This window comes from Schistocerca americana, chromosome 2 (assembly GCF_021461395.2).
Source record: "Schistocerca americana isolate TAMUIC-IGC-003095 chromosome 2, iqSchAmer2.1, whole genome shotgun sequence".
In the NCBI taxonomy this organism is placed as follows: Eukaryota; Metazoa; Arthropoda; class Insecta; order Orthoptera; family Acrididae; genus Schistocerca; species Schistocerca americana.
In genome coordinates this window covers 891394216-891466304 of record NC_060120.1, presented here as the reverse complement: position 1 = coordinate 891466304, position 72089 = coordinate 891394216, and the positions used below count along the sequence as shown (strand labels likewise).

At 41.0% G+C, this 72089-nt stretch overlaps 1 long non-coding RNA gene across 1 annotated transcript; it reads right to left on the bottom strand.

Annotated features, from left to right (window-relative positions):
* Positions 1 to 41136: 41136 nt before the first annotated feature.
* On the bottom strand, positions 41137 to 68442 carry LOC124595460. The gene is made up of 3 exons (XR_006978208.1): positions 67906 to 68442; positions 65901 to 66014; positions 41137 to 41570 (listed from the first exon to the last, which is right to left on the bottom strand). It is a non-coding gene; the product is annotated as an uncharacterized LOC124595460 (long non-coding RNA).
* Between the last annotated feature and the right edge of the window lie 3647 nt (positions 68443 to 72089).

Here is a 72089-nt window from a genome sequence, read left to right as displayed (position 1 = left end):
TATTTGCGTGTGAGGAATGTTTCCTGAAAGTCTGGCCATACCTTTTTGTAACACCCTGTATAGGACAGACTAATCATACCGCATTTGACCGCTACACAGAACACCAACAGCATATTAAAAATAGAGAGCTGGAGAAATCGGCAATTGCGGAGCTCAGCCTCACGAACAAACATAAAATTCTATTCTGTGGAACAAAATTTTTGTCCAATGCCTCCACATACTGGGATTCTTTTATTAAGGAGGCTTTTGAAATAAGAATGAGCGAGAAGAACTTTAACCGCGATAGCAGATACTATCTGAGCGGTGCATGGAATCGAGCGCTTGATGCGGAGAAGCAACAAAGACATTCCCTCCAAGATTTACGTTCCAACGGAAGCGGTGGCGCCACCGGCGCACACATTGACACCGTCTGCGACAGCAGTACGTAATCACCCACCAACCACAAGCCGACCAATCAGAAGCCGTCCATGGGCTATATAAGGCCACCACAGCAGCAGTGAAGACAGTCAGCTCCTGACGAACTACATATTTATTTATTCGGACATGTCCGAAAGAACAGATACCGTGTTAATAAATATGTAGTTAAGGCTACCGGCCACTTGACCATCTTCTTCTTCTGTGCGAATGCACAAACAGTGCCCGAACTCTTACGGGAATCGGCAACGCGCCGCGAGTAATGAGTATAATGGGCGCGGGCACTACGAATGTAGTGCAGGACAATACGTTGAGAACGTGGGTTTCGCGGGAGGCGTGCCAGAGATAAATCCCTGCAGACGCGCTATCCTCTGTGTCCTCGGTGGCTCAGATGGATAGAGCGTCTGCCATGTAAGCAGGAAATCCCTAGGTTCGAGTCCCGGTCGGGGCAAACATTTTCATCTGTGCCCGTTGACGTATGTCAACGTCCGTAAGCAGGTAAGGGTGTTCATTTCAATGTAATTTCATTCTAACGAGCTGCTTGGTCACCGATGATATCTGTTCTTTCGGACATGTCCGAAAGAACAGATACCATCTTAATAAAAAGATTTAGGGAATCACGGAAAATCTAAATCTGGATGGCCTGACAGGTGTTTGAGTCGACCTACCGAATTCGAGTCTATTATTTATGGTTGTAGAACAGGAAAGCAACTGCAATCGCTCAATAGTTAAAAAGCATCTGGATTGGATGAGGCACCTGTCAGATTCTACAAAGATTATTCGCAAGAATTTGCTCCCCTTCTAGCTGTAGTTTATCGTAGGTGGAACAATGTAGGGTTTCTAGCGAGTGGAAGGACACCGAGGTCATTCCCATTTCCTCAAAGGATGTAGTGGATAGGCGCATATTTGTAGCACTACACTGCTGGCGTAAATATGTTGTATTATTATGGGACACTCACGTATTTTATTTTCGAAGAACGAAAATTCTTCTTTAAAAATCAACACTGATTCTGCAAACAGAAATCTTCCAAAATTCAGTTCAGTCTTTCTGTGCATGAGATTCACAGCGTTGTAGACATCGACACCCAGGGTTGATTCCGTAAAAAAATATGAGCTTACAAATTATGAAATCAGATTTGACACTGGAATCGGGTCTTCCTTGCAGACACATGTCAACACGTCACTCGTAATGGGGTAAAATAGAGATATGCAAAGTAAATTTCAGGAGTACTCCAAGGAAGTATGATAGAACAGCTACTGTTTACAGCGTGATGAAACTCTACGAGGTTGCTGAGAGATCATGCAGTTGTGTATAGGAAGGTAGTAATGCCAACAGACTATGTTCTGTGGCGTTTCTGGAGTTAGGAACAATGAGGATCACTGAGAAATGAGAAAACTGAATTAAAAGAAATTGGCCTTGCTGCAGGATTTATCGATCTGCTACTTAATTGAAGACAAAACCCAACGTCACGATGCCTAATACTTTTCAAAGAAGGGAAGAAATTTTTCTGCCTGAAGAAAAAATTAATATAGGTCAGAAATGCGAAACACATTTATGAGGCATAAATTTTAGTGTTTAACAGTGATTCTTATTCCCTGCCTTGCGGATGCAAGATACACAAGCTTCATACCATGGCTGAAGCTTACTTCTGCAGAGAATACACAGCATGCTGTCGGCGTGTCACGTAGCCCACTGCCACTCACATGACAGTGTCCGTAAATAACGTGACAGTTTTTTTTTATTTTAATTTATTGGCTTTCGGTCCATGCCCACTCAGCCCTCTCACCAACAGAAAGACGATATGACAGTGTATCTGAGACAATTTTATTTGTTTGATGCCAGGATACGAACGTAAGAACAACACAACACCCAGTCCCCGAGTGGAGGAAATCCACTTCGGCCCCTTCGATTACAATCAGTTATGCTGCCCATGCTACACAGCTACCGAGGCGATCGTGTGCAGCAAAGCAGTTCTCTCTACTCTTTGAAGACTTCGATAGGCGGCGTTCACAGTAGAGCTATTGGACCTTGTCTGTGCTCACAATTTTCTATAAGGATCGATGATCCCTGGACTCTTTGCGCACATTTACTACGACTTTCGCTATTCTCTGGACTTTTGTTTCCGGCCAGCCATCGTCACTGACCACATGAATCACCTTTTTGTTCCTCCGGTCTCTGCATCACCACTAGTTACACGTAGTAGGATAAAATGACAAAGAGGACATTCTCACCATGCACCTATTCTAAGTGAAGCGTGGATGCTGAGTATCTAAATTTGTGGCAGCAGCAGTTGCAGCTGCGACAGCAACTATTGCAGCTACAGCAAGAAAAGCACCGAGAATTCGAAAGACGACAAAAACAAAAACAGCATCAATAGGAATTGCTACAACAATCTGCAGCTGCAGCATCATCCGCCCCCCCCCCTCCCTCTCTCTCTCTCTCTCTCTCTCTCTCTCTCTCTCTCTCTCTCTCTCTCTGTCATTCACTTGCTTAGAATGAGGCGGGTGCGAGTAGAGAAGTCTGTTTACATTGCCTTGTTTTTTACTGGAAAGCAAATCAAATCAAATAACTGACCCTGAACGTCAGGGCGAACTCTTACTGTCTTCTTGTAATAAACTGTACCGAGTGGTGCAAAAAGTATGCCCACTCTCAGACCCGAGTAGTTTGTGCTTTGCTGATGTATATGATTTGCTGACTGACTATTACAGTCACCAAACCAATGTAATTACAACCGGGTTCCAATCACAATGTTGTTGTGCCATGATTCTGACTGGTGAAGCAGATGACTTGTGTGATGAGTCACCAAAATGACACCATACGGAGGGCATCACAGGTCGTCTCTGTAACTTGGTGTCATGTTGCTATCACATATGTTTGGTATGCAAGAGCCACTATTCAACAAAATGACCATCCCAAAGTCACTAGCCACTACTCCTGAAAGGAGAGGCTGCGACATCTTCACAGTACCACCAGGGCTGCGAAGTGGTGATACGACAGAAGAACTGGAGCTATGGTGTCCTGGTGGCTCAACAGTTGGATCTCGGGCCTTGTCTTAGAGAGCAAAACCATTACTGTTGCAGAAACCACAGCGGATGTGGCTAGCAAAAATACTGTCAAAATTAGGCACTCATTATGTCAGCACCAGCCACTATCTGAGTGGAGGTCTACACCAGTCTACGCATCAAGATGAACCAGCCACCTGCCGTTACTGGACTCTGCCCTCAACAGCTGCACACTACTGCCTGAGCTCACTCCAACTGTTGTCGACTTCATGTCTTTCGACTAGTGGGTCACCTGCTGAGTGCCATCTGCTGTTGACACCTTCTTGGTGGATTGGAGTTTGAGCCTGGGCCACCTAACCAACCTGCCGTTATTGCCCTGTGCAAGTAAACACACCATCATTATCAGACATGTCACAGCCCATGGATTGACCCTTCGTGTCCTGGTGTGTTTGCTACCAAGACACAGAAGCAGGCCAGCAACCACAGCCACTTTCTCCTGTTCCATTGGTCGTTGCTGCCGCTCTGTGACAGCATTATCTCTGCCACTTTGGTGACTACAGCATCTCAGCAGCTGCTGCTGTTGCCTTTTTGGTGGGCTGCTGCTGGCTCTGGCACACTGCACCAGATGAGGCGACCTAACCAATAAGGCCACTGATCACCACTCCAGCTACAGTTCCACTGCTGCAATTGTTATGGAATAAGACTAATTATGGATCTGCACCCAGAACTTCCCACCACTCAACTGCAGCCCTGCCATGGGAGGCAAATTGCCATACATCCCAACCTATCACAGCCTTTCCTTGCACCATAGCAGTTGTTCAACACAGCCACTATAGTGTTAAGCAACGTAAACAACCATATGCAGATTAGGCTGCTGACTTGCAAGGTGTAGTGTGCATGTGTGATTTTTCCTGTAAACAGTGTGGCATATCATACATGCAATCATTAATTGGTGATGTGATTATATGTCTGTTGCCTGACATAAAAATTAGAGCAAAGGGTTTAGAGTCATCTGATGCAACCCTCAGTGACGTGCTAGGAACTACCAAAGCTCGCAAAGGAACATCATCAGAGCAAACTATGTTCCTTGATAATTCCAATGCCAAGTCCCATGTAGAAGTAGTCACCGTTGCATTCTACAATCAATAATTGATTACTGATGACAACCAGTCAACATAATCATCCAACTTACCAATCACTCAGTTGTCCCGTAGTTGACAAAAATGGAATTCAGTAGTTGGAGCAGTAGTTAGCAGTCCACGATCCTCATCATTGGTAGATGCGCACAAGCAAAAATGCTTTGTTTGCTGTCATCGTGCCCAAAGTGAGCAGAAGTGCACACAGATGTTCCCACCATATTGCTGTGAAAGAGTCCCAGGAAATGAAATGCAACAAATTCATGTGCAGATTTTGGCACAAGGCATCAATGATGTCGCTACCCATTCTGTGAAGCCCCTATTTTGCATACTATGAATCACGGCATCAAGCAAGGGCCTGCCTTGGCCAGCAGGCAGCAACAGCAACCACCAATGCACTGCACACTATCCTGCTGGTGATAACAGTAGCAGCAGACAGGATGCAGAAATTCGTGCTGCAGCTGGAAATTGATGCAGCAATGGTAGAATAACAGTTGGACAGAGGCACTGCCACGTCAACACTTAATGTGAACACACACTGGGGCAACGGTTCCCCACAGGTGCAGTAGTTGCAGGGGCTCAGTGACGGCATATAATGGACAGTCAATCCAGTCGTGAGGTCAGATCACAGTTCAAGCTAAGTACAAAAATGTTTCTTGGCAACTGACCCTCCTGGTATGATCTTTAGACATCAAGAAACATTTCTGGTTTACAAACTTTTGTGTTTTCTAAATTCAAGACCAAGTGAATCTGTTTTCAACTACCATTCAACTGAAAAACTAGGATACATTATATGAGCATTATATGCAACTATTTGAACCTATATTAGATTGTGCAACAGGGTTCCAAGACTATATATCCTTAAATTAATCACCAGTGCTTAAGTTTTGTAGAGCACGTAAAGTGTCTTTTGGGACATTCAATCAAATTAAAATGGATTTAACTGGAATGTATAGGAGTAATATCCCCAGTTTTGTCTAGCTAGTGGGCAATGTTCCTGGTAGTAATTAAGTACCGTATTTACTCGAATCTAAGCCGCACTCAAATCTAAGCCGCACCTGAAAAATGAGACTTGAAATAAAGGAGAAAAAAAACTCCGAATCTAAGCCGCACCTGAAATTTGAGACTCGAAATTCAAGGGGAGAGAAAAGTTTTAGGCCGCACCTCCAAATCAAAACAAAGTTGGTCCATTGTAATATGAGACACAATTTAGGTCGAATGAATAACGATACAGCTACAGTAGTTTGGTTCGAGTCGTATGCTTAGCAGTTAAGCTTTACCGGGTAGCCATTGCTATGCGTCAGGCACTCCGTCCGTATTTATACGGGTACCCTTCCTTTTTCACATGCTTCGTCTGGTTTGAATCGATTGCTTATTTTGCTTTGATCTGATAAGTGCCGTTCTCTTTGTTATAGGTGTTTACGTCACTCTAAGCTGAAAATGCATTACTGTACTGTGTCATGCATTGTTTGTTGCAATCTGATAATGAGTGTTTACGACCTGTCGCTGCTCGCGGCATGGATTGCTTTTGTGCGTGCTACTGCCGCTTTTTTAAATAAAATGAGAGAGAGAGAGAGAGGAATCGTCTCATTAGCGAAACAATGGCAAGAGACTGCTATTTGTTGTTACTTACACTGCTGCCTTCTCTGATAATGATCAACAAGAACCAAATAATAGATTGCGTATGATAGAACATGTTCTGAATGAGAGTTAGGCGAAAATTTTTCTCCGTTTGAAAATCTTTGCGGCCGCTTCTTTAGTACATCAAATTCTGCACATAAATTAGAGTCATCTTAGATTTAAAAATCTAGTCAGTTGCCGTGCTTCGTTTCTGACCGTATCACTATTAGGCATAAGAATAATACAAATATAAACATGATACGATACGTATATTCTTCCGCGTTTGCTGTTGTCCCACTCTAGTTTCGTAGTTTATTAGGCAGACAGGATTTAAATGAAATAGCAGCAAACACGAAAGAATACATGACAAAATGTTTATATTCATATTATTCTTATGGTGAAGGGAATACTGCATGTGATTCACATTTCATCAGGTTCCTATTAGCAACCATCTCTTCTCACAGGTAGGAAAAAATTCAGAACGTAGAGTTGGCCATATTGACAAACATCCCAAACAGTTTTGCCAGTCGGGTTTTCATAGTACATTGAAATTCTGCTACATTCGAAGATGAACAATTCGGAATTTGTATTTACTTCGTTGGATAATGTATGAAACTGCAGTGGTCGAAACTCGGGGCGGAGAAAAAAAAGCTAGTCTTCCACCCTTTTTTTTTTTTAAATTTATTTACTGACGCAGAGGTTTTGGCGCCAGTATTTAGCTTTGTGCCTACAAAGCATGCCTGTGTAGCGCTACATATATTCGACGGCAGAAGTTAGTTGTGGGCGCACCTACCAAAATTTTTCAGAACTTCCGCTTGCTTTGCACTCGATTCTAAGCCGCAGACGGTTTTTTGGATTACAAAAACCAGAAAAAAAAGTGCGGCTTAGATTCAAGTAAATACGGTAGCCATATGGGTTACTTAGGACTTGTGGCAATTTGATATCTTACCATTAATGCTCAAGCTAGTGTAGATCTGTATCCAATTTCTAGCCTAGTGATACTGTTGGCAAAATTGACAGGGGACCATTGTTTTTCTAAAATAGATCTCACTGATGTTACAAGGTTGGTTTGAAAAGTTCTTGGAACGGAATAGAAAAAAGTACTTACATCACTGAAACTTTTTTTATTTTTCAATGTAGACTCCTTGTAGATTAATGCACTTAGTCCAATGATGCTTCAGTGCCTTAATCTCATCTCGAAAATGAGTTTCCTCCAGGCCTGCAAAATAATTGGCAACTCTAGCTATCAATTCTTCGTTTGAAGTGAATCTTTGTCCACCATGCAAAATTTTCAGTTTTGGGAAGAGATGGAAGTCTGATGGAGCCTATCAGGTGAATAAGGTGAGTGTGACAACAATTCATACCTTAGTTCGTATAATTTTGCCATGGCAACAGTACACGTGTGCATCGCATTGCATCAAAAGTCATGGCACCCATCTTGTAGATAATTTTTTCATATCTAATTCTTCAGTCAAAATGTGATATACCCTTTCAGATGACATCTGGCAAGTGTGAGCAATTTCACGCACTTTCAGTTGTCAATCCTCCATGACCATTTTGTGCATTTTTGCAATGATTTCTGGAGTAGTGACAAATCTCGGCCTACCACTGCGTGGATGATCATCTAAGCTCTCCTGACCAAATTTAAATTCATTAGTCCACTTGACAACAGTTGCATATGAAGGAGGACAGTCCCCCAGTGTATTCTGGAAATCGCCATGAATGTCCTTGCTTCCATACCTTTCTTTACAAAGTACTTAATCACTGCTCGAATCTCAATTTTTTCCATCTTTGCAAATCACTATGTGGGAACAACAGAGTCACATCACCACCACAGCTCTCTTCCAAGAGCACAGATGTGGCACATGTTTACAGGCAACAGTCCAATTAATTTCACAAGAACAACTCGTTGCGCTAGCGCTGACCTCTCGTGGTGGTTCTGAGAACTTTTCAAACCACTCTCATACTTTCAATTACCTGTATGTGACCAGACAAAACAGTATTTAGTGATTTATAGGCTGTTTGGCATGTGTCGTCATAAGAGACTGCCATTTGAAAGTGAAAGTACTTCCACAGTATTTCAGAGACATCTTGAACAACTCATCTGTGGTGTCCCCAGGTGTGTTAATTATTTAGATGACTCACTAATTGCCAGGGCAATACATAAACAGCAGAAGAAAAAGTAACAGATGTATGAAGGGCTTCAAGTCCATGATCTGTGTTGTCACCTTGACAAATGTCATTTATTTCAGCCACGTGTATTAAATAAAGAAGTGCTCACACCCACACAGGGTCACGTGAACTCAATCAGTAACTTACCAGCTCCTAAGAACCTCAAAAAGCCATTAGTGTAACAGGATGACTTGCTGTAACTTTGCGACTTTTAGTATCAGGTACTGGATGAAATACTATTTTGTTTCATGAAATGTTCATTAAAAAGATATTGTTTGAAATTGTTCATCTTATGTTTACAGGTGACTATTAAGCAAGCTTAAGCTATTTATTCAGAACAAGAAAATATACAGTAAATCTCATTGATCCTGAATTATGCAGAACAATTATGTCAGCATTAGAAGATTACATTAAGGTAATTGTTATTGAATATGTTAAAAAGGACTTTTAGCTTCACTCAGTATGTAAGAAGCTAAGGTTTTTGGTGGTTATAGATTTATATATCATTCAGAATTGATGAGTTGAAAAATCCACTACCCGCAGCTACTGAATTTCAAGTTTCGGTGCTATGAAAACAGGATTTGGTAGAAGTTCATTCTCCTCATTTATACCCAATATGACTTGTTGAAATTTTCTTTTAATTTTTTCATGTAAATATTCTGAAGAGAGAGGTCACATTCCAGCTGCAACATGTTTTCCAAAAATATCATGCTAATCCTCTTCTTCCCTCAATGTGCATATCACATTTTGCATGAATAAATCATTCACTGAAATAATTTTGCTCTTCACCTTGGGATTAATTTTTTTGCAATATAGACATTAAGTTAGAATAATTCACTTCCTCAGAATGTTTCTAATTGTCAGACGGTGTCTTGTTTTCCATTGGCAGTCTCCTAGTCAAAGTAATAATAAAAGAAATATAAATTATAAGTTTCTTATAACCTGTAACAAATGCCATTATTTTTTTCATTTTGTTACAGAACTCATTTACACCAGAAGACTGGCAAAGTGTTGCCAACAGATTTGAGATGAAGTGGAATTTTCTCAAATGTTTGGTTGCTATTGATGACAAACATGTTCCTGTCCAACTCCCCAGAATAGACCCAGTGTTATTTTAACTATAAAGAGAAGCACAGTGTTGTCTTAATAGCAGTTGTTGCTACCTACAAATTTCTCACTGTCACAGTTGGCAGCAATGGAACAGTATCAGATGGTGGGGTTTTCCAGAAGCAGTGGAAATGCAGGTTTCATCGAAACTGCAGCATTAGGTCTCCAAAAGATGCCTCTCCCAGAAAGAAGGTTGCGTATGCTACATGTTTTTGTAGTTGACATCACTTTTCCTTTACGATCTCATATTATGCAACCACACCCATTTAATAGTCAGTGATCAATGAGAATTTATAACTAAGACGCTCTAGATCAAGGAAATAAAGGAAAATGCCATTGATACTGTGTCTAGCATATTGAGAAACCACTTCTCCTTACTCCATAAAATATGGCCTTTTACAGTTTACATAATAGGTTATTGTCTACACAATATTCTACAAATATATATGCTCCTGAGGTTCATTCAACTGAAAAAATTTAGAAACAGGCAAAATAATGCATGGAAGTGGTGACATGAAGATCTGCCCCGATAGCCTACAACCACTGGCACATAAAGGCACTAATAACTGCTCAAAAAGTGCTGAAGAAGTACACAGTGGGTGTAGGGAATCTTTTGTTAGCAGCCAAAGGGAAGCTCCTTAGAAATACAAACTCAGGTAAACAATTAATCCAGAAAAATAAAAAAAACTATTATGCCTTTCTTTTTACCATTGGTAAATTTCTTATTGCTGGTTTACATGCAGAGCTTCTTGTAATTCTTCAGTGCCCTGACCAGATTTTGTCTTTGAGCTTTTTTAAAATTCAATATTAAATTGATTTTTTAAGTTATGAATTTTTCTTTGAATCTCTTCTATGGTCATACCAAATTCTTCCAGCATTTCTGTTAAGGCATTAAGTTTCTTCACTCTGTCTTTGTAAACTTTGCACATATCGCTATAGGTGTTTCAAGATGTGTCACTGATGGTAGAAATATATATCTCTAATGTAAATTCTACACTGTTTAAATTAGACATGATTTCTGTCTGACAAATATCATGCAGTAAATGTCATTTGTTAACATGCCTTAAAAATATATATTCCACATGGGAAAAATTATATATAAAAACAAAGATGAGGTGACTTACCGAACGAAAGCGCTGGCAGGCCGATAGACACACAAACATACACACAAAATTCAAGCTTTCGCAACAAACTGTTGCCTCATCAGGAAAGAGGGAAGGAGAGGGAAAGACGAAAGGATGTGGGTTTTAAGGGAGAGGGTAAGGAGTCATTCCAATCCCGGGAGCGGAAAGACTTACCTTAGGGGGAAAAAAGGACGGGTATACACTCGCACACACACACATATCCATCCACACATATACAGACACAAGCAGACACTTGAAATCTAGACGCAGTTTTCTCATGTCTGCTTGTGTCTGTATATGTGTGGATGGATATGTGTGTGTGTGCGAGTGTATACCCGTCCTTTTTTCCCCCTAAGGTAAGTCTTTCCGCTCCCGGGATTGGAATGACTCCTTACCCTCTCCCTTAAAACCCACATCCTTTCGTCTTTCCCTCTCCTTCCCTCTTTCCTGATGAGGCAACAGTTTGTTGCGAAAGCTTGAATTTTTGTGTTTGTTTGTGTGTATATATATATATATATATAGACACACAAACAAACACAAATACACACAAAATTCAAGCTTTCGCAACAAACTGTTGCCTCATCAGGAAAGAGGGAAGGAGAGGGAAAGACGAAAGGATGTGGGTTTTAAGGGAGAGGGTAAGGAGTCATTCCAATCCCGGGAGCGGAAAGACTTACCTTAGGGGGAAAAAAGGACGGGTATACACTCGCACACACACACATATCCATCCACACATATACAGACACAAGCAGACATGAGAAAACTGCGTCTAGATTTTTTTTATATATATAGTTTTTTTTTTTGCAGATAATGGAAGCAGTAAAGAAGTAATGTTTGGCATTAGTTCACACATGAGGTAGTATAGTGATGAGAGGAAATGCAGTGTAAGAAATATAATAGAGTTTCACTTTCATTTGGACTATGCATGGTAATACTCCGTTATACTTACAGACGTTCAAGTTGGGGACAGCTTCAGATCATTTGAGGTCTTTCTAAAACTTGTCAACAACAGTTGAATGGGGATCACATTTTCCAATACTAGAATTTGGTGTACATTACACTACAGAATTTGTATTTCTATTATATGTAGATGGAAACTGTGTGTACAGTTTCTCAAAGGTGCTAAAAAAAGTATCAAGACAGATAACAAATAGTAAATGCCTTAAGAGTAAAAATATTCCATTTTTTTAAACTAATCATGGAAATAACAAACAACTACATTATTTTTACACACAATTATTAATGCTTGCATATAGCATGACCAACCTCATACTGTAATGCTAAAACTAAACTTGTTCTATCGATCTGTAACTGGTTGTTTTGTGATCCAGGCTTTAATTGATGGTATGCTCATAACTTTATTATGCAATGCTGCAACATTTGGATAGTCTATGCTTGTACTAATCTGAAGATCATGATCCAAAAGATGCAGAAGAGCTACAGGTCAGCCCACGTCCACTGGGGCAAAAAAAGAAGAAAAAAAAGAAAGAAAAAGAAAAGTCAACTTTAAATTAAAATAGAGCTCAATTCCCCACCTATGGTGAGTATTAGTTACTAAGATTATGATTTTAGTACTTTCGAGCTGAACACATTAAACTGAGACATAAAAATATTTATAACTCATCAAACTGAAGTCATGAAACTCTTTCAGCTCTAAATTTATAACAACTCACTAGACTTACTGCAGATGAATCCTTATATTAAAATTTCATTTGCACACCTTGCACCATCTTTCTAGCAATTTAATGGTTGCAAGATATTGTTACATTCCATTTCAATTTTTTTTCACGGTATGTTGTCTTTACCAGGTCCTTGATTCCCCTTTAGCCTGGTATAATCTGCCATCATAAAAACAGTAATCTTGATTTATCCTGCTGATATACAGCACTTTGTTTCTGTGGTACCGACTGACGATAACATTTGCAACAGCAGGGATCTAGGATTTTTCCTAGGTTCCATAGTAAGAAGCAAAATACAAGGCATCCCAAAACGCTGGTTTCCTTATATGTTCTTCAAAGTACATAGATCAAAACATATTCTCTAAATAGGATGAAGCCAAGATGCATCCAATGCCATCTGAAATATTTTAACTGGCAGCCAAAACACCTTTCTTTCATAGCTCAGAGTTATAATTTGTATGAAATAAATTGTTGATGGCAAACAGCAATCAGCCAAAAATTGGTTTTAGGTCACATTATTCAAAAAGTACTGTTACCAGTTTTATATATTTTTTACTATTGATCATGAGATGGTTTTCTCATGTTTCATCAAAACAGATTGTACACTGGTTTCCGGTGAGTTGTCCTGCGATAAACAAGAATTCACAAATTACAAATGTGTATCCAAAATGTAGTGCAACCATTTCATCAACACAGACTATACTCTGGTTTCTTGTGTGTTGCACTAGGGTAAACAATAGTTTACAAATTACAAATGTGTAACCAAAATGGTTGCACTATATTTTGGTTACACATTCGTAATTTGTAAATTATTGTTTATCCTAGGACAACTCACAGGAAACCATTGCATAATCTGTATTGACGAAAGCATGAAAAAACCATCTCTTCATGAGTTGTACAAAAATTCAAAACCATTTATGGTACTTTTTAAATAAAATAATTTTATATAACAGCCGTGGTCTCCTACCATGTCTATCTACGACAAGATTATGATAACTTGTATTGCCAAATTACTATCAAATGACTTCTCCACATCATCACAGATATCATCACTTACTTGAATAAACAAATTTATGTTGTTTGTTGTTGTCTCCACTTTTAAGACTGGTCTGATGCAGTTTTCCATCCTACTCTATCCTGCATAGGCCTCTTCATTTTTGAATAACTACTGCAACCTACATCCTTCTTAATCTGCTTACTGTGTTCATCTCCTGGTCTCCTCTACAATTTTAGCCCCCCCCCCCCCCAAATACTTCCTTCCATTATTAAACTGGTGAGCCCTTTATGTCTCAGAATATGTCCTAACAACCGATCCATTCTTCTAGTCAGGTTGTGCCACAAATTTCTTGACTCTCCAGTTCTGTTGAGTATCTCCTCATTAGTTACATGATCTAGTCATCTGATCTTCAGCATTCTTCTGAAGCATCACAGTTCAAAAATTCCCAATTTCTTCTTGTCTAAACTGTATATCATCCACATTTCACTTCCATACATGGCAACACTCCAGACAAATACCTCCGGAAAAAATTCCTAACATTTAAATCAATAACTGATATTAACAAACTTCTCTTCTTCAGATATGCTTTCTTGTTATTGCTGGTCTACATTTTATATCATCTCTACTTTGCTCATCATCAATTATTTTGGTGCCCATATAGCAAAACTTGTCTACTACTTTAAGTGTCTTGTTTCCTAATCTAATGCCCTCAGCACCACCTGATTTAATTCCATTACCTTTGTCTTGCTTTTGTTGATATCCATTTTATGTCCTCCTTTTGAGACACTGTCATTCCATTCAACTGCTTTTCCAAGTCTTTTCTGTCACTGACAGAATTATAATGTCATTAGTAAACCTCAATGTAGTTATTTCTCCTCCCTACGCTTTAATTCCTATGCCAAATTTTTCTCTGGTTTCCTTCACTTTTTGCTTAATGTACAGATTGAATAACAATGGGGATATGCTGTCTCACTCACTTCTCAACCACTGCTTCCTTTCCATGCTCTTGGATTCATACAACTGCTGTCTGGTTTCTGCACAAGTTGTAAATAGCCTTTTGCTCCCTGTATTTTATCCCTGCTACCTTCAGAATTTCAAAGAGAGTTCTCAAGTCAACAGCGTCTAAAACTTTTTCCAAGTCTACAGATGCTAAAAAAGTAGGTTTGCTTTTCCTTAACCTATCTTTTAAGATAAGTCATATAGTCAGTACTGCCCACCGTGTTCATACATATCACCGAAATCCACACTGATCTTCCCCTAGGTCAGCTTCTGCCAGTTTTTCCGTTGATGTTAGTATTTTGAAACCATGTCTTATTAAACTGATTGTTCAGTAATTTTCACACTTGTCAGTAACTGCTTTCTTTGGTACTGGAATTATTACAGTCTTCTTTAAGTCTGATGGTACTTTGCCTGTCTCCTACATCTTGCACTCCAGATGGAAGAGTTTTGTCATGGCTGTCTCTCCCAAGGCTATCAGTAGTTCTGATGGAATGTCATCTACTCCAGGGGGCCTTGTTTCGAGTTAGGTCTTTAAGTGCTCCGTCAACTTGTTCTTGCAGTGTCATCTCTCTCATCTCATCTTCATCTACAACCTCTCCCATTTCTATAATATTGTGTTCAAGTTCATCTCTATTGTACAGGCGCTCTACATACTTTTTCCACCTTTCACTTCATTGCTGGTTTTCATCTGAGCTCTTGATATTCATACTGCTGTCACTCTTTTCTCCAAAGGTCTCTTTAATTTTCTTGTAGGTGGTCTCTACTCTCCCCTAGTGAAAAACTTTTCAAATTCATAAGCAACATAGGTATGTGGAGTAACATATAGTTGTAATAATAAGTGTTCTGAGTATATTATTATTAAATATCTTAAAACAAATTATGATAGCTAGGACCACCAATTGTCATCTGGTTCACTCATAAATGAGTGTTAAATAAAAGGGGACCAGGTCATTACAATATACACATAAAATATTTGAGCAAGAAGTCACCTACAGCTGTCTGCAGGTAAAAAATTTCATAAATTATTCTGCAAACTGCAATATCAAATAAAATGCATGATTACATAGTCAATTTGAAACATTCCATACTTTCTCTCACATTACAAAGTGCCTTTATTCTTATATAATACCAGTGAGTGGAAACAAGGAAACACAGTAGTTTTAAATGTAAATATAATAGAGTTTTGACTATCCTAATTCTTACTGTCATTTTCATTAACTGATTAGTGATTACATTTCATGTATTTATTTTATTTCATATTCCTTGGGTCACATTCTCTAGTCCATGCATACCTCCTTATGAGTTAACAATACGAGAGAAGGAAAGTTGCTACTCGCCATATAGCGGAGATGCTAAGTCGTGATAGGCACAATAAAAAGATTCACACAATCATAGCTTTCGGCCAGTAAGGCCTTTGTTAGCAGTACACACACACACACACACACACACACAAGTGCAACTTGCACACACATCTGCAGTCTCAGAGAGCTGAAACTACACTGTGAACAGCAGCACCAGTGCATGATGGGAGTGGTGACTGGGTGGGGGTAAGGAGGAGGCTGGGACAGGGAGGGGGAGGGATAGTATGGTTGGAGTGGCGGTCAGTGAAGTGTTGCAGTTTAGATGTAGGGCAGGAGAAAAGGTGCGGAGGAGGGGGGGGGGGGGGGGGGTAAGTATCGGAAAGGAGAGAAATAAAAATAAAAATAAATTAAAAGACTGGGTGTGGCGGTGAAATGACGGCTGTGTAGTGCTGGAATGGGAACAGGGAGGAGGCTGGATGGGTGAGGACAGTGACTAACGAAGGTTGAGGCCAGGAGGATTACGGGAACGTAGGATGTATTGCAGGGAAAGTTCCCACCTTCGCAATTCAGAAAAGCTGGTGTTGGTGGGAAGAATCCATATGGAACAGGCTGTGAAGCAGTCATTGAGACGAGGGGTATCATGTTTGGCATACTTATACTTATGAGTTAATCTATTTTTCTTCTCTTATTTTGTTTATATTATCTTATCTTATTTCGTTTTCATTTTTTCCCCTCCCCTCCAGCCTCCCTCCTACCACCTGCTGTCCACACTGCCCTAAGCTCCACTTGGTTCTGGGTATCATCCTTATTATGTTCATACCCCTCTGTACCATACAATTTTCCAAGCAAAATGCTGTAATGTGGTTGATTTTGGAGAACATTGATTTGGCATCCATGCAATGCCTTGATTCATTATAACGACATTCCATGCTATTTCAGAGCTATAACTGGCCTCTGATTTCCCTGACAAACTCTCCGGTACAGCTACAAAATAGTTTCTAAGATGTGGAGCATACTAATTTTCTTTGTAAGCCACACTCACATACATGTAGCTGGCACTCAGCATCAGAAGTTGAGTCCCTTCAGGACCTGTCACCAGTTGCTAGTGCCCACGACAAACAATACTGACAGACTCCTATGGGATCAAGGACACTACACACAATGGACAGGCATCACACAGATTCTCTTTCAGAAACCAAACAAGCATTGTCAAATTTGAACAATAGGAAGAAGATACTACATCTTTTCAGCCTGCAAGAGTTTACTCCTAATGAAATTCATACTAATAACAACTTCAGCAGCCTATTCTAAAACTTCTTGATGATTTCAGTACACCATCTAAAACATGAGGCACATAATGCTTCCTGCTGGGCTTTGTTGAATCATAACAACATTCAGTTGCCTGATAGTACACCAATACAACAATAACTGCTACATTTCAATTCAGAATTTTTTTAATATTCCCTTTACGGTCCCAACTTGAAACCCAGGGAACATCACACTTTCCCGTAAACTTGAATAGAAAAGCAGTTGGAAAATGATAAAACACTCAGAAACAGTAACTTTATAGCTGTAATTATTGGTAATAGAAGAGTATAACATAGCTTTCACAAACCTGGGTCTAATTATTACAAATGCATCAATGAGAATGGAACCTTTTCTAAAAAAGTTTGATTAGGTTTGATATTGATTCTCATAAATGTTTCTCACACCTGATGTATTAAGGATATATCCAAGTACATTTTTCTTTTTGGACAACCCATGTGTTTTGCTATGAGTCATTATTATCCTTCACTTTCCTAAGTTTAGGCATAGCTGCAGAATAAACACACCTGCACCTGTAACTTACTAGCCATAATGGTGTTATGTAATATCACTTATTTTTCCTTACTTGGCTGTAATTATTAGACAGCGCCTATTCCAAAATTACTTTAGTAGTAAGCAGTGAATTTCCACTCACACATAGGTGCACAGCAGATGCTATATAATCTGTCTCTATCATTTCCCCATTTCTCATTACATTCTGGAATAATGATTGACAGTACTCTTATATATTTTCTCTAACTTTACAGATATTATTAGTATTATTATACCTTAAAATTATCTGACAGAAAATAATACATACTTGATATTATTTATTCTTAACTCCCTCACTTATAAATGAAAATCAGGAAAAGTTCCCCTGCTTGCTCTGACACTCTTATTGTATTCTTACAGTTCTGCTGCAAGGTACATAATAAAAGCAGCAGAAACTTTTTTATAGTCTTTGTGGAATAATGGTTCTTTATGTGTACACAATACCACTCTGAAAAAACAGAACATTACACTTTTTCCAAAAATTTCCATCTAAGATCCCTGAACATCCATGAAATTCTTACGGTGTCTGGATCAATTAGGCATAAATCTGTTAGCATGACTATGAATGCATTTGAACTGCTTCTCTCATCTGCCCTGTTGAGGATCCCAAATACTTGAACAGTACTCATTGACAGGTCATTTTTTTCCTCCCAGTATACTTCTCTTTTGTTACAGATGAATATTCGATCTGCTTCTCTCATCTGCCCTGTTGAGGATCCCAAATACTTGAACAGTACTCATTGACAGGTCATTTTTTTCCTCCCAGTATACTTCTCTTTTGTTACAGATGAATATTCTTGCCTGAGATGATACGTTAACATCAGAGTCACTACTTTATTTGGGCCATACTAAATTGTCAACAGCAAGAGTTCTAGTGTCTGAGGAGTTAAACCAACTGAAACTGAACACAAGCCAGAACATCAAGAGAACTTATAATGTGACAAGAGAGCAAACCCAGAAAGAGAATACCCCTAAACACACAAATGTCTAAATGTGGTAGAATATCCAGAATACCCATAGAAGAGTCTTTTAAGCTAGCAAAAACACAGTTGATGTGCGTCGCCGGGCACCGTATCTCCTCACCTCAGAAACCAGAGGCTCTCTCCAGTACACACAGCATAAGCATGCCCACTTAGAAGCTGCTGTGTCCAGTTCATTGGCTGACAGCATTGCTGGTTCTCCGTTCTTCATCACCATGGCATTATCAGCAATTTTGGATACCAACCTCATCGCTTAGTGCGCTTTGTAGAAATTGTTTTTTATCTGTTGTTGTTTATTCTACAAATACAACACTGAATACATTGCAAATTGTTATTGTGTAAACATCGCCATACGATGAAATTATTGTTTCTGGTTTCAAACAAATACCATTATAACTTGCCCGCGAAAGGCAAAGGTCCTGAGTTCGAGTCTCGGTCAGGCACACAGTTTTAATCTGCCAGAAAGTTTCATATCAGCGCACACTCTGCTGGAGAGTGAAAATCTCATTCTATTTGAACATACCTTACCACCAGCAAGGTAGCTTCCACTATTTTTTATCATATGCTCCAACCTTTAGAACACTACTGGCACTGTTTTATTCATAACCTTTTCCTTGATATCTCTTTTCCTTGATCCATTTTCTTCATACTAATACTCCTTTATCACTGAACAAGAAAAATTTCAGCTGAACTATGGGGAGTAAAGGGTACTACAACACGTTTTGCATTAATGTGTGCTTTATGAACAAAGTGCACATAAGTTCGTGAAAATACAGGGTGGGCCAGAGGTCAGTTGCCATAAATATGTTTGGTACAGTAATACTATAACAAGTGAAATAAAATTGTTATGAAAAGAGATGCTCACAGTGGTTTCCATGCTGTTCTAAGCAAACTGGTTTACAAATTTTGTTGCAAATCTTCGAAGACTGTAGGTTTTTTCAGACAATGGATAGATTAACAACAAAAGAACAGATTGCTTCTTTCCACATAGAGGTGCCACTACTCACAAATAATGAGAAAGATTGCTAAACGTTTAAGCTTCTGAACAAAAAGTCCTTCTGAAATAGAGAAACACACACACACACACACACACACACACACACACACACACACACACACACAAAAAGCACAATTCGTACATATATGGCGCCTGTCTCCAGGCTCTGAGGCCCAAGACACACACACACACACACACACACACACACACACACACACACACACACAGAGAGAGAGAGAGAGAGAGAGAGAGAGAGAGAGAGAGTGTGTGTGTGTGTGTGTGTGTGTGTGTGTGTGTGTGTGTGTTTGGAAGAAGGTTCGCCGGAAGTTTGCGAGATGGCATGCATGCCTGCCGGCTTGCAGGGAAAGGAGTTAGCGGCTATCTTCCATGCCGAAGCTCTCCCATGGTGCAAGATCAGCAGCTAGTTGTGTTGTGATCGGCTGCATGTTGTATCAAACGAAGATGGCTGCTTCAGGTACAGATGTTCAGAGCAAACTGGCGTTATTAGCTGTTTTGGTGCTAAACGATGCAGAAATGCATGCTAATGAGAGAAGAAGAAAGAAAGAATGGACGAAAAACTGGATTAAGAGGAGAAACGCTGGAAAAGGTGTGCTGTCCATGCTTCATAAAGAGTTGAGGTTAGTTCGCATAACACCTACTTTTGTTTGAAAGTATCTCCATTTCATTACTGTTTGACTTTATAAATATAACAATAATGACTGTTATATACAACTTTATTTTATAGGATAGAAGATTGTACATCCTTAGCAAATTTTATATGAATGTATGTATTGGTATTTGAAGAACTGCTTTATATGGTTTCGCCTCTGATTCAGAAGAACACTACATCGTAATCCATTACCATTCAAGATTATGTGCTTTCAAAAATTTGGTGAATATTCAGTGTGATATTTCTAGGAAATAGTCTCAAATGTGTCCGATTTTTGCAAGCAGTAGGTTTCTACATTCAACACAAAATTCATAGTTTTGTATTTACGTCGTTCATCCCAGTGCCACTGCTTTTCTGTGATTTTACTTTGGCGTACTCCACTTTAAATTGAGTATGTACATTGTGCATTTTGCTATAGCACTCCTTGCTATTCGTATATGGTCGAACAAGACACACGGCACTTGCAACTCTTTCGAGTGCTTCTGCACGCAAGTGTTTATTATAATAGTTTGCGCTTTCCACTGTTCTTCCCTGTAAGTACATATCAATGCTTCAATCACTTCCTTGAACCACTGTGGTGCCATTATTTAATAATTATAAGAACTTCCTACTGCACGTTACAACAGCAGAAAAGTGACTATCAACAAAGGTTTCCCACCCAAGCTTTCCGTGTCTGACATCACAAATGAAACGTCTCATGATTGGCCAACGCAGGGAGCACACAGGGAACCTTACAAGAAAAATAGCACCGGACCTATCCTGGAAATCTTACAAGGTTCTCAGCAAGGTAGCCTGCTACCAGAGGACGGAGCCCGCAAGGTAGTCGTCATGCGAGCCAGCAAGGAAACTTAACAGCGAATCTTGCTCCGTGTGAGACGGGCTTTAAGCTTAAATAGTTATCAGTCTTTTTCACTGTGCCTGTCTTTGACTCAATGCCCTCTCGATAGGGTGAGTAGGATTGTAGATTTTTTCAAATTCTGATTCAATTCATCCCTTCAAATACTCAGCATCACAAATTTTGATGGCCTAGACCTCATATTTTAATACATGCCAACATGCCAGACTGGGTGTGATATCTGGGGATTATTGAGACCATTCAAGTCTACCCCATCTGCCAATCTGTTCATCAAAGCTTTCATTTAGAGTGTCTCACACAATAACTCCACAATGCAGGGATACCGTATTTACTCGAATCTAAGCCGCACTTTTTTCCGGTTCTTGTAATCCAAAAAACCGCATGTGGCTTAGAATCGAGTGCAAAGTAAGTGGAATTTCTGAAAAATGTTGGTAGGTGTCGCCACAACTAACTTCTGCCGTCGAATATATGTAGCACTACACAGGCATGCTTTGCAGGCGCAAAGATAAATAATGGCGCCAAAACCTCTGCGTCAGCAAAACAGAAAAGGCGGGTGGAAAACGAGCTTTTCTCTCCGCCTCGAGTTTCGACCACTGCATTTTCATACATTATCCAATGAAGTAAATACAAATTCTGTATTGTTCATCTTCGAATGTCGCAGCATTTCAATGAACTACAAAAATCCGACTGGCAAGACTGTTTGGGATGTTTGTCAATATGACCAACTCTACATTCTGAATTTTTTACTACCTGTGAGAAGAGATGGTTGCTAATAGGAACTTTTATGAATTGTGAATCACATCCAGTATTCTCTTCACCGTTAAGTATAATACGAATATAAACATTTTGCCATGTAGTCTTTCGTGTTTGCTGCTATCTCATTTAAATCCTGTCTGCCTAATAAACTACGAAACTAGAGTGAGACAACAGCAAACGCGGAAGAATATACATATCATGTCATGTTTATATTCATATTATTTTTGCGCCGAATAGTGATACAGTCAGAAATGAAGCACGACAACAGACTAGAGTTTTAAATCTAGGACGACTCTAATTTCTGTGCAGAATGTAACGTTCTAAAGAGGTGTCTGCAAAGATTTTCAAATGGAGAAAAATTTTCGCTAAACTCTCCTTCACAGCATCTTCTATCACACGCAGTCTATTATTTGGTTCTTGTTGATCATCATCAAAGAAAGCAGCAGTGTAAGTAACAACAAATAGCAGTCTCTTGCCATTATTTCGCTAATGAGACGATGCCTCTCTTTCTTTTCTTAATTGTAAGCCGCGGTAGCGTGCACAAAAGCAAGGCATGTCACGAGCAGCGACAGGCCGTAAACACTCATTATCAGAATGCGACAAACAATGCATGACACAGTACAATAATGCATTTTCAGCTTAGAATGATGTAAACACCTATAACAAAGAGGACGGCACTTATCAGATCAAAGAAAAATAGTCAATCAATTCAAACCAGAGGACGCACGTGAAAAAGGAAGGGTACCCGTATAAATACGGATGGAGCGCCTGAAACACAGCAATGGCTACTTGGTAAAGCTTAACTGCTAAGCTTACAACTCGAACCAAACTACTGTAGCCTTATCTTAATCCATTCGACCTAAATTGTGTCTCATATTACAATGGACCAACTTTGTTTCGATTTGGAGATGCGGCCTAAAACTTTTCTCTCCCCTTCAATTTCGAGTCTCAAATTTCAGGTGCGGCTTAGATTCGGGAAAATATTTTTTTCCTTGATTTCGAGTCTCATTTTTCAGGTGCGGCTTAGATTCGAGTGTGGCTTAGATTCGAGTAAATACGGTACTCCATCTTGTTACCATACCACATTTTCCTTAACCATCTGCAGATGATCAAGAAGTGGACTATTTACCAATTCTAATGCCACTTATTGTAGCATGTCTGGGTAATTTACAGAATTGTCAGTACTATCCAAAAAAAAGCTGAAAATAACTGAAAATCCCTGCCCGTACTCTCATGCCAGGAGAGTCAACTCTGTCCCCATTGCCACATGGAAATTTGTAGAACCCCCACCTCGAAAGTTACTTTGTCACTCCAAAGTATGCTTTTGTAAAACTTGGGATCAGCTTCTTGTTGAACAGTGTACAGCTTACAGAATTCTATACACTTGTCTGGATAATCTTCATTTAGGCCCTGAGGTAAACGAGGCCTATATGATTTCTGTTTCAGCTTTTATGAACCCTTTGTAGGCTTAGTCTTGCTATTCCATATTACTAGGACACTTTTTTTAGATTTAGTTGGTGTTTCCAAAAACCATTGTGGAAAAACACTAAGATTGTCTTCCATAGTGACAGACATTTGCATACCTGAATGAAGAAGCTCTGCTATTAACCCAGTCTCTTCAAATCTTAAATTACATTTGCAAATGCCCTGTAAGGTGAGGTTAGATTAATGGAAAATGTTCTGTAAACAAATAACAACCATCACTGTAACTACAGTCATGTTTCCACCAATACAAATACATGCTGCTCTGCAGCTAACTTTCTATTCCATTGCATTTCAGAAAAAACAAAATAACCTCAAATGACAGTGTCAACTGACTTATGGGAACTATGCACTAATCAGTTCACAAATGACTACCACTACCCTAGGCAAAATAAAGACTACTGACTGATAGTGACAACCGACTTATGGCCCACTGTGTACATTAAGATTTTTACAATTTGTCAAACTCCAAGTATTGAGTACATTTCACTTGACATTAACTTTATGACTAAACTGAAACAACAGTTCAATTTTGCACACAAATTAACTTTAGAATGCTTTATGTAGTTGGTTTAATTTGTGCATTTCTAATTCTAATTTTCTTTAGTTTCTAATTTCATAAATTCATTACATGTAGTTTCTCTTATTGGACACAAATATTTTGAAATAACTGTAATTCTCCTAATGAAAGTACAATTGCTATTAACCTTGGGTTCAAAGTTTCCATGCATGGTGGAATACGCAATGTGCTATCCGAAATTGGGACTGGTGCTGCCATCTGTTGAAAACCTTAGCTTTGGACTAATGGTCACCATCACCTTCATTTACACGTACACACCGGTCCCAGCACTTCTGCCACTGGTCAAACATTTTCTGGAAGTCCTGTTCTTTGATTGTGTTTATCACCGCTACCAATGCTCCTTGAATCCTCCCTAGTGTGTCAAACCGATGGCCTTTCAACATGAGTTTCAGTTTTGGGAATAGCGTGAAGTCACAAGGTGCCAAATCTGGCGAGTACGGTGGGTGGGGTACAACCGCCATGTTGTTTCTTGCCAAAAGGTTCCTAGTGAGCAAGGATGTGTGACAGGGCATGTTGCCGTGATGCAGCAGCCAGTTTCCTTGACGCCAAAGTTCGGGCTGTCGTCGCCACACGTGTTCACGGAGCCATCGCAAAATGTCACAGTAATACGTGGAATTCACTGTTTGGCTGGGTGGGATGAATTCTTTGTGCACAGTTTCCTTGGTATCAAAGAAAACGATGATCATGCTCTTCACCTGTCTCGCTTTTTTGGGTCTTGGAGAGCCCAGGCTCTTCCACTGGGACGATTGTCGCTTTGTCCTCCAAACACTTGCTGAATCATTGCAAGGGTCTCCATAGCACTTTTCCCAAGATTCGCACAGAATTTGATACACACACGCTGTTCTGTTCACGGATCCATCATAAAATCACCACACGCCAAACACAGAGTATTACGGAAATCACTGTGGACACACAACACATCCTCCCAGCTGAATGCCACTCCACACACTAACTCATAAGATACGCAACTCTCGCCACCTTGCAGCGCAAACATCTACTACTCCTACTTTCCAGACCAAAAATTTTGGATTCCACCTCGTTCCTAAGCCAATTTAGTGCTGGCTCGATCTTGAGTTCAATAGCTTAATTTGATTTTAGGTGTGCTATCATTTGCCTACAGTCTGCACCAGCCACCTGGTGGTGCTGCCATGGGTTTTGGCAAGGCTTCTAGTGAGGAGCTAGGGTGTTCATGATATGTCAGCCTGGGGAGCAAAACAGTGAAGTTCTACCTCATGGCTGTGACTTGTTGTCAGGTTATTTTGGGACGAAATATGACCTGGTACACACTGCAGAAACTGTTGACCCAAATCACTAGTTACATCATTTGAAACAGTGCTGTTTGGAAAAGCTGAGCATCATGTGTAATTGATGACTGTTTTCCCAGACCACTTTCTCTGTGTGTTATTGTCCTAAGAATTCATCTTGCCCATTTGTACATTTTATTGTGGTTTTAATTATCAGTTTCTGCTGGCTACTTGCCCTCTGCTTAACTTCTAACATGAACACTAATCTTACCATGAACTGTTGGATGTGGAACTCAAATTTCTTGTTTATCTCATGTGACACAAACAAATTGGTGCCAGGTGTGGGGTACCATAAAGGCACTTAGGCATTTGGGAGTTGGCCTTGTAACGCAGGGTGCGTGTGGGGCACACTATTCCTTAAAGCCTGTACTATGGTAAGTTAACGGGCTTCACCTTATGAGAAAGGATATTTGTATAGATATTGACCGTGTGTACCTGAATGGAGGCAAATCAGACTTACACCCACTCTGTAATAACAATGATACGTCAAGCAAGTTCGAAATGCAACTACACGTCAGAACGGACAAAAAGCAACACAGAAGATGCCACCAATTTGTTAATAATACGGTCACCAGCCTAATTAGGCATTAACTGAGTTTCTTTACTGTACAAGTTGATGTACATTCATGCAAAACAACACGTAGTAACACTACATATTATAGTGAATTTTAGAACCAGAAAATCTATTGAACTGATAATTTCACTTTCTGTACTTATATGGAAAATCCATATATACATAACACTACACTATAATGTTTACTACAAAATTTTGTACTGTCTATTGATCTGATTAAAATCGGGCATAAGTTACCCTAGAAATAGCAATTTCGAGCCACAAACAAAATGTCAATTTTAATAAAGATCAAACACTGATAAATTTTTGATTTTTATATTGACTTTAACTTTTGCTGGTCAAATCAATTTAGAACACTTCAGAATTTAAATGAATAAAAAGGGGGGGGGGGGGGACCCTGAAACTGTTATGATCACTATATTAAAAAAAATTGATTACTGAAATTATCATGCGTTCAAGATTTCCAGTATACGAGTTACTACTCTTTTTATCTTATTTACTGCTTATTTAAATACCTTTATATCTGTCTCGAAATAATTGAACTTCATTACTATATCAATATCAAAGTTATCTTCCAACTTTGTCAGACCTTCATTATTCATTTACTGGTTCATTAACAAAACAGTTCTTTAAACACCATTCTAACATAGTTAGGTCTGCAAGTAATTATTATTAACACAAAATTTAATTTTTCATTTTGGGACACTCGGATTGCACAACATTTGGAAAGGACCCTATCTAGATTAGTTGTGAGGATAATTAAATGATAGGAAAGTTCTGGTAAACTTTAAGTTGTTATTAAACAGTATGGAACAAAAGTAACACTGGTCCATACGAATACAGTACTAAAAGTTTCAACCTGTTTGTATCGATGCGGCAGTTGGCAGGCGGCGAGATGGCGAGGCACAGAGCACACATACAACCACAGCCATGGCTCTTGATGTATCGGCACTTTATTTCTTCATAGTGTCGCAATACTTTTCCGTTTAGTGCCTATGGAATTTTGCCATGCTGTATAGGCGTTGGAACGGCATACCTGAGGCTCAATGAAACTACGTCTTCCAGGAGAGCTTCCTCGCTCCAGAACGTGTTGCTCAGACCAATGCCAAACTCCGACTACAACTGCTGAGCCCGTTATGCCGTGCAGCGCCCATGCACATTTTCCCGCGCTCGCCTGCCATCCACCTTTTACCGCTCCCTTACAGACAGGGTATTCACCCGAGGTTTTACATTCTACATATTCTAACACATTGCCTACGTATGGACCAGACGCACAATTAAAATTTTAAACATGTTACAACAATTTCAACATTTGTTACATTTCAATTCTGTTACAATATTGCTTGACATTTGACATAAACATTAATATTCACATTGAAAATTGTTGACAGTTTTCTTAACACAATGGCATGAAACAAGAAAACAAATGAAATCAGAACATCAATTACTCAAGTTTAACGAAAAATAAGATGGAAAAAAATATTATTTATATGTACAATAGTACAGCGTCGTTGTTGTTACAGTCTACCTATCCACAGAAGACAACAATGCCTACTGATCCTGCTACAGCAACTGTGGCAACTAACAGGAAGTTGTGGCGACTCTTTAACTTCCAGCTCAAGCTGGAGTTCAGTACCACAACAGGTTCCAAATAGAGTCCTGGTGGTTGCAGGGCAACACAGGGCTACAGTAGCACAGCAAATCCACAAGGCACAGGGATGCCTGAGCAGCCAGTGTTTCGCAGGCTTGAGACCAATGGTATGGACCTAGCAGCAACATCAGATGCATTAGCAGTGGCTAAGGTGAGTGACACGTTCGGCGCATCCAAGAAGGTAGCAGCCAATTCATTACAGATTGTAGGCACACGGGGAGTGCGTACACACCAGATGACACAGAGCAGCATAACTCGACGCACCACAAGAAGAGCGGTATAGCACTCGGTGGAGACTATTTCAGTTCCTCACAATAGTAGCCACATATACAAAATCTAGACCAGCATACTTGCCGAGTTACTTTCAAGTTATATAGTTTCCTATATCTTCAGGGTTACACTATGACAATGTAGGACAATTGGAGATACACAGTACCATATGGAGCATCGTGACATATGTGAACATGGACTCTGTTATAGTGTGTTTTCAAAAGGCTGGAAATGTGGTAAGGTAGCAGAACAAAGGTGCATACACACACTACAGTAACTGAATGTAGATTAACAGAGTAAGTTACTAGACCAACAGGTAACACACCATGTAAAAAAAATTACACCCCTACAACAACTAGTACAGCAGCTGACGAAGCACGAGGGATGAAGAAAAAAGAGGAATCTTTAACTTTGTAGGCCAGGTAAGTAAAATACTTTGTTGCACACTAGATGAAGCAGATGCAACATACTACAAGAAACATATAGATGCCATGGAGAGAAACTCAGAAGGATTACTAAGGTTAACGAAACAGCAAGTTGCAGTGATAAGGCCCACATTGTCAGGAGTAAACAGAGCAATTTATACTTTGAAAGCGAACGAACATGTCCTAAAGACTGGGGTGGAAAGCCTAGAGTGTTTTATAAAAGCATGTGTGAAAGAAACAGACATGGGTTTTAATAGGGTAGCCTCATTTGTAACGATAGATGAGTCTAAGAAGTGGCAATATGCTAAACTTTCAATGGATCAATGCAACAATTGAATTGTAAAGAACTGCGTAGACAGTTCTTTGCATTATTATCAACCTTTGATCACGGAGAGTGTGAAGCAAAATTATTGGAACAAGAAAGAGAAATTTCAGAAAGTTTTGTGAAAAGGATAGTCGCATTGAATCAAAGCATTTGGACACAGCTAAACAGTAATGAATGGTTATATTTAGCTCCGAAGGAGGCAGGGCTGAAAGTATTATGCAGGAGAGAAGCACCACAAGATTTAGTCTTTAAAGGCATAGGTAACCTAAGTTTCTACAGTAAGTGTAAAGGCTACGGGACCAGAATATTCATACCAACAGATAGAGTGGTTCACAATAATATCACAAAGGAGACTGTTCTACTGTAAATAAAGAGAAGAGAAACATTTCTGTGCTAAATCTAGACTTACCATTTGAACATTTAGTAACCCAACTCGACAATTAAAAGTCGCAGGGAAGAGGTTGGACAGTCACCAATTACAACATATATAAGCATTACACTAATCACATTAGTTACATTAATATGTTGTTGTAAGCAATGCAAATATCATAAAAAATGTCTCAGAAGTCTAGGGAAACACTTCAATGATACTACTGTTGTGTAAAGATGTGTGTACGAACAACCATCGTGAATCAATATCCAGAAACTAGTCCAGCTCGAAGGTCCCTCCATAGAACAGCTGAAGAAGTAGGAATTTATGAACTGAGTGCAAAAGACCATGACAATTCAGTTTCATTTAGAAGTAGACATTACAATCAAAAGAAAGTTGTAAAACATATCAGTAAAATTTAATTGTTATCTTTCAAGTAAAATATAGGAAGTAAATGTACTTAAGAAATGCACCTAAAGAATATATCTTATGAAATGTACTTCAATGTATTAATGACAGTGTATAATCAGTTATGCCAAAGGAATGTAAGAAAATGAAGAAATTCTGTAATGCAATTTTGTCAAATATAAATAAAAAGACTGACAACTGACGCTACTCTGAAGAGTAACACTAATTTCACTGGTGGAGGGAGGTGTTATATAACCATGAGAAAGCCAAGTCTGAAATACATTGTTCATGTTAGTAACAAAAGAGGCAACATGGCTGAGAGCAGCCACAGACCTGGAAGCACGCTGGCCAATGCCAGCTTATAGGCAGCTGCACTTGATAATAAGCTAAAAGCTATAAACACGCAAGGAGGGCCATGTGTACTTCTGAAAATGCAGTCCTTGATAAGAATTGTAATTAAAACTAATAGGCTTATGGCATTTCTCGTTAGAAAGAAAGTGTGGGATATGAGGGAGAGAAAGAGAGGGCCTCCTAGGGAGGATAGCACTACGTCATGAGAAGCTAATGCAGGGCTTAAGACACAGTGTGTCACCATATTAAGAGAGCCATTTCTACCCCTTCACTCAGCCTTTGAAGAACCACTGAACAATAGTGCACATATACAGAAAATAACGAGGCGAGTAGCCCTCGACACTAGGTCATGCCAGGCACAGGCAGGGTCAAAGGAGGAATTGTAATAAAACTCAGAAGCAGGAAGCTCTGAGTAGAGAGAGAGTGCTAGGAGTAAGAGTACTAGGAGCAGAGGTGAGGTAGAACAGTGTGATGCGAAATTCTGCAGGCAGGCAGCTGGGAGAGCCACAGTTCATTGCAGAATTAGCAACAGGACCTGATGGGCTCTTACGCAGTGGCTGCGGGACTCTGTATTTGTCATGTGTCTCAAGACAGGCTTTCATTAGAACATACAGAATGGTGTTTGTATCGGACTAGGCTGTGAATACATCTCAGCCACAGCAATCAGCTTTTTTGTTTAAAGCTGAATGAACTTCAACTTATTAACTGTTCTGAAGAGCTTATTTCAGATACCTCCCAGTCCTGTAACTTTCACACCAGCGATTTCAACAGCTTAGGCAAATCAAAGTCTCCCTCTCACTGCAGTCAACCAGCTAAGCCCCTTCTTACGAACTATGTTGCTCAATCCTAGCCAAAACTCACATTTTGAATGTGAAATGCTCCATAGTGAAAAATGAAGAGATTATAATGCAGGGAAGGAAACAATTGAGCTGTCATATAGTAGGATGTGAGAACAGCACAGGCAAATTATAGCACAGAGCACTAACTTTGATCGCTGTTAAGAAACAGCTAATACATGGGCCTTTCCAATCAGTTTGGGCAGGACATACAACATGTTAATATCAGCACTTGTTGGTGCTCAGAAAGGTATTTTGGAGCTGTATCTGATCAATCCAGTTCAGATTTTAAAGTACCTGGAACTGATAAAAAGATGACAACAAAGGAAAGCTGTTCCCTGTCACCCTTACAGCAGGCGGTGGTTACCAATTCATTGGAATTATTGATCTGACATCTTAAGTAAAGTGTTGAATATCCCACCAGCAGAGGACTTTGTATACAACCTGTATATAATATTAGCTGTGCAGTCAGAAGTGCATGGAATGAGGCATTTGTTTACATATATTACCCCCAAAAAATAGCTACTGCTAACTGATGACATGAAATGGTAGTATTGAAGCTAAGTAGCAAACAGTTACAACATAAAACATTAGATCAGAGCCTCAGAACATGCAAGCAGGAATTTATACTTTTGTTCATGCATAACGATGAAACATGTGAAGCTAAGTTGCTGCAGCCACTCCATGAAGTTCTGAAGGACTGTGTGCAGAAGGTAATGATGTTGAAGGAAGTCTGTGGACACCGCTGAGTAATAACACAGGCCAACGATAAAACTTTTTTGCTGAAAATACCTTATTCTTATTATTTTTAGGGTGGGAAATCCAAATACGATGCTTAAAAAACTGCATCACCCACCATTTACTCACATTTTACAGTTAGATTTATTAAATTAAGACATTTTTAAAGAGTTTAGCAGCTTTTATATAGGTAAGATAATTTAAAAAGGAGGTGTAATGAATGTAGATGATGTTGGTAGCACTGCTGAAAAACATTTGCTTTCAAAAAAAGGTTGATTCTATTTTTGTGTTAACAGATGGTGTTTTGTTTACTGTCAACCTAACCTCACTTTCCCGTTTCCGGTACATGTGCTCAGTACAATGTCTAATCGTGGTTGTCAAAATTCTCCTGACAGTTTTTGTTACATAAATCATGGACACCGCATAAGGTACGTTATGTGTGTGTTGAAGATATGAGAAAATGGTCCAAAAAGGAGAAAAAAAAAGCCTTTACATTTGCTGTTCCTATGATATGGAAGGAGCCAAGAAATCATTCTGATGATTGCTACTTTTGCAGTGTTGATATTACTGGTTGTAATTCGAAAAACAAGAAGGTAATAAGCTACCCTTAACCTTCCATCCGCCATCCAACCAGTAGGGCACGGTGTAGATTTGCCGGTTCCTGAACCACCAGATGATTTAAATTCTGTTGCAACAGAAGTATTTTCTGATGTACTAGCTGATTTAGATGAACCAGATAATGATGAATTCCACTGTAATACAGAAAGTCTAGAGCCCAGATTGTTTACTCAGACCGAGCTTACTGATTTGGTTAGGGATATGGGCTTAATGAAAGAAAAAGCTGAATTGCTTGGCTCAAGATTAAAAGAAAAGAACTTATCAGCAGTTGGAACCAGGATATACATGTATAGAAAGAGAGCAGCAATTTCGAAGTTTTTCCAACAAGGAGGTGATTTAGTATACTGCTCCGCACCCCCATCAGATTTAGTTGTAAGTTAGCACAGTGGATAGGCCTTGAAAAACTGAACACAGATCAATCGAGAAAACAGGAAGAAGTTGTGTGGAACTATGAAAAAAATAAGCAAAATATACAAACTGAGTAGTCCACGCGCAAGATAGGCAACATTCAGGTTAGTGTGAGCTCAGGAGCGCCGTGGTCCCGCGGTTAGCGTGAGTAGCTGCGGAATGAGAGGTCCTTGGTTCAAGTCTTCCCTCGAGTGAAAAGTTTAATTTTGTATTTTCAGACAATTATCAAAGTTCAGGCACTCACACATAATCAACTTTGCTCTCCAAAATTCCAGGACATGTTCAGATTTGCTTGGACATATGCAGGATTTGACGGTCTACACATGGAAAAATTTGAAAACGTTAAAAACAGATGTTTTGACAGAGCACAGGGAAAACTGTGTGACTGTGAAACTGCTGCATTCATTTGTTGCAGTTTATGCAACAAACTATTATGTTTTCATCACTTTTTTGGGAGTGATTATCACATCCACAAGAAAACCTAAATCGGGCAAGGTAGAAGAATCCTTTTACCCATTCGCCAAGTGTAGAAGTTAGGTGGGTCGACAACATATTCCTGTCACGTGACGCACACGCCGCCACCAGTGTCTTATAGAATATATCATACGTGTTTTCCTGTGGAGGAATCGGTTGACCCAGGACCTTGCGATCAAATGTTTTCAGTTCCCATTGGAGAGGCTACTAATCGCACGGTTTTGCGGTGCGGTCGCAAAACACAGACACTAAACTTATTACAGTGAACAGAGACGTCAATGAACGAACGGACAGATCATAACTTTGCGAAAATAAAAAAAGTAAACTTCTCACTCGAGGGAAGACTTGAACCAATGCCCTCTCGTTCCGCAGTTGCTCACGCTAACCACGGGACCACGGCGCTCCTGAGCTCACAGTATCCTTGATGTTGCCTATCTTGCACATGGACTACTCAGTTTGTATATTTTGCTTATTTTTTTCATAGTTCTACATAACTTCTTCCTGTTTTCTCAATTCATCTGTGTTCAGTTTTTCAAGGTCTATCCACTGTGCCAAATTATAACTAAATCTGAGGTGGGTACGATGGGGAGGTTCCCTTGTCAGACATTATCGGTCTGATGAATGAGTTTGGTATTGAATACAAAAAGGAAGACTGGAGGCTGTTTATTAATTCATCCAAAATTAGTTTAAAGGCTGCTGTATTACACAATGGTAATATGAATGCATCTATACCTGTTGGACATTCTGTACATATGAAAGAAAGCTATGAAAACCTAGAAATAGTGCTAAATAAAATATACTATTCTGCTCATGATTGGATGGTATGTGGTGATGTAAAAGTAACATGCATGCTCCTTGGTCAGCAAGGTGGCTTTACCAAATTTCCATGTTTCTTGTGTGAATGGGACAGTAGGGCTAGGAATCAACACTGGTGCAGAAAGAACTGACCTGTGAGGGAGTCTTCAAAACCTGGTGAGAAGAATATTCTTCGCAAAAACCTTGTTATCCAAAAAAAGTGCTCCTACCACATCTAAATATAAAGTTAGGCCTAATGAAACAGTTTGTACAGGATTTGCCTAAAGGTGGACCGTGTTTTAAGTATCTCTGCCAAAAGTTTCCAAGCCTTTCAGAAGCTAAACTGAAAGAAGGTGTCTTTGTCAGACCTGACATTAGAAAATTGATGTTTGATGTTGACTTTGTGGATTCAATGACCTTAAATAAGAAAGAAGCATGGGTATCATTCAAGCAAGTCATTACAAAGTTCTTAGGACATGAAAAAGACCCAGAACATGTTTCTAGTATAGCTACAATGTTAAAGAAGTTTAAAACTTTAGGACGTTTAATGAGCCTGAAAGTTCACATTTTGAACAGTCACCTTGATTACTTCCCAGACAATATGGGAGATGTTAGTGAGGAGCAAGGAGAGCATTTTCACCAGGACATTAAAGTGATGGAAAAACGCTACCAAGGCTGCTGGAACACCAACATGATGGGGGACTACTGTTGGTTACTTCACCGAGAAGTTCAGCAAGTGACTCATCGTAGAAAAAGCTACACAAGAAGCTGCAAAGAAAAAAAGAGAAAGAAAATACAAACTAATTCCAGCTGACAAGTTAAACCTCTATTAACACATATCATTGTTTTAAGTAGCTTACTGTAAATACAAACCATGCTTACGTTGTAACAAAGTGTTTCATTAATTTCCCCATTTACTATGCAGCATAGGATTTTTATACTACTTAATAAGAAGCATATTGCTCAAAAACTATGGGTGATACAAAAAAAAAAACTAAGGCTAGATTTGGATTCAGCTCATAAAAACCTACAAACATCAGCCATCAAAGTAAAAATTTTTTTTCAAAAAAATTTTTCATTGGCCTGTGTAGTGAATGGTTGTTGCCCCAGTGGATGAGAGAATTACCATAATCTGTCACAAGAGAAGACCCACAGATATCTTGCCCTGAGACACAGGAAAGTTAAAAAGTTTCAGGTAACTTTTGTGGACATATGACTCAACTGAAATCAATCAGTAAAGGAAAGGCTCCTGGACTTGATGGAATACCTTTTCAGGTCTACATAGCCGATGCAAAAGTATTTGTCCCTCTTCTAACAGCAGTGTACTGTAGGTCTCCAGAGGAACAAAGTGTTTCTAATGACTGTAAAAAGCTCAGGTCATTCCCATTTTCAAGAAGGGCTGTTGAAGAGACACACAAAATTATAGGGCTATATCTCTGACATGAGTTTGTTGTACAATTTTGGAAAATGTTTTATGCCTCCATATGATGACATTTCTGGAAACTGAAATCCACATAGGTTCCGAAAACAATGATCATCTGAAACCCAGCCCAATCTGCGCATACACGAGAAACAGAAAGCAGTAGATACAGGTGCCCAGGTAGATGCTGTGTTTCTTGACTTCCAAAAGGCTTTCAATACAGTTCCACACAGCCACCTAATGGACAAAATATGAGTCTATGGAATATCAGACAAACTTTATGATGACGAAGAGTTTCTAGTAAATAGAATAAGGCATGTTATTCTGAATGGAAAGAGGTCTTCAGACATAAAAGTAATTTCTAGCATGCCCAAGGGAGTGTTACAGGACTATTACTTTTCACTATATAAACAAAAGACCTAATATATAACATCAGATGTTCCACAAGGCTTTTTGCGGGAGATGCTGTTGTGTACAGAAGTCACAACACTAGAAAATTGCAGGAAGACCTGCAGAGGAGTGATGCTTGGCAAAGGGAGTGGCACTTGACCCTCAGTGTAAAAAAATGTAACATATTGCAAATAAATAGGCATAAACAACCCTCATGATTACAAAATTGCAGAACGATCAGTGGAAGCAGTTACTTCCGTAAAATACCTAGGAGCACGCATACAGAATGATTTGAAATGGAACGACCATATAAAATTAACCGCGAATGAGACAAATGTCAAATCAAGATTAGGTGGAAGAATCCTCATTAAATACAATCCATAACAAAGGAGGTGGCTTACAAAACACTCATTCAACCAGATAGGACTGATAGAAAAAATACAGAAGATACAAAGAAGAGCAGCACATTTTGTTACAGCTCATAAGTGTCACAGAGGTGCTCAGTAACTCCATTGGCAGCTGCTCCAAAATAGGTGTCCGGCATCATGGTATGGTCTACAGTTAAATATCGGAGAGTGTATCTTCCTCTAAGAGTCATTCAATATATTGCTTTCTCCCACATATATCTCGCAGGAAGACCATCAAGATAAAATTTGAGAGCTTAAAGCGCACATGAGGATTACAACAAAGTGTTCTTCCTGTGAACCATACACAACTAGAACAGGAAATGGGGAAAATGACACTGGTAGACGTAGTACCCTTTTTGCGATGCACTTTAAGGTGGCTTATGGAGCACAGATGTAAATGCAGATACAATCTGAGTATATATATGCAAATAGCACCTGTAGTGATATTGCGCCAAAATAACAGTAAATACCAAGAGGATAAATATAAATGAACTTAAGCTGGATTTGCCAATACAGCCTGCAGTTAGGCAGTTGGATGACCTAACAGCTGCAGGACATGAGCTGGAAGATGTGCAATGTGAGACTGGACATCAAGAGAGAAGCACTTTGGGTAACTTCTCATTAAGTAATTTCTCTTTCTGGAGTTATGTGGGCTCCAGGTTAGTGATTTTAGTAGTTGCATGTTGTCTACGTAAATACTGTAAATGTCAGAGAGACTTTTAAATTTTTGGTGAAAACAATGGGTTACAGTTGCTGCAGGAAAATGTGTGTTACAAACAGTCATAAATTCTGTGCCGAGATGGGGATGTTGTCAGTTATTATCCTACCAGAAGGGCATCAACAGACAGTCAGGAAATCATTTTTGGTAAGTCTAGAGTGCCTATTAGGCATCTGCGAGCTCATCTTATAGGTGTTGTTTCTCTGAATGGCATAGCAGAAGTGGACAAATGCTGAACATTAGAAATAAACACTGGTAGGAATGAAAACAAAGTATTTTCTCTTTCAGGTATTAATACTGTATTTATGTCATGAAGTGTACATTATTGTATGAAGTGTAAATCATCATAAAGTTGATTTTACATAAAATGTATACCCATCTTTCCTGAGAATGGAATTACAATAGAGATATGAAATGGCTCAAATTGAAAAGTAAAATGTGTCCATATAACAATGATATGAAGTGTGAAAAGTGAGAATTTAAATGTGTTTTTCTTCCAGGAAAAAATCTGTTTATAATGTATTTCCTTCATGCAGCACTGAAAAGTATATACGCATATCTTCTGAATATTACTGTAAAGCACATGTGTACTTTTTCCAATTAATGAGATAGCACTTGTGAAAAATTTAAATTAAAAAATTGTAGTTGCCAGGGACAGTGCCCACAAATTTTTTCCCAAAGGGGGATGGGCAGGAGGTGTCGCATATTTAGAAACTGCAACACGCAAAAGGCAAAAAACAGAAGCCAGAACAAATAAATTTCAAACACAGTACAAAGAAAAAGCCATCATCAGGGCACAGTTGGGTGTGGCAGGATGTTGGTGTGCTCACGTGAAGAAGCCGCGAGGTGTGGCAAGGAATAGGTAGTGACGACATATTATGGTCACAGACACAACCTCACATGGCAGTGCCGGAAATGCCAATGTGGAATGGGTGATGTGGCCTGCTCAACAGTATAAAGTTGTCTGGAACAGAGTCTGACGTAGAGTGCTCAGTTCAGACAGCCGTCTGAGAGGGAGACCCGTACAGGTCAGGCTGGGTCCTTGATTTGTGCAGTATTTGCTCTGGCTCTGATCTCATTCATACTTAGCCATTTACCTCCCTCCAGGGAACTTGATAGGCCACGAGAACACATTTTCATCGATTCATTCGTTTACTACCTGCTCAGATGAACATTAAAAACGGTTAGTGTTCAAGTTTTCAAGTATTTCCCGACTTAGTTCCATAATTTCTTTAAAACATTCAGTTAGCAATTTCCACATTAGCTAAGCAGACTGACCTTCTCCATGCCCTACATCATTTGGTGTCTAGACTGCTCACTGGATGTGTTGCCTTACCTGATACCGAACATGAGCCAAATATCTTCCACTGTCAGCCTTTGGTCACTTCCGATGGCAGTATCCACTGCAGCAATGACAGAAGGAGTAATGACTAGATGAGCCTGTCCTTACCAATAGCTGTCTTTGAATGACACCTGACCTTCTCAAAATTGTTCATTCCATGCCAACACGTGCATGTGTGACATACTATGTTTGCCATACACAGTAGACATTCAGGCATGAATTTCATTACCTGACACGCCTTCCACAGTGAAAAACTGCATTACACTTTGCTGTTCCTCTTTCCTGACCTCCACATTGAAATTGGACACACACATGACTTGCAGACCTCGTGTCTAGTGCAACTATAGATAAATGGCATGGTGGTAAATGTTTGCACAGTTCCTTAGTGATTTTCAATATAGAGCACTTCTACACACGCAGCTACCTGTGTTATCAACATCCACATCACGCTCATTATACAGTCTGTCTCGTTTTCATTTTATTGCTTCTTGCATATGAAACAACCTTTGTTATACAAGTAAACTGACACATCTACACAAAATAAGAATAACTGACAGAGCACTCTTTGGTCCAGATATCACTAATTAATATCACAGTTATTGCTTTTTAAACAGGACAAGTTTTGGGAAAGTTTTCCTCTCTCCTCTGCAGATTTCTTTTTACAGAAGTAATAAAGCCCGCAGGTGAAATAGCATTTCAGAATCTATTTCACCAATAGCACACAGTGTGACTCCTTTAGTTGTAAACATGTGGTCATTATCACAAAATATTAGATTTGTTCATAAAGAAAGCACTTCCCTCTGTAAATTAATCAGTATATTTTTATATTATAAGGGTACACTGCTACTCATTACACAGAGAAGATGCAGATAGGCACATTGAAAAGACTGCTATACATGTTAGTTTTTGGCCAAAAGACCTTCTTCTGAAGTAGAAGACACACATTCACACAAGTGCAACTCACACATTGAATCACTGCCTGTATGCTGTGGCCATGTTGAGTCCAGCCAGTGGCCATGTGTGTGCAAGTTGTATTTGTGTGAACAGCAGTCTTTTCCTTGTGTCTGTCTGCAACTCAGCATCTCCTTTATATGGTGAGAAGCAGTCTATTCTTTTCATAGTATTATTGTTATTCCATTATGGACTTTCCATTGTTTGGTGTTTTTCTTTTTCTTTTGCTTGAATTATTTCAGAAAACTAGTACTGCTGTTCTGCGTAACTTTCAAGTAGTCCGTTATCTTCTCAATCTGAACATAAGCCAGATAACGATTCTACACAATTTATTTTTTAAATAACATCTCACTACACTGCCTGCAATCTGTTCAACATTTTCACTATACAATGACAATGTGCTCTAATATGCGTGACAATTATCAACCATGTAAGGATCAACTTCGTTATTAACATCTGCCAACACGGTTGCCAATTTTCATTAACAAGAGGATCTACTTGTGCAATGAAACATATCCTGTAGGCAGCTTTAAACTGAACAGTTTTTGAATGTTTCTCTTACAACCTCTGCTATGGAAAGAAGCAAGAAATAATTCCAAATGATCTCCGTTTAACCAATGTATCAAAATACATTTGAGAGATGTTCTTTGTGTCCAAATGTAAATTTCACAGTGTCTTCTAAGATTCATTAAATCAACTGCAAGTCCAAGAATTGCAGCATTCCTGGTAAAGCTGTGCACAAATGTACCATACAAAAAACACAATGTTTTTCATGTAAGCAATGCACTCCTCTATACTGCTCACTGCTTCTATTCTGTTATTCCTATAATAGGAACCTTTGCTCTCTTTCCTAGTAGAAGACACAAACTAAGTGAATCAAAACATAAGTCAATATGTTTTATAGAGGGTGTTTCTGAAGATTGTGCAAAAATGTAACAGTACATATAGGATGCCCCACTGAACAATTTGAGGTAGGGAACCTGGAATTGGAGAAGCCAGCTTAAGGAGATAATAGGAATAAAATCACATTACTGTGTACTTTTTTATTTACGTTAGTTACAGTTAACTGTAAATACCATCACTGACACAACGAACGTACCATTCGTACTGTATCTTACAAAATGTGCTGAAACTGACAGCCATCAACCTCAATGCAAACACAACATCTGCGAACAAGCTTCTGATGCACGACAAATAACCCTGGGTTGTTTCGAATCACATCACAGGTAGCTACAATTCTGGCAACTAACTCCATCTTCGTATCCACTGAGGTCTCATACAAAAGTGACTTTAGGTATCCCCATAGAAAATACACTCCTGGAAATTGAAATAAGAACACCGTGAATTCATTGTCCCAGGAAGGGGAAACTTTATTGACACATTCCTGGGGTCAGATACATCACATGATCACACTGACAGAACCACAGGCACATAGACACAGGCAACAGAGCATGCACAAAGTCGGCACTAGTACAGTGTATATCCACCTTTCGCAGCAATGCAGGCTGCTATTCTCTCATGGAGACGACCGTAGAGATGCTGGATGTAGTCCTGTGGAACGGCTTGCCATGCCATTTCCACCTGGCACCTCAGTTGGACCAGCGTTCGTGCTGGACGTGCAGACCATGTGAGACGACCCTTCATCCAGTCCCAAACATGCTCAATGGGGGACAGATCCGGAGATCTTGCTGGCCAGGGTAGTTAACTTACACCTTCTAGAGCACGTTGGGTGGCACGGGATACATGCGGACGTGCATTGTCCTGTTGGAACAGCAAGTTCCCTTGCCGGTCTAGGAATGGTAGAACGATGGGTTCGATGACGGTTTGGATGTACCGTGCACTATTCAGTGTCCCCTCGACGATCACCAGTGGTGTACGGCCAGTGTAGGAGATCGCTCCCCACACCATGATGCCGGGTGTTGGCCCTGTGTGCCTCCGTCGTATGCAGTCCTGATTGTGGCGCTCACCTGCACGGCGCCAAACACGCATACGACCACCATTGGCACCAAGGCAGAAGCGACTCTCATCGCTGAAGACGACACGTCTCCATTCGTCCCTCCATTCACGCCTGTCGCGACACCACTGGAGGCGGGCTGCACGATGTTGGGGCGTGAGCGGAAGACGGCCTAACGGTGTGCGGGACCGTAGCCCAGCTTCATGGAGACGGTTGCGAATGGTCCTCGCCAATACCCCAGGAGCAACAGTGTCCCTAATTGGCTGGGAAGTGGCGGTGCGGTCCCCTACGGCACTGCGTAGGATCCTACGGTCTTGGCGTGCATCCGTGCGTCGCTGCGGTCCAGTCCCAGGTCGACGGGCACGTGCACCTTCCGCCGATCACTGGCGACAACATCGATGTACTGTGGAGACCTCACGCCCCACGTGTTGAGCAATTCGGCGGTACGTCCACCCGGCCTCCTGCATGCCCACTATACGCCCTCGCTCAAAGCCCGTCAACTGCACATACGGTTCACGTCCACGCTGTCGCGGCATGCTACCAGTGTTAAAGACTGCGATGGAGCTCCGTATGCCACGGAAAACTGGCTGACACTGACGGCGGCGGTGCACAAATGCTGCGCAGCTAGCGCCATTCGACGGCCAACACCGCGGTTGGAGCAAGTATGGTGGGTCTGACACACCGGTGTCAATGTGTTCTTTTTTCCATTTCCAGGAGTGTAATAAAGGGGATACAGGTCAGGTGATCTTGCAGGCCATGGAGTAGGACCACCCCTTCCAATCTAGTACCCAGGAAATACAGCACTGAGAGATGGCTGCAGACATCCATACTGAAGTGCTCTCATGAACGGCCAAGAATATGTGCTCCAATAACTCAGGTAGAGCTCTTTGCATAAACCTCAAGTAAAGGTGGCCATTCACATGGCCAGGTGGAAGATATGGGCCAATGAAGTTGTTGCCTACAATGCAAACCCAAATATTCACAGCAACATGTACTTGATGGTGTGACTCCACTACAGTGTGAGGGTTTTCCTCATCTTTTGCAGAGAACCCAGTTTCTCAACAACTGGGCACACAATAAATATGGTCATGTCCACTTGACGAAGCAATGCCTACAAAGAAAGAAAATTAAACATAATTAAATACAGCATAAATGAAAATGCATTGGCACAAACTATGGAACTATGCAAGAAAATTTTCATTTCACCACAATAAGAATGGCGAACACACACTTCAAACATTAAATTCATTTATGATTTATATGTGTCAAATTTAAAAGAGTGGTGTAAAAGTTGTTATCATAAAAATGGTTTATAATAAGCAATTTCTGGTGTTAAGCATCTAAATTAGTAAAACAGAAATTAATTTGAAAGAGTTGATGGTTCCATAATTTATAACACTTTAACACAAAAAGAGATTTATTTTCAATATCAGTATAAATGCTTTGTAATAGGGACAGTAAGCTCTCTCAAAACCAAGTAGTTTCATGTACATTACCACAGAAAAAAAAAAGAGAACAAACGTTGACACTCAATTTCAAACTACAAATTAATAATACAGCCCAATATCTATAATAACTGTAAATACATTAAACGAGTGAACGTCTTGGTTGTTAATGCTTTAATCCATTCTGTAAACTTTATAATAATATTTCAGTATTGAAATGTGACAGACATTTATAATCACTTACAAGGAGACAAATATTTGCTTACAAGATACACTTGCTGTTCACAATGCTGTTGACATACTGAGACTGGCTTTAATTCCCTATAATCTTTTGTTCGACACTCTGTCTGTATGTGGTCATTTCTGCACAGTTCTTTCCCCTTTCTTTTGCAGGTGACTTGGAAAATAATACAGTCGCCTTCTGTCATTCACTTCATACATGAATTTTGCTTCAAAATGTGAAGAAGAAGTAAGAGTGTGTTCTGTCAGGCACCAATTTTCTTTTCCATCAGAATAACCCATTTCTTCATCAGCAGCCTGCGCTCCAAAGGAAACCGAGGGTAAAACAATAAATTCACATTTATTGTAAAGTTAAACACGTAGAAGTTCTGCACTGGCTTATAAGACAAGAGCACTAAGAGAACAGTACCCATTTGAAATAAAAAATATTTATAGTTTTATTGCTTCTGTGCATGCAGTTATTCACTCGACAAATGGTAGGCATGGTTTTGAAAAGACATTAGGCAATTGGTAAATGATTATCTTACAATATCACACATGAAATCTCCCACTTTCAAAATGACTCTGAACGACCACCAAAGCATAGTGGCTAACAGTAGTGTGTGGCACTACAAGGAGCACTAAATACCATCCCGTAGACACACTATACATGTTCTCTCTCTCTATGATCAAACTGGCTGTCTGTGAATACACATTTCATCAGTCTTTGGTGGTTGTATACGCACATGGAACAAGAAATAAAAGCATAGCAAGGCAATTAGACTTGAGTTTTAGAAGATATTCCTTCAGGAATGAGACACATTCCCTGTTTGAAGGTCTACAAAATAAAAAGAAATGCTGGTTGTTCAACCTAATAAAAAATTTAATTTCAAATCATTACAATTAATTGTGCAAATAATGCATGAATATGAAACTAAACAACCAACTAACATTGAAGCTGTGCGGCACTGTTTACAGAAAATTCACAAGTGATATGAGGAAAGAGTTCAAAAACACTTCACAGCCAGTGTCATTTTACTTGGGACTGGAAGTCTATCAAAGGAAGATGATCCTATACAAAACAGTCAATTGCACTAGGTAAAGAAAATTTTAGAATGCTTTACTACAAATGACTGTAAGTCTGTGGCAACTCCAATCATTAAAACAGTGATACAGAAGTAGGGTCACCTAACATTACACACACTTATAGACAAGCAGCGAGTGCTCCTACATTTTTGTGGTGTGGAAGCAGAAATGGTATAACAAATGCTGTAAGAGAAGTACCTAGGAAGTTAGAAAATCCAACATATCTCTATGTAATACAAGTGTAACAAATTCTTTGATATCGTAGTGGCACTTCCAAATGTGATACTATCTACAAATGAAATGTCAGGGAATTCTAGATTGTTATAGTGACACTGATCATCATGGTGATCTTGGTACTGATTGATCAATGTATAATCGTGGTGCTTCTATTAACTGAACTGCCTGGTAACAAACCTCGGTTGCCATGTTGACCAACAGAATCTGATGTTATTGCAGCTAATGCTACAGCTTCAGAAATCATCTGGATTAAACATTTCCTTAATAACCTTAATCAGGTAATCACAGTGCTTAATTGAAGAGTTAACAACGAAGCTGCTAATCAACTTGCTCAGAATCTGGAGTTTCATCGAAGAATAAAACACATTTAAGTACGACTTTTTTTTGTACATAAACAATCACTACTGGTGAAAGCAATATATCAATAGCAGATATTTTGCCTACATTATTGTTGGGGGTTGATTTCAGATGGTAATCAATAATATAGGATTTTGTAAGTTAATGAATATGAGATTTGTTGATGTTCACAAACATTTGTTTTATTTAATAACTCTAGTACAATTACAAACCCTGAGGATCATGTTTACTCTGATATCCATAACTAGCATTTTTTTTTCTTGTTTTTCATGTAACTCTGTACCTTGCTAAAGGTGTGTTTCAATAAAAAGTCAATATTCACAAAAATCCAATGTTCCCTGCACAAATGCCCATTAGCAGATATCCAGTTAACTGCTTGGGAGATAGCTTGCCAAAAAGTTCTAGAGTACTCATAGTTGACAGTTGAAGTCTGTCTTTTAGTGAGTTCCACTGAAATTTAATGTTGCAAAGTTTTTTCAGTACTTGTCTCAAAGTCGTCACATTGTCTGCAGTGTTAGTACAAAGAGACTCCACTTTATTCTTGCCAACCAATGTCTCATACCACTTATTAATTTGAATTATAAATCAGCTTGATGTAAGCCCTGCTAATGCAGCAACTGTGAATATTACAGTCTGGGAGATGAGTCTTTGGTACTGACACATTTCTAGTGCCGTTCCATTGCCTAAAAACCACAGGAAGCTAACCAATGATAAGACTGCTCTTGAGCAGGCAGCACAAGCCACACTGCCACTCTGCAAACCAGATGTGTGCCTATGTCTGAAAACATACTAGTGACTAATGTCACTAGTATGCTGTCGTTTCGATGTTTGCCTAAATAGAAGTTTGATTCATAGCTTAATTTATTTTTGTTGTTTTTAGTGTTTATTCACTTTTGGTACATTTTAAACAAAGTCTAGTGTGACGAATAGTGCCAGCTTAACACATGAAGTGAAACAGAGAAAACAAATCTGTCAAGTCCATCAGTGACCATTATGGATAAAGTCCTACATTATTCTGCTGTTCACAACAACATACAAACTTCGGCAACAAAAAAGATATTATTATTCTGTGGCTGGAAAAATGAAAAGTGGTTCCTGGAGAAGATCTAAAGAAGACTGTACTGCTCAAAATTGTGGCACAAAAGAAACCACATTCCCACTTACATAACTGATGAGACTGCTAAAGGCCATGGCTTCCTTCATACCATTGTTACTTCAATGCCAAGGGCACAAATAAAAAAACTATGTTGCTGCAAACAACAAGAAATTCACCATCTCTGAAGTTGAAAATCTCCTTTTGGAAGCTGTCAATCAAGTGACAAGTGAGACCTGGATGAAAATTCCTAACAGCAGTGCAAGTATCATCATTAGGGCAGCCAAAACAGAAGGTTGTGGAAGAATGCATCAAAAATTAAATTACAAATCTGGGAAGGAGCAGTGATAGTTTAAACAATGCTGAAGTAGACTATTCTAAATCAGATTCTGTCAGTGATGTGAGTGGTGTTTTCCCATTCGTGTAACGTCAACACATGCAAGAATTTAAGAAGGGAGAACGCAAATGATCTTTCGTCATACTGTAATTTCTTCAGATTATGGCTTTATTTACTGATAAATTATTGTCACTCATTGTAGAACTAATTAATGCAAATATTTAACAATAAAAACTGTGAATGTTCAATGATTTGTGAAAACAGTTTTCATAACTTCTGTTAAGTACAACAATGAACTTTATGACAGTTCAGAATATTATAAACTCAACAGCTCTTTTCTATCTTATTTACTGCAAACATTAACTGTAAATAAATTCACACATACGAATACAGCCTGTATGTTGTCGAATCTTTTGTTTCTGCTGATAGAAAACACGAATAGTAGTGACCGGGTGTGGTTTGCTCTAAGCCACACCCAGCAACATTGTTGTCTGCTCGCCTGTTAATACTAATGATTTGTCTCATTGACCATTACACTTCATTGAAACACACTTTTAGCAAGGCACAGAGCAATATGAAAAACAAGGAAAAAAGCTAGGCATAGATCACAGAGTATACAATATCCCCAGAGTTTGTAATTATGCAAGAGTTATTATCTTGAAGCCTGAAGAGTCTAGGAAAAACCATTTGGTACTATACCCAGTGAAAGGAAAATCCTGATGTCACCTTGGCATGGTAGAGAAGGGCCACGGCTTATATCACAAGTGGCTAATGCCACAGAAACCACGTTTCCTGGGATAAGGAGACTCCTTCTGTCAAGTGCAAACAGCCTTCTTAGAGGGTGAATGAGTGAATAGAAAGCAGGGTACTACTCTCTTGCCCTCGGAGTGGAAAACCAGTCCCAAAGGTGGATGAGCCTGGCCAACAGCAGAGGATACTGAAAGCAACAGAAAAACAGCGTAATAAGACACACCTTGGTATCCCCTGTCTCTCTCGACTGTGCTCTCGAGTATGGTTGTTCCTGAGAAGAAATTTTCTTGGAAAGGCTTGCAATCTGACCTCCAGGTGGGCACTTCCTCAGGAGAATCATGCACTGAATTAAATAATGATACGATGAGGATAAGGGAAACCCATCTACTGAGGATTGTTGCATAGGATGTAAAGACAATGAATAAGAATGGAAAACTGGAAAACACAAAGAGAGAAATAATATCAGCCTTTTTAGGTTAAGCAATGTTCGACAGGAAGGAGAAGAAGAATTTGAATCTGGAGGGTACAAGGACATTTACAACAGATCAAAAAGGAAGGAAAATGAAGTTGGAGTTATATAAAGGAATCATCTGGAAGGACATAGTGACAGTTATTCCAATTACTGACAAAGTGTTAGAGGTGAAATTAAAAAATAATCCTGTGGCTACATTGAATATTCAAGTTTACATGCCAACGTCAGATGTAAACAAAGATAAAGTGGACAAAATATATGGGCAAATTGAGGAAGTTTATGAAGAAAATGGGAAAGGACAAGTAATAAATGTAATGGTCAGTGGTACAGTGGAATGGGAAGAAGAAGCAATGTATTTGCAGACTATGGACCAGAAGAGGCCAATTAAAGGAGAGAAAGACTGATAGTCTTCTGTGAATGATTTGATTTCTGGATCGCTAATACTCGGTTTAAGCACCATAAAATAAGAGTATTTACATAGAAAGCTCCTGGTGATATTGTTAGATATCAAATAGACTCTGTCATAATCAATCACAGTTTCAAATGCAGCATGTGCAGATGCTGATACAGACCGTAGTTTACTCATAGCAGGTATTTAAAGATATGGGATGTTGGGAAACTGAGGAATTAGACTGTTAAAGAGTGCAATCACTATGTTGAAAATAAATTGGACATGTAACAGAAGTCACTAATGAGTGGAATATCATTAGAAATCAAAATGAAGTGTGGATAACAGGAATTACACTGGATAAAATCCATGCACACAGAAAACAGAAAAACCACAATTTGGAAAAAAGGACAAAATGGATGAGCACAGGAAACAGAAAAAGCGCAATTCAGAAAAAAGCACGACACATTTCAGAGAACTGAACAATGAAATAAGAAAGTTAACTGACCAGGCTGGATAGGACTGGATGACGAAACACTAAGGGGAAAGAGACGAACTGGAAAAGCAAATTAAAAGTCCAGAACAGTAAAATCCTTAAAAAGAAGAGAAGAAAGGAAAATAAGCAAACAAGGCATATTAGATAAATATGGGAAGAAAACAGTATGTGTAGAAAAGGAAGAAAAAGTTTGAATGGATTATGTGGAAGTCATACAGTACTCAGCCAGATAACAGCAGACTGGATTTGGAAGATGAAGCAGAACAAAATGAAGGAGATCAATCTTCTAAGATACTGAAACAGGAATTGCTCATGATAGTAGCAAACTGGGGGAAAAGTAGTGGGGAGGCTCTGGGGGAAGTCACTGAGGTCCTCTCCTAGAACTGAAAAATACGCAACAAGAATACAGGGTGGCTACTCTCACTTGAAAAAAAAAAAAAAAAAAAATTTCTTGTCAGTCCCAGCTAGACATGGGGAGCCAGATGCTATCATAAGAAGTTCCTGATACATTAATGGTGAGGGTGAGCACTGTACTACCACACCCTCTTGGGACCCTATATCCCATTCCAATCTCATTTCCACTCTCCCGAAGAGGACATATGGTATATATAATATTAGTAATTGACACTAATTTAAACTGTTGTTTTGACATGGTTTACATTGGGCGTCACTAGAATGAAGGAAACATATTGGATTAAAAGCTAATGTACCACCTTAATTCGCACACAATACAAATTTCAGGTACATAGTAGGAAGTATTTTGCTGTTGTAATTATGGAGTAATTAACTAATAAAGTTCTGATATTTCCAAGTCATAGAGGGTCAGATATTTTTATTGTTTGAATCCCAAATAAAAATATGACACAATCAATATGACAGAATCAAGCGTACTAATGTTTTAATTGGTGTTAGTTAATAAAATTGTAATTACGACCATACAGAAAAGTAGAATTTTACTCATACAAAAATTACTTAGTTGCATCTATACCTTTGATTCAATAAAACTAATCACTCTGTTCACCTGAAAATGATAGCGTGATTTTCCTTTAAGTCAGTTAAATACTATATGCAAATGAAATATATTGTTGCAATGATAAAACATGTAATTTATTGTCTTAATAGTAACAGATTCTTTCCTGTCTTTGTATGAATTACTCACTTATATTCTATGCAAATTTCTATGTAATTTGGGAAGATATATATAAAAACTAGAATTGTATACATGCAAATTTCAATATGTAATTGTTTAAAACTATATAAAGAGACGTTATTTGTATGCCGCCATACTTCAGTCATAAACTGATTTTCTATTTTTGTAAAATGCAATTCCCTGAGAATTCAGACTGTAAGTTCTACGATGTACATTTGCTGCCAAATATCTAGCGTGCAAAATATCTATTGTAAACAAGAAGTACTAAAAGGTATTCTAATGATTACTTCATTACCTTGTGATGATGCAGTGTCATCAAAATGAACCAACGGAAGCATCAAGAAGCACCACCCCAGATTACACAAGATACGTATAAAACTGGTAGAGGATATTTTTTTTTATGCTGGTAATGAGTTGTAAAATGTGGTATACTGAACATTGTTCTTTTTGTGTTTAACTACGATACACATTCTAAACTTTGCAGAAACATTTTTGCCAAGTTTTATTACTGCACCTCACGAAAACATTTTTTCTTCCCTCTCAGTTGAAACATACTATACAAGAGCAGTAGTTTGACGGCACTTTATAAACATCATTGATTTATATTGAGTAACATTCACATAATTAACACACTTTGAAATAATAAGTATTCTAAAGTTTTTCATTTATAAAACTCAATTCCAAAGCTAGGTTAAAAACACAGAATTCACCAAGATTTTATGAAATTCCTGAAGTACCCTGAGAGTCCTCTGATCTTTCCAGGTAAAATGGAATCCCTGAGAATTCCAGGTTTCCCAGAGGGATTGCCACCAGGCAACTTTTTGCCATTTATGCACATGAAGATTAAGTTAGCAGAGAGCTAGTGAAGATGGAGGAAGGTAGTGTTGGGGGGGGTTGTTGGGAACTGGCAGTTGGTAAGAAGGCTAGCATGAGGAGGATGAGATTTCACAATTTTGTAGCGTGTGCTAGCAACAACTTCCAGCCTGCCAGAGTTGAGAGGAGAGGAGCCTCCATATGGTGTAGTGGTAGTAGTAGTAGTAGTAGTAGTAGTAGGGAATGTGCAGCAGACTCTGTGAATATGAAGGATAGGAAGAGCACAAATGTTAGAAAGAAGAGAGTATCGCTACTAGATAGCAGTCATGGTGAAGGTGTAGGTCCTCAATTACAGGAGAGGGATTTGGTCACCAGCATTTTCAAACCACATATTGGGCTAGATCAGTTGACTGAGGGTTTAGGGCCTTTATGTAAGGATTTTACAAAGGAGGATCAGGTAGTGCTATGGGCATCAATGCGGTGCTGAAGATGGTGTTGAAGACTGCTGACGTGGCACAGATTGCACTGGTACTGTTGGGAAATAGTGCTACATTAGGCAAGGCGTGCACCTCCCTTTTTCAGGATAAACCATACGACAGGCTCCAACCCCTCCCCCCTTCCCAATTATCTCAACCAGTTTACAGATTTCTTCAGCCCATGTCCATAAGATAAATTGTTCCACATCAGAGTGCTCAAACTCCACAAAATTTTGTCAGAATTGTCTATTAATCATCACAATGTGCAGTCCGTTAAAAATAAATTATGCCAGCTGGAGGCTGAATTACAGTTTTTGAATAGCGTGGCAGCACGCATTACGGAGCAGTGGTATAGGGATAAATGCAGCATATAGTGTCATCATCACATGGATATTTTTGTTGCTACTGGAGAACTAAGATAAGGGGAAGGGCATCAAACATTTGTAAAGAGGGGAAAAAATGATGCACCACAAAGGTATAATCCAAATGGGACAGAAATTGGTTGATGTAATTTACATATTCAGACAAACAAATATTTACAACTCCAGAAACACTGGATGATTTATTCAGGAGAAAGAGTTTCACAAATTAAGCAAATCAGTAACACGTTGGTCCACCTCTGGCACTTATGCAAGCAGTTACTCGGCTTGACATTGAGTTTTTTTTTTTTTTTTTTTTTTTTTTTTTTTGTTTGTGGTTTTAGGGCGCAAAACTTCTATGGTCATTAGCGCCCAGCCCGTGACATAGAAAACAGGAAAAAAACGAAATTTAAAATCAGCAGCAATGGGAACAAAATCATAAAATTTGAGTAACTAAAGGCAGAAGGAATGCTTAAAAATCCACTATAGAAAGGGGTTGGTTGTCCCCCAAAAAAAAACTTCAAATGACTGACGTCATTTCACTGTCACTAATAAACTGTAGAACGCGGTCAGCTGAGCGCGTGTCATCTGCTAAAATCGACGATAGATCAGGCGATAGCTGTAGACGGGAGCGTAACGGATTAAAATAGGGGCATTCAATTAAAAGGTGTCTGACCGTCCACAGCTGAGAGCAGTGGGGACAGAGTGGGGGAGGATCACCGCTTAAAAGATGTCGATGACTAAAAAGGCAGTGCCCTATCCGGAGTCGAGCTAAAATTACCTCCTCCCGACGACGCGTTCGGGAGGAAGAGGTCCAAGCGCAAGGAAGGGCTTTCACTTCCCGCAATTTATTGTGGGGAAGTGTTGACCAATGCGCATGCCATAAATGAGCAGCTTGGCGGCATAAAACGCTCCGTAGATCGGTAAACGGAAGAGACTGAATAGCTGGCCGAGGAAGAGAGACTGCAGCCTTGGCCGCTATATCGGCCGCCTCATTTCCACAGATACCAGCGTGTCCCGGGAGCCAGAGGAACGCCACTGAGACGCCCCCCAGGTGGAGCAAGCGCAGACAGTCCTGAATCCGGTGGACCAGAGGGTGCACAGGGTAAAGAGCTTGGAGACTTAGGAGAGAGCTGAGAGAATCTGAGCAGATTACGTACTGTATCCGCTGATGGCGGCGGATGTAGTGGACAGCCTGGAGAACAGCGTAAAGCTCCGCAGTATAAACCGAACACTGGTCGGGAAGCCGAAAGTTATTTGGGGTGTCGCCAACAATATAGGCACTCCCTACACCTAACGATGTTTTCGAGCCATCGGTGTAAATAAATGTGGCATCCGTCATTTGTGCACATAGAGCAGCAAATGCCCGACGGTAAACAAGTGTAGGGGTACCATCCTTGGGAAATTGACATAGGTCTCTGAGCAAGTTGATCCGGGGACGGAGCCAAGGCGGTGCTGTACCCCAAGTTGTCAAGAAGGTTTTAGGAAAGCGGAAGGAAAGAGAATGGAGCAGTTGACGGAAGCGGACTCCCGGGGGTAGTAGGGAGGAGGAGCGGCCTGCATACCCGACATCAAAGGAGGCGTCGAAAAAAAGGTCATGCGCTGGATTAGCAGGCATGGAAGACAGATGGCTAGCATAACGACTCAGAAGGACTGCCCGCCGATTGGACAGCGGAGGTTCAGCAGTCTCAGCATAAAGGCTTTCCACAGGGCTGGTGTAAAAAGCTCCAGATACTAAACGTAATCCACGGTGGTGGATAGAGTCGAGACGCCGAAGAATAGACGGCCGAGCAGAGGAGTAGACTATGCTTCCATAATCCAATTTCGAGCGCACTAAGGCGCGATAGAGGCGGAGAAGGACCACTCGGTCCGCTCCCCAAGAGGTACCATTCAGGACACGGAGGGCGTTAAGCGAACGCAGACAGCGAGCCGAAAGATAGGAAACGTGGGAGGACCAGCACAGTTTTCTGTCAAACATAAGACCCAAGAATTTAGCGACGTCGGAAAACGGAAGGTTGACAGGACCTAGATGTAAGGAGGGCGGAAGAAACTCCTTACGTCGCCAAAAATTTACACAAACGGTCTTACTGGGTGAGAAACGGAAGCCGGTTTCGATGCTCCACGAGTGGAGGCGATCGAGACATCCTTGAAGACGTCTTTCAAGAAGGCTGGTCCGTTGAGAGCTGTAGTAGATCGCAAAATCGTCCACAAAGAGGGAGCCCGAGACATCAGGAAGGAGACAATCCATAATTGGATTAATGGCGATGGCAAACAGTACAACACTCAGCACGGAGCCCTGGGGTACCCCGTTTTCTTGGGAGAAAGTACGGGAGAGAGTAGTGTTCACCCGCACCCTAAATGTGCGCTCTGCCATAAATTCGCGAAGAAAAAGGGGCAGCCGGCCTCGAAAGCCCCAAGAGAACAGTGTGCGGAGAATGCCTGTCCTCCAACAGGTATCGTATGCTCTCTCCAGATCAAAAAATATTGCTACCGTTTGGCGTTTCCGGAGAAAATTGTTCATGATATAAGTGGAGAGAGCAACAAGATGGTCAACGGCAGAACGATGCTTTCGGAATCCGCATTGGGCTGGTGTTAAAAGACTGCGGGACTCCAGCCACCAAGCTAAACGGCAATTCACCATACGCTCCAAAACCTTACAGACACTACTCGTGAGAGAAATGGGGCGATAGCTAGAGGGGAGATGTTTGTCCTTTCCAGGTTTCGGAACGGGAACGACAATAGCTTCCCGCCATCGCCTGGGAAAGGTACTGTCGGTCCAAATTCGATTATAAAGGCGAAGGAGGTAACGCAGGCTATGGGTTGATAAATGCAGCAACATTTGGACATGGATACCATCCGGTCCTGGGGCGGAGGAGCGAGAAGAAGAGAGTGCATGTTGGAGTTCGCGCATGGAGAAAACAGTATTGTAGCTTTCGCGATTGTGAGAGGAGAAAGCAAGATGTCGCACTTCCGCTGCACGTTTCTTCGGGAGAAACGCTGGCGGGTAATTTGAAGAGCTCGAAATCTCAGCAAAGTGCTGACCCAATGAGTTAGAAATTGCGACGGGGTCCACTAAGGTATCATGCGCGACAGTGAGCCCAGAGACCGGGGAGAAACTAGGCGCGCCTGAGAACCGTCGAAGCCGACTCCAAACTTCCGAGGAGGGAGTGAAGGTGTTAAATGAGCTAATAAAGTATTTCCAGCTTGCCTTCTTGCTATCGCGGATGACGCGACGGCATCGCGCACGGAGCTGCTTATATCGGATACAGTTGGCCAAAGTTGGATGGTGACGGAAAATGCGAAGAGCACGTCGCCGCTCACGTATTGCGTCACGGCATGCCTCGTTCCACCAAGGAACTGGAGGGCGCCGGGGCAATTCGGAGGTGCGTGGTATTGAACGTTCCGCAGCTGTGAGAATAACGTCGGTAAAATGTGTGACCTCATCGTCGACGCTGGGAAAGCGACGGTCATCGAATGTCGCTAGAGACGAAAAAAGTGTCCAATCGGCTTGGGCAAACTTCCAGCGACGCGAGCGCATATATGGCAGTTGAGGCTGCAGTCGAAGAACACATGGAAAGTGGTCACTCGAGTGTGTATCATCAAGGGCGAACCATTCGAAGCGCCGAGCTAGCGGAACAGTACCGACCGCAAGGTCCAAATGAGATAAATTTGCCGTGGAGGCAGACAAAAATGTGGGGACCCCAGTGTTGAGGCAGACTAGATCCGCTTGGTGGAAGACGTCTAGCAATAGTGAGCCACGTGGACAAGGATGTGGAGATCCCCAAAGCGGGTGGTGGGCATTGAAGTCCCCAACCAGCAAATAGGGGGGTGGAAGCTGATCAAGAAGATGAAGGAGATCAGCTCGTGCCATTGGTGTAGACGATGGAATGTATACCGTACAAAGAGAGAACGTGTATCCAGAAAGGGAAAGACGGACGGCGACAGCTTGGAAGGAAGTGTTTAAGGGGATTGGGTGATAATGGAGAGTATCATGGAGCAGAATCATGAGTCCTCCATGGGCTGGAGTGCCTTCAACAGAGGGGAGGTCATATCGGACGGACTGAAAATGAGGGAGAACAAAGCGGTCATGGGGACGCAGCTTTGTTTCCTGAAGACAGAAGATGACCGGCGAGTAGGATCGTAAAAGGATCGACAATTCCTCCCGATTGGCGCGAATGCCGCGGATATTCCAGTGGATAATGGACATAGGGTGAACAGAAAATGGAGGAACGTGACCAAGGGTGCTGTCAACTCAACGACTGCTCAGAGCTTGCGACCGACAGCATGGAATGGCATTCAGTCGAAGGCAGAAGATCCTGATCCATAGGTTGGTCAGGAGCAGCTCCTGCCACCAACGATCGGCCAGTTGACCGGCCACCAGCAGTGCGCCTCGGCGACACAGAAGATGGCCGAGGGCGATTTCCGCCAGGTGGTGCTGTAGATGGGACACGCCTTGGCGGAGAAGGAGAGGAACTGTGTTTCTTCGTAGCCTTCTTAGAAGTATGATGTTTAGATGAAGGAGGAACCGATGGTTGTGAAGTTGCGGTACGTAAAAACTCTTCACGAGAATGCTCTTTTTTCGAAGACTTGGCGTCTGACTTTTGGGCTCGAGATTTAACAGAACCCGATGAAGGGTGAGCCATAGAGTGGGCAGGCGAAAGGGGTGAGGTTGAACGGGCGATCTTTGCGCTGGCCGATCTGACGACCGTGGTACTAAAGGTGAAGTCGCAAGTCTGCGTGGCCGCCTCCTTTGTTGGTCGAGGAGAAGCAAGGACAGCGCTGTATTTACCTTTCTGAGGCACGGTGGGCTGTCGACTGGCGAGTAACTTTCGAGCAGCAAAGGTCGACACCTTTTCCTTCACTCTTATTTCCTGGATGAGCTTTTCATCCTTAAAAACGGGGCAATCTCGAGAGGAGGCAGCGTGGTCACCCATACAGTTGATGCAGCGAGGGGATGGAGGTGGACAAGCACCCTCATGGGCATCCTTGCCACAAGTAACACATTTGGCCGGATTGGAACAGGACTGGCTGGTATGATTGAACCGCTGACATCGATAGCAACGCGTAGGGTTTGGGACATAAGGGCGAACGGAAATTATCTCATAGCCTGCTTTGATTTTTGATGGGAGTTGAACTTTGTCAAATGTCAAGAAGACAGTGCGGGTTGGAATGATGTTCGAATCAACCCTTTTCATAACCCGATGAACAGCTGTGACGCCCTGGTCAGACAGGTAATGCTGAATTTCTTCGTCAGACAATCCATCGAGGGAGCGCGTATAAACGACTCCACGCGAGGAATTTAAGGTACGGTGCGGTTCCACCCGGACAGGGAAGGTGTGGAGCAGAGAAGTACGCAGCAATTTTTGAGCCTGGAGGGCACTGTGTGTTTCTAACAACAGGGTGCCGTTCCGTAATCTGGAACAAGACTTTACAGGACCCGCAATTGCGTCGACACCTTTCTGTATAATGAAAGGGTTGACCGTGGAAAAGTCGTGACCTTCGTCAGACCGAGAAACAACAAGGAACTGTGGCAACGATGGAAGAACAGTCTGTGGCTGAGACTCAGTGAACTTACGTTTGTGAGCAGACATAGTGGAAGGTGAGGAAACCATTGCGGAAGAATCCCCCATGATTACCGGCGTCTCCGATGGCGCGCTCCTCCCTTGTGGGGGCCCTCGCCGAGGGCACACCCGCCTTAGGTGATTGTTCACACCTCAGGTCACACCTCCCGACAAACGGACGGAGGGACCAATCGGCACTTTCGGAAGGTATCAGCTCGGGTAATCACCCCTCCCTGGGCCTGGCCGTTACCAGGGGGTACGTACGTGTCCTACCTGTCTACCCGGGGCGGGGAATTACGCGTTACCCCGTCACCGGCTACGCATGGAAGTGCGTGGGTCGGCCTTCAGACACGCACAGGGAGGAAAGAAGAGAAAGGGAAAGGAAAGAAGAGGGGGTCTCAAACGCCGTAGCGGAGAAAAGGGCAAGGAGAGGAGGGAAGGAAAAGAGAGGGACAGAGGAAGGACGAGGACTTGTAAGTGTAGAAGGCAAGTAAGTTGGAAAAGTTTCGAGCGTCCGTCTCCGGACGTAGGCACAAACCATACTCCCAGAGGGGGAGAAAGGGAAGGAAATAGCCAGAGGTGAGGGGGGGGGCGAAGATGGGGGACGGGGAGGGATGCGGAAAGGGAAGGGAAGGTATGCAGCCCGGAAAGGAAGGAGGGCCACATTAGCTCGGGGTCCCGTGCTCGCTACGCACGTGTCCACAAAAGAGTTGTGGACCCCCTGGGGGGTTGACATTGAGTGATAAGAGTTACTGGATATCCTCCTGAGGGATATAGTGCCAAATTCTGTACAATTGGCCTGTTAGATCAACTAAATCCTGAGTTGGTTGAAGGGGCCTGCCCAAAATACTCCACATGTTCTCAGTTGGGAGAGATCCGGCAGCCTTGCTGGCGAAGGTAGGATGGCAAGCATGAAGACAAGCAGCAGAAACTCTTGCCATGTGCGAGTAAGCAGTATCTTGCTGAAACGTAAGCCCAAAATGGCTGGCTTGACATGAAGGGAAAAACTAAACGGAGTGTGGAATATCGTTGATGTACTGTTGTGCTGTAAGGATGCCACAGACGACAACCCAAGCGGTCCTGCTAAGAAAAGAAATTGCACCCCACACCACGCCCTGACTGTCAGGCCACTGGTGGGTTAGTGAGGTTGGTATCCCACCACTATCCAGTGCACATAAAGACGTGTCTTCAGCCTGGAATCTCATTGCCTGGAGTAGAATTGTTTTCAGTGATAAGTCCTCCTTCGAACTGAACACCGATGACCAGTAAAGATGTGTCTGGAGACACCCTAGATAATGAGTGATGATCTGGGATGCCATTTCTTTTCATAGCAGGATCCCTTTGGTTGTCAGCCACGATTCCCATACAGAACAGTGGTATGTTGACAAAGCTGTACTCCTGTGACATGAAATGGCACCCCAGACCATCACTCCTAGCTGTTGAGCCACATGGTGGGTGACATTCAGGTTGATATCCCACTGCTGTCCAGGGCATCTCGAGATGTACCTTCATTGATCATTGGAGCTCAGGTCAAAGTGGGACTCGTCACTGAAGACAATTCTACTGCAGTCAATGAGATTCCACACTGAACAAGTGTCTTGAGGCACACCAGACAGTGGTGGGATACCACCCTGGCTGTCACCTACCATATGGCCTGACAACCAGGAGACGTGGTCTGGGGTACCATTTCTTTTCATAGCAGGATACCTGCAGTTGTGGCACCATTACAGCACAGTGGTACATCAACGATATTCTATGCTGTTTTGTTGCCCATCATGGCAAGCCAGCCTGGACTTACATTTCAGCAAGATAATATCCATCTACCACGTCAAGAGTTTCTACTGCTTTTAATGTGAACCATAATGACTGTAAAATTTCTGGAAGAAATAATAATTTTATCAATCCCTGGAAAGAAGAAAAAGCAGCCTCACCTTGTCACTGACTTACATGCTTTCCAGAATGATGCAATTTGCAGGTTTGTTTATGGTTACTACAGCAAGAAAGAGAAACCTATCATTGCAAAGTTACCAGTATCATTAAAGGAAAGTGGAATTTTCAGGGGTGAGAAAACATCACTACAAATTGTGCTGAAGAGCATGGAATTCTGTTGCAAAATGCCAGACAGACCCAAACTCTTGCTAGAAAAGGCACATACTGTTACGGCTAGAAGCATTGTCTTGCACAAAATTGGGGTCAAAGACATTAATTCAATAATATGCATAGATGAAATGTGGGTTAATAGCAGGGAAGCTGTCAGAAAATGCTAGAAGGTAGCAGTCATCAGGCAATGGGAAGAGGAGCTAGATTAATTGTGTTCCATTCAGGCCCTTCCAGTGGTTTTGTCTCTGATGCAATATTAGTTTTTGGGATCAACAAGACGGGTGATTACCATGAAGACATAGATCACATGATCTGTCGAGTGGTTCACGAATCTTTTAAAACTATTTCCAGGCCCTAGAACAACTGTAACCAACCATGCCCCGTATCATTCAGTCCTTTACAATAACAGAGGTGGATAGGCTGTTGAGTGATATACTTGCAACAGTGAATGCAGCCTCATGGAGGAAAAGTGTCGAGCACATCAAAAATCTAATTAAAGCAGCACAGAGAATGAATGGTATCATCAGTAGCTATGAACAGCTAATGATTTGTCTTGGTAATGATGATGACGAATACAGTTTTCCTGCTGATTCCAATAACAGTAGCGATGGGGAGCTAGATAGAATTTCACCACTGTCACCACAAATTGATGAATGAAAAGCTACAAATATTAGTTATTTATTGCATCATTGTCATTACAAAATGTAGAGCGAGAAGCTGCAATCTTGGTTATTATTTATTTTGTAAAGTATGTACCATACTGCTTTCGAACATCTGTCATCAACAAATGCTTATTTTCTGTATTTCTTTGCTCTGTTATAGAAAGCATGCACTTTGTTATGCTTATAGCTATGTATTATTATCTGGTTATTTGTTTCGTGGAACTATGATAGGAACTGAAAAACTAATTCTTATATACACTGTTATTGCTAAATAGCTTACATTTACAAGATGGAATGGAAAATTGTATCTGCTGTTATGTGTATAGAAGCTGCTGCTGCAACATCATTACTGTAGTATAGGCAACCTAACTTGACATATTGTGAACTGTAAAGTGCAACATTTCATCGGTGTAGGTACAGATGCACTATGTGTAAGAGGAATAGCGAACAAGTTGTTCCAGTCTTTCCTGGAAAAGAAGGGGCAAAAGGCCAGGATAATCTATACATCCAATGATGATAAATTTTTAGTAAAACAATTGTCGGCCAAGAAACACACAAACTTTGGTGTACCTCAGGATAGTATACTGGATCCAGTTCTATTCTTAATACATATCAATGACTTTCCAGATAGTGTAAGACATGGAGAAATTGTTCTCTTCACTGATGACAGCAATATCATTGTCATTAATAAAACAACAGATCTCCTACTGAAGAAAGCAAATGATGCCCTCAAGGAAGTTGTCACCACAAACGTTGGTTATTCAGGTTTATCACAGATGGTACATTACTGTGACTGGACAGTCTATGGTTTTTATATTATTTGCCATCAGAAGATTCTTGTGTGCAAATTAAGGAACACTGTATAATAGGGACCACCCGAGTGAGGTGATGCTGCTTTTAACGCACTAATCCATATTCGAGAGGATAGGGTTCACTCTGTCTGACCATCCTGATTTGAGTTTTTGTGGTTTTCCCAGATCACTTCAGGCATATTGTGGAATGTTCCCATCATCAAGGCCAAGGCCGACCAATTGGCCTATCATTATACAGGATGTTTGAAACTATTTGTTTAAATTAATAAGGAGGTAGAGAACATCAAAACAAATACACTCCTGGAAATGGAAAAAAGAACACATTGACACCGGTGTGTCAGACCCACCATACTTGCTCCGGACACTGCGAGAGGGCTGTACAAGCAATGATCACACACACGGCACAGCGGACACACCAGGAACCGCGGTGTTGGCCGTCGAATGGTGCTAGCTGTGCAGCATTTGTGCACTGCCGCCGTCAGTGTCAGCCAGTCTTTAACACTGGTAGCATGCCGCGACAGCGTGGACGTGAACCGTATGTGCAGTTGACGGACTTTGAGCGAGGGCGTATAGTGGGCATGCGGGAGGCCGGGTGGACGTACCACCGAATTGCTTAACACGTGGGGCGTGAGGTCTCCACAGTACATCGATGTTGTCGCCAGTGGTCGGCGGAAGGTGCACGTGCCCGTTGACCTGGGACCGGACCGCAGCGACGCACGGATGCACGCCAAGACCGTAGGATCCTACGCAGTGCCGTAGGGGACCGCACCGCCACTTCCCAGCAAATTAGGGACACTGTTGCTCCTGGGGTATCGGCGAGGACCATTCGCAACCGTCTCCATGAAGCTGGGCTACGGTCCCGCACACCGTTAGGCCGTCTTCCGCTCACGCCCCAACATCGTGCAGCCCGCCTCCAGTGGTGTCGCGACAGGCGTGAATGGAGGGACGAATGGAGACGTGTCGTCTTCAGCGATGAGAGTCGCTTCTGCCTTGGTGCCAATGATGGTCGTATGCGTGTTTGGCGCCGTGCAGGTGAGCGCCACAATCAGGACTGCATACGACCGAGGCACACAGGGCCAACACCCGGCATCATGGTGTGGGGAGCGATCTCCTACACTGGCCGTACACCACTGGTGATCGTCGAGGGGACACTGAATAGTGCACGGTACATCCAAACCGTCATCGAACCCATCGTTCTACCATTCCTAGACCGGCAAGGGAACTTGCTGTTCCAACAGGACAATGCACGTCCGCATGTATCCCGTGCCACCCAACGTGCTCTAGAAGGTGTAAGTCAACTACCCTGGCCAGCAAGATCTCCGGATCTGTCCCCCATTGAGCATGTTTGGGACTGGATGAAGCGTCGTCTCACGCGGTCTGCACGTCCAGCACGAACGCTGGTCCAACTGAGGCGCCAGGTGGAAATGGCATGGCAAGCCGTTCCACAGGACTACATCCAGCATCTCTACGATCGTCTCCATGGGAGAATAGCAGCCTGCATTGCTGCGAAAGGTGGATATACACTGTACTAGTGCCGACATTGTGCATGCTCTGTTGCCTGTGTCTATGTGCCTGTGGTTCTGTCAGTGTGATCATGTGATGTATCTGACCCCAGGAATGTGTCAATAAAGTTTCCCCTTCCTGGGACAATGAATTCACGGTGTTCTTATTTCAATTTCCAGGAGTGTACATTTCAATAAGGAATATATAGTCTATGAAGTCAACTTTTACTGTTAGGGAACATTTTGTAACTGGTGCCGACATAAGCTGTTGCGTTGGTATCACTGACTGGGGATGTACCGACATTCAAAACTGCTCTGTGTATGGATCGTTGGCTCTGCGGTGTGATTAGAAACACACAGATTCATTCACAAGCATCACGGCCATGTGACAACAATGGTGACTTCCTTGTAAACATACCAATTCAGTCACAATCATTACTGCCTTGTAACAAGAGCAGAGAACTTGAAGAGTTCATGTATGCTGAAATGGCTGACATGCTTCTGGTATATAGAAGTCTGTGAATGAAAAAGGATGAGCAGCAATGACAGCACTCTCCCAACTGAAGAGTTCCACAACACCAAACATTCAGACATTTGCATCACCTGCTACATGAAACAGGCACTTTCCATGCAAGTATTCATGTCGTAATCGAGCAGTGCGCACTCCTGAAATGGAAGACGGGATTCTGTGACATGTTGAAGACACTCCATCTACTAGTGCATGATGTACTTCACACACCCTTGGCATCAGTCATAGCCTTGTGAGGAATGTGTTATATGACCAGCAGCTTCATCCTTTCCATCTTCCACAATGCGCACAGTCCGCACAAGGATTTTTACAACAGACTGCCTTGCACCCCTTATTTCTGGCCAAGATCCTTCACACTGGTGAGGCTTTATTTACTCGTCAAGGACATTTCTATATTCACAATTCACATATTTGCATGCATATGAATCCATGTATTCAGCTCATGCTCATCAACACAATTCAGTGTTAATGTGTGGGTGAGTATTCTCGGCGATGGGTTGATTAGACCGTATATTCTTACATTTCACCTCAACAGATGGAGATCGCATCTTTATGGAAGATGTATTGCCAGAAATGCTGGGGAATGCACCTCTGATTAATACACAACGCATGTAATTCAAGCATTTCAGAATTGGTGTGAGGAATCGTCTGAGAGCCATCTTCAGGATTCAATGGATCTGCCTAGGTGGCCATGTGTGTCTGGATTTCTTCCTCTGGGGGCATATAAAGCAGCTCATATATGGAACTGTTGTGGAAACAGAAGGAGGCCTTGTAGCTTGAAATTGCTGTCACTGGTGGTACCACTGTGCACATGCCAGAAATTTTTGAACAGGCAGGACAACCAACAGCCCCAAAATGTACTGCATGTATATGGATGGTCCAATGGTTGCACATCAGAGCAGTTCCTGCAGTTACCACTGCCGCAATTAGCATTCTACGCTAACATCTGTGTAAATCACCCCTATTATCAGAAGCTGCCATCCATCAGGGACCATATGAAACACAACTAAATATCTGTTTTGATGCTCTCTACTTCCTGTATTAACTGGAACGAACTGTTTTGGAAGACCTTGTATAGCATGCTTGTATGTCTACACTTTGAGCTACTGATTCTTACTGTATTACTTTAACAACTGCAATATCACTGCGAGATGATCCTTGGATGAAATACAAACAAAAGCCTCAAGGATTTTTTTGAATGGGCAGTACGCATTAAATTAACATTGAACATAAAGAAAACGAATGATATGCAATTCAGTATACAAAGGGAAAACAATTCTGTCTCATTAAGTATAGCTGATAAATTGTATAACAAACACAAAATTTTTAGGGATGAACACTGATTGTCAATGAACATGTAACATGCAATGAACACACAAAGATCCTGGCAAAAAGAATGTCATCAACCCGTTACATTCTTAGGATTTTTTCATTAGTTTGTCCCAGCCATTGTCATGTGGTGGCAAAGTATGACTAGGTACATACAATTCTTAGCTAAGAGATTCTTTTCTGGAGATTGAAGGCACAAAACATGACAACACTTTTTAAACTGCTGGAAAGAGCTGTAAGAATAATAATGGAAAATCCAGGGTGGAATGCAACATTATCATTAGTAGTCGACCTCATTGTAAACTGAACCATATGAGATTATGTACCAATCAGTGGTGCACTTTTCAGGGAAAACATAATAAAGTAATTCACTGAGAGTTCTATACATAATCACAGAACAAGAGCCAGTTTGGACTTAACACATACCAAGAAAAAACAAAACAACAAACTCAAAACTAGCATTTATAGAAAATGCAGGGACTAAAACGACACACGTCAAAAAAAGTTTGGCATCACCCCAGTTCCCAGAACTCCTGAAGATAGACGTTGACTGTGGATACTGTATCACAGTCACAATCCCTTTGACTGTTCAAAGATGTCACTAAACCCATCCAAAGATGTAAACAACCATGCATGAGCAGTGCCTATTAGACAGAGAGGGTCCGACAGCTGATCAGTTTCAGTCATTCCACCAGGAAGGACGTACACGGCTCGTGTTGTCTTTAGTTCAAGCAGGCCTAGACAGTGAATAGGGCAGTTCAATCGTGTCCGCATTGTTACTTTGTGAACCAAACAGATGTTGTTAGGTCATGGAGGAGATACAGAGAGACAGGAACTGTCAATGACATGCATCGCTCATGCCACCCAAGGGCTACTACTGCAGTAGATGACCGCTATCTACGGATTATGGCTCAGAGGAACCCTGACAGCAACGCCACCCTGTTGAGTAATGCTTTTCGTGCAGCCACTGGATGTCATTTTATGACTCAAACAGTGCGCAATATACTGCATGGTGCGCAACTACACTCCTAACGTCCACGGTGAGGTCGATCTTTGCAACCACGACACCATGCAGCACGGTACAGATGGGCCCAGCAACATGCCGAATGGACCACTCAGGATTGACATCACGTTCTCTTCATCAATGAGTGCTGTATATGCCTTCAACCAGAAAATCGTCGGAGACCTGTCTGGAGGCAACTTAGTCAGGTGCCTTAGACACACTGTTCAGCGAGTGTAGCAAGGTGGAGGTTCCCTGCTGTTTTGGGGTGGCATTCATGTGGGGCCAATGTACGCCTCTGGTGGTCATGGAAGGCGCCATAACGGCTGTATGATATGTGAATGCCATCCTCCAACCGATAGTGCAACCATATCAGCAGCATATTGGCGAGGCATTCGTCTTCATGGACGACAATTCGTGCCCCCATTGTGCACATCTTGTGGATAACTTCCTTCAGGATAACAACACTGCTCGACTAGAGTGGCCAGCAAGTTCTCCTGACATGAACCCTTTCGAACATGCCTGGAATAGATTGAAAAGGGCTGTTTATGGACAATGTGACCCACCAGCCAGTCTGAGGGATCTACACCGAATCGCTGTTGAGGAGTGGGACAATCTGGGCCAACAGTGCCTTGATAAACTTGTGGATAGTATGCCACGACGGCTACAAGCATGCATCAATGCAAGAGGACATGTTACTGAGTATTAGAGGTACCGGTGTGTACAGCAATCTGGACTACCACCTCTGAAGGTCTCACTGCACGTTGGTACAACATGCAATGTGTCATTTTCATGGGCAATAAAAACGGCGGAAATTATGTTTATGTTGATCTTTTTTCCAGTTTTCTGTAGAGGTTCCGGAACTCTCGGAACAGAGGTGATGCAAAACTTTTTTTTTTTAATATGTGTATACAATAAACTGCCCACAAAAACAAAGAATACAGATAAAGAGGAATATTCAGTACAAGTTGTCAGTTTTCACCAGTGACATGTAAAGCAAGCGACAAATTTTGTAAACATCATAATGTATCAGTGGCTATTTTTGTCAGATGGGCTAAGCTACAGATCAGTATCACCACAACAAGGCTCTTTTGCTTTCACATCCACTGGATTTGCCATCTCACAACCAAACTGTCATGCTGCAACCTCAGCCAGACCTTGTGCAAAGCCACAGAACTGTCTGTCACCACACCCAAGTTTTTGTTACTTTCACATTTCGTAGCTTTGCCAACTAACAGCCAAACTGTGTAAAATTTGCACCAAAAGGTGATGTCACGGTAGCTTCACTTGCCAAAGCTGACAATTTATACTGAATATTCCTCTTGGCCTGGAAAGATTACTAAAATACATCTATCTAAGAAAGGCAACTATAAAATTCTTCACGAGTAGTGCATACTACACAATTAAAGGGTACTAAGTGGACTCAGAGTAGTGAGTAGGCCTAGTAATTAAAAGGATAACTACAACACACTGTTGCACTTCAATACATTATTAAGACTTATTGCTTTCACAAGGAACTCATATGTAAAAGTCTGAAGTGCATGATACTATGGTCTCATGATTCTCCTGAGTTCAACATCTCATTCATCAGGAGAAGGTAGACTGAGGAGCACAGCTGAATGTTTGTGTGCATGAAGTCAGTTTTCTGCTCATACTGGAGTTAACACAGTGCACCATCTTCAAACCCATTATTTACCAGCACGTGAGCTTAGTGATGTAGAATGGTTCAAATGGCTCTGAGCGCTATGGGACTTAACATCTATGGTCAGCAGTCCCCTAGAACTTAGAACTACTTAAACCTAACTAACCTAAGGACATCACACAACACCCAGTCATCACGAGGCAGAGAAAATCCCTGACTCCGCCGGGAATCGAACCCGGGAACCCGGGCGCGGGAAGCGAGAACGCTGCCGCACGACCACGAGCTGCGGACAGTGATGTAGAACAGAACTGTGTGAACACTGCACAATAGGGACCAACCAAATCAGGTAGTGCAGTTGTTAAGATTCTGACCTCATATATAGAAGGGAGGAGTTTCTCTATATGGCAACCCTGATTTGGATTTTCCATAGTTTTCCAAAATCACTTCAGCAAATGCTGGAATAGTTCCCAAATCATGGCCACATCCCAATGCCTCACCTATCTTCATAAAGCATGTTATGTATTCCGTATGACGTATATTTTGAGTTATTAATTTGCTCTGTATACCCACACATTTCTTACATTTGGGATGACAAAGATAAATAATAAAATAAATATAACACTCACCTCTGTTTCTAGTCTTGTTTTGCAACAGCAGATTTACAATCCAATCTTCACTTCTGCTGCATGGCATCCTTTGCTGTTCAAATGTCTCATCAGTAGGCCTAATCATTTCAGTGGCTGAAAATATAGTTACACAACTCCATTATTTACAAAATAAACGGTTCAATATGAAAGACCTTTTACAGTCCTTTTGACTGTATTATATGGTCTACAGCAATTACAAGAAACATAACGATTTAAACACTGACTTCCACAAAGCAATGAAACTGAGATGGCAATTTTCAACATTCCTCCAGCACAACTTAGTGCTTGCAGCTTGAATATTTACATCACAATAACGGCCAAGGTTGTTGCAATGATTGTACTCTATTCAATATATAAAATGTTTTACAGCCAACATTACACAGCAACAAACTGTACATGCAATATTGTAAATGTATCCATGCAAAGACAGCAATGATAATAAGAGACTGGAATTTGAATAGCTTTCAAAGAGGAACGTAACATGAGGAAAAACATATACAAATTTCATAGTGTCCAAAATTTAAATCAGGGCTCATTTGACTTGTCATTAAATTGGAACCATCAATAGTTGCTTGTGAGGGGGTCCTCCTCACAGGAGAAGTAGCACACTGGAGTCAACACTGCATTCACAATGCCTATTACAACGCAATATTGCTACAGCACATTGTATTGTTAACAGCTAAGGCTGGCGACAATTGGAAACAATCCGTAACGTCCGAAAGTCATTCTACATCCACAGATTGTCTGCTCCTACAAAAACGCCAAGTTATATTTTGTCTACAGCAATTTTGTTTCTTTTAACTATGCCCAGATGGAGGAAGGACTACGTTGGAATTTGTAGTTAATTAGGGAGCACAGATCACTCTGAAAAGTGAAGGTGAAGATGCAAATAACGCTTATATAAAAAGAAATACAGCTCTAAAAGACTGTTATTCAGAGAAACTTTCTAGTAACGTTCTCCTATTGAGAAAGACCTAAATTACGCCGACATTAAGTCGTACGTTTAGGAGTCTTCAGCTACAAATAAGTCTCATGTTATTACATAAACTAGTTCTCCCTCGTAAAAAATTGTTTTATAAACACACGGAAATTGTGAAGCCCTTTTGTAATTATTTGCAGTTGCTGACTAATAAGTGAGAAAGGAAAAGAAAACTTTTAAGATGTATTTGTGAAATACAGACAAAGGCTGTATATGTAACATAGTCTACTCTTCGACAGAAAAGTATTCCGAAACAATTTTGATACATTTAAAATTTGTTTTTATTTTTAGGTAAATATTAGTCTATATATGGAGACCCACTGACACTGTTGCCACACAGAACTTTTACCTTTATTTCTGAGAGAACTTAACGAGACAGTGGAGATCGAAATATCCTGGTTGAAATTAATTGCTACATAGTCGCGTGGGGAATGATCACATAGAGCGACCGATTGCATACGCCAGCTCGTTTATTTGGGCCTTTAAACGTCTTTTAAATTTCTGTTTCACAGCGGGAAGTTTCAAGTTTTCTTTGCCTCTGGAGATGCGGCTTTAATCTGCAGAAGCGGCTAATAACACATCACAGCGGTTACACCAGCTTATACGCAACAGCAAAAGTTTGAAGGAACCCTGGCTTTTCAATTAAAACACGGGTGCATTAAAAATGGTATACACAGATTAATAGAAGTACAGTTTTTCGGTTGCTTCGGTATGGCAAATTTCAGGCTAACTAAAGGCTCCGATATCGCTTCGCAACTTACAACGAAACGGTTACGTTTCAACTTAGCAAAGGCCTAGGGATACGCTGCATATCGGTTATGTCACCACAACTAGAGTTCGTATTCACAGTTGTTGGCTTCGTCAACTCACATCCAAATTGACGCCTTTCAACCTAAAATTGCCCTCGGGCTGTTACTGGCGGGTGACAATCTCTAGAATTGTCTGTTCACAAGATGAAACTTACGACTACTCCAGTGAATTTATTTTCTAAAGAAAACTTCATACCGTTTTGCTCTACGATTTTTTTTCTGCAGAATGGCCTCATATATTTGTTTCATTCTCCTATAATTCGGTGCTGCACAGTATTCGAGTTCGATGTTTTCAACACAAGAAATTAGTTCTCATCCTTGACGCCATAAACAAACACAATCTTCTCAACTCACGCATACATCCACACGTGGCTAATTGACTAAGATCACTGCGAAAGTGCGAAGTGCGAAAACAGAAACGACAAGGCGTTTTGCACCGTCTGCACCGCGTCGTTCCAGATCAAGCGACCAATGGAAAGTTAGTCTCCTGACATCTGTTGGCGATTCGTGTCAACAGGCATGAGTACGAGTAGCATATTCCTGCCGTTTGATGTCAGCACCAGTACAAATTCGTGCTTTTCATTTTCTTTTCGGGATGCGAAAGGAAATAATGAAACAAATGTTTATTGTTAGCAATTAACTCGTATGTACCTTAGGAACGTTTCTACAAACCTTATAGTGTACATAATTCTTCGCGAGCTTTTAAATTGAAGTTAAGCTCGTAGTATAAGTAGATATTACAAGCTATAATTTATCATCCGACACAAAATTAATGTTATTGCCAAAACTAGAAATACATCCGTAAATTTTTGGATGGCGTGGGTTGATAAGTGATCCACGCTGTAAATATTGACATATTGCACAGTATAAATAGTGGAACGCAAATCTGCGATATCGAGATATGGTATTGGAATTACGGAGGTGTACGATTCCACCCATTTGCGTTGATCCGTGACGTTGTCAATATGACTGAAATGGCTATTCTAAACGTCTCCACTACAGCGCATGTGATGTTACTAGATACACACAGCAAAACACACGTATATACGTATAAATAAGAGAACCGCGGGAATGGGGATTTTAGGGAGGGGACAAGCTAAATATAACAGTAAACACACACACACACAAAAAATTTACAAAATCTACAGGAATCGGACACTTCCCTTGCCTATACAGGTCAACCGCAGCTGACGATATCAAAACACCAATGCCTACAGCAAAAACTACGGAAATTAAAATCAGACATTTCCCTTCACCACAGCTGATGATGACAAAACACCAATACCTGCATATAAAACCGAAAATTGTAATCGGTCATTTTCCTTGACCTATATACAGGGTGTTTCAAAAATGACCGGTATATTTGAAACGGCAATAAAAACTAAACGAGCAGCGATAGAAATACACCGTTTGTTGCAATATGCTTGGGACAACAGTACATTTTCAGGCAGACAAACTTTCGAAATTACAGTAGCTACAATTTTCAACAACAGATGGCGCTGCGGTCTGGGAAACTCTATAGTACGATATTTTCCACATATCCACCATGCGTAGCAATAATATGGCGTAGTCTCTGATTGAAATTACCCGAAACCTTTCACAACGTGTCTGGCGGAATGGCTTCACATGCAGATGAGGTGTACTGTTTCAGCTGTTCAATTGTTTCTGGATTCTGCGGTACACCTGGTCTTTCAAGTGTCCCCACAGAAAGAAGTCACAGGGGTTCATGTCTGGCGAATAGGGAGGCCAATCCACGCCGCCTCCTGTATGTTTCGGATAGCCCAAAGCAATCACACGATCATCGAAATATTCATTCAGGAAATTAAAGACTTCGGCCGTGCGATGTGGCCGGGCACCATCTTGCATAAACCACGAGGTGTTCGCAGTGTCGTCTAAGGCAGTTTGTACCGCCACAAATTCACGAAGAATGTCCAGATAGCGTGATGCAGTAATCGTTTCGGATCTGAAAAATGGGCCAATGATTCCTTTGGAAGAAATGGCGGCCCAGACCAGTACTTTTTGAGGATGCAGGGACGATGGGACTGCAACATGGGGCTTTTCGGTTCCCCATATGCGCCAGTTCTGTTTATTGACGAAGCCGTCCAGGTAAAAATAAGCTTTGTCAGTAAACCAAATGCTGCCCACATGCGTATCGCCGTCATCAATCCTGTGCACTATATCGTTAGCGAATGTCTCTCGTGCAGCAATGGTAGCGGCGCTGAGGGGTTGCCACGTTTGAATTTTGTATGGATAGAGGTGTAAACTCTGGCGCATGAGACGATACGTGGACGTTGGCGTCATTTGTACCGCAGCTGCAACACGGCGAACGGAAACCCGAGGCCGCTGTTGGATCACCTGCTGCACTAGCTGGGCGTTGCCCTCTGTGGTTGCCGTACGCGGTCGCCCTACCTTTCCAGCATGTTCATCCGTCACGTTCCCAGTCCGTTGAAATTTTTCAAACAGATCCTTTATTTCCAGAATGAGATTTTCACTCTGCAGCGGAGTGTGCGCTGATATGAAACTTCCTGGCAGATCCTTTATTGTATCGCTTTTCGGTCCTTTGGTTACATTAAACCTCCGTTGAAAACTTCGTCTTGTTGCAACAACACTGTGTTCTAGGTGGTGGAATTCCAACACCAGAAAAATCCTCTGTTCTAAGGAATAAACCATGTTGTCTACAGCACACTTGCACGTTGTGAACAGCACACACTTACAGCAGAAAGACGACGTACAGAATGGCGCACCCACAGACTGCGTTGTCTTCTATATCTTCCACATCACTTGCAGCGCCATCTGTTGTTGAAAATTGTAACTACTGTAATTTCGAAAGTTTGTCCGCCTGAAAATGTACTGTTGTCCCAAGCATATTGCAACAAACGGTGTATTTCTATCGCTGCTCGTTTAGTTTTTATTGCCGTTTCAAATATACTGGTCATTTTTGAAACACCCTGTAGGTCAACCATAACTACTGATACGAAAAAACCAACACCTACAACTATGAAAAACAGGACCAAAACCACAACACCTCATAAATTCGGAAGTCAAACATCCCTACGTAAATTAAAACACATTCGATACACAATAAACACACGAAACATTACTACTCGAGAAAAATAGACCCAAAAAAACAATTACTTACCACCAACAAATTTCGGCGCTGCAAAGTAGGTCGGTCATCCCAAACACACACACACACACACACACACACACACACACACACACACACACACACAGAGGGCGCCATCAAACACAAGAAGACGACATCTACAAACATAACGGAATCAGACGCTTCCATTGATCTATGCTACTTTCCGGTAACTGTCATTAGGCGCAAGTAAGAAATGAATTGCGTCAATGCAACCGAGAAATATGTTCTCCCTGTATAGGCGAGTGTTTATGAGGGGCTAATGTAACGTTTCAGTAACCCAATCGACAAAAAGTTACCATTATTAATATTTTCAACAGTTCTTCCTCATATACGAAAGATACACTTCACCACAGACCAAATTCCGTCTCATCAAAAAAGTCAGTATTAAGTATGTTTTACTTATGTTCTTCCTTTGGCTTTAGTTTTATATTAAAGGAACAAGTGTAAAAATATTGATAGTGTGATGTTGAGAATTGTAACACAAATACCACACAGTACCATAGGAGTTCACATTTAGAATAAGGATTCTAACCATGTTGTTATGTTTATAGGTATCTGAACCACATTATCAGTCACTCGATACAGCAGTAATTCAAAATATGGCAGCAGAACTGGAAAATTTGACACAGTGTCTTTACACTGTCTTCGTCAGAAGTAAGGTCAGTTTCTAAGTTTGTGAATGAATGAAGGGGCATCGTTTATGCAAAGTATGAAGCCTCCCCCCACTCCACTGCTTTCATTACCAGTTGTATAATGCTATTTATATTGCTAGTAATTAGTAGCAGTATAAAAGTTTAATAATCCTCATGATTTCCCAGACGCAGTTCCCTTTTCGATTACTGATTGCTGTATGTACCCATCCGCAACTAGAAGAGATAATTGTGAAGATTGAAAATGACCCTCGAAGAATCCACAGCGTAAAAGAGTCATAGTTGATACCAATATATGTGCAAAATAAGTATTGGTACAGTGTGTCATTGAAGTCATGTGATTTGAAAGGGATGGTACATTAATGTGAATTGCACTGTGAGTGAATTATGAAAATTAAAATTTCACCTTTCATCCCATACCCTAAAATTTTCTACTGTGTGTTTAGTCGGAGAGGAGGTCAGAAGAGGGAAGGGAGGAAGGGGGGCGGGAGAAAGAGGGAAAAGAGGGGGACAGGAGGCGCACCAAGAGACAGGATACGAGCAGGGTGGAAGATGAAGAGGGAAAACAAGGCAGAAGGGAGT